Source organism: Eubalaena glacialis, chromosome 3, assembly GCF_028564815.1.
Source record: "Eubalaena glacialis isolate mEubGla1 chromosome 3, mEubGla1.1.hap2.+ XY, whole genome shotgun sequence".
Classification (NCBI taxonomy): domain Eukaryota; kingdom Metazoa; phylum Chordata; class Mammalia; order Artiodactyla; family Balaenidae; genus Eubalaena; species Eubalaena glacialis.
In genome coordinates, this window is record NC_083718.1 from 182,810,341 (window position 1) to 182,872,741 (window position 62,401).

General features: G+C 55.1%; 4 protein-coding genes across 12 annotated transcripts; 2 read left to right on the forward strand and 2 right to left on the reverse strand.

The window, feature by feature from the left end:
• The first annotated feature begins 2,947 nt into the window (after positions 1-2,947).
• FAM131C (family with sequence similarity 131 member C) lies at positions 2,948-22,945 on the forward strand. The gene is made up of 7 exons (XM_061184892.1): positions 2,948-3,170; positions 16,467-16,585; positions 17,483-17,518; positions 17,787-17,880; positions 20,709-20,891; positions 21,159-21,269; positions 22,083-22,945. The coding sequence occupies exons 1-7, from the start codon at positions 3,149-3,151 to the stop codon at positions 22,352-22,354; spliced, it is 837 nt and encodes a 278-aa protein (XP_061040875.1). The 5' UTR covers positions 2,948-3,148; the 3' UTR covers positions 22,355-22,945.
• A 492-nt stretch (positions 22,946-23,437) lies between these two features.
• Positions 23,438-36,390, reverse strand: LOC133087547 (chloride channel protein ClC-Ka). 8 transcript variants are annotated; one of them, XM_061184886.1, is made up of 20 exons: positions 36,295-36,390; positions 35,579-35,685; positions 34,793-34,921; positions 33,917-34,045; positions 32,765-32,904; positions 32,345-32,422; positions 32,173-32,251; positions 31,495-31,620; positions 31,045-31,129; positions 30,828-30,929; positions 30,195-30,279; positions 29,754-29,927; positions 29,221-29,290; positions 28,941-29,051; positions 28,364-28,577; positions 27,341-27,474; positions 25,443-25,531; positions 25,213-25,293; positions 24,379-24,465; positions 23,438-23,894 (listed from the first exon to the last, which is right to left on the reverse strand). In XM_061184886.1, exons 2-20 carry the CDS (start codon positions 35,676-35,678, stop codon positions 23,847-23,849), a joined length of 2,061 nt encoding a protein of 686 aa, XP_061040869.1. In that variant the 5' UTR covers positions 35,679-35,685; positions 36,295-36,390; the 3' UTR covers positions 23,438-23,846. The 8 variants fall into 8 exon arrangements, with proteins under 8 accessions (XP_061040869.1, XP_061040868.1, XP_061040871.1 ...); XM_061184885.1 differs by having other exon boundaries at positions 25,213-25,296; XM_061184887.1 differs by lacking the exons at positions 23,438-23,894; positions 24,379-24,465 and adding an exon at positions 24,484-25,037 and having other exon boundaries at positions 25,213-25,296; positions 28,364-28,532.
• Positions 36,391-40,724: 4,334 nt separating this feature from the next.
• HSPB7 (heat shock protein family B (small) member 7) lies at positions 40,725-44,409 on the forward strand. 2 transcript variants are annotated; one of them, XM_061187072.1, is made up of 3 exons: positions 40,725-40,971; positions 41,429-41,574; positions 42,739-44,409. In XM_061187072.1, exons 1-3 carry the CDS (start codon positions 40,788-40,790, stop codon positions 42,916-42,918), a joined length of 510 nt encoding a protein of 169 aa, XP_061043055.1. In that variant the 5' UTR covers positions 40,725-40,787; the 3' UTR covers positions 42,919-44,409. The 2 variants fall into 2 exon arrangements, with proteins under 2 accessions (XP_061043055.1, XP_061043056.1); XM_061187073.1 differs by having other exon boundaries at positions 41,441-41,574.
• Positions 44,410-50,728: 6,319 nt separating this feature from the next.
• SRARP (steroid receptor associated and regulated protein) lies at positions 50,729-52,939 on the reverse strand. Its single transcript, XM_061187074.1, has 2 exons — positions 52,831-52,939; positions 50,729-51,511 (listed from the first exon to the last, which is right to left on the reverse strand). Exons 1-2 carry the CDS (start codon positions 52,922-52,924, stop codon positions 51,081-51,083), a joined length of 525 nt encoding a protein of 174 aa, XP_061043057.1. The 5' UTR covers positions 52,925-52,939; the 3' UTR covers positions 50,729-51,080.
• Between the last annotated feature and the right edge of the window lie 9,462 nt (positions 52,940-62,401).

Here is a 62,401-nt window from a genome sequence, read left to right on the forward strand (position 1 = left end):
ACGGAGCCCTCCTCCGTCTCCATCTGCCAGCATCTCACTTAACCTTCAAAATTCCATTGCAGGGTCACCGTCGCCTTGAAACCATCCTCATGACCCTTGGCAGAAGCAACCCTCCTCTTACCACACTTGGCTGGCATGGGGAGGCACTGCTGTCCACCCTGACCCGAGTTACTTATGCACGTGGCTCCCCGTGCACTGCACCGTCCCCCCTCCCCGGGCTGCCTGGGCAGGGACTGAGTCTGATTCATCACTGTAATGGCTCCCGTTGATTAATCTCCCTCCGATCAAACCCTGCAGCATCTGCTCTCCACACTCCAGTGCCCAGCCCGGGGCCAGGCACTCAGGACTAGTGGATGTCCATTGTTGAATAGGAGTAAGTGGGGCAGGCCACAGGACAGGGGGCTCTGGCTGGGTCCCCCAAATCATGATGGGAGAGTGAGATTCACAGTGTGAAGGGCATGGCCTGGGCACTCTCCCCTGGTCCCCTCACCCACCAGGAGCCCCCCTCTTCCTTCCCCCCGTGGATGGCTGGTGGGAGTGTAGTGGAAGGTCGCTGGGCAGATGGGCTGTGGGCTGAGCTGGGAAAGGACGGCCTGCCCCCAGGGAAGGATAACCACACATCTTGGAGCTGTCTGGGAATCGTCCACTTCAGCAGAATTCCAAGGACTGGGAAGGTGAATGTGGGTGTGCAAGGGGAGCTGCCCACCCCACATGGCCCAGTCTCAGGCTGGTGCCAGGGCTGGGCTGACAGGCAGGAGGCCTGGGTTCTAGTCTTCACTCTGCCGCCAGTTTACTGTGTGACCTTGGGCAAGCCCCTGCCCCTCTCTGAGCGCCCATCTGTACAATGAAAGGATTGAGTCAGGGTGGAACTGACCAGCACGAATGCTAGAGGCTAAGATAGCCAGACCCCCACCCCAGACATGCCTCTGAGTTGGTGAGCAAGGGACCCTGGGAGGGGCCACTGCCCAGACTCATCCACCTGTCTCTGTCTTGGGCTGAAGGGGGCACAGTGGGCTCCCCAGGCATTCTCTCCCCTGTGAGCTGCACATCCTCTCTGCCGGGGTCCCCCTCCCCGTCCCCTCTGTCCCCAGAGCTGCCAGGCTGCCAGCTGGGAGCATGTGCAGCTGTGACCAAGCGTCCTGCGTCATGGTGAGTCAGAGCCCTCCCTCCAAGCCAGATCCAGTCACTCCATGACAGGAGGAAGAGAAAGGACACCTCTGCCTCCCCAACCCTGGGCCACATAGCACAGGACCCCAGAGCCTGGCTGCAGGCAGGCCAGCCTTTCCTTCTCCACACAAGAGCAGGCACACAGCTGGCACTGAGCAAGGCATTCGTCCCTTCAGAGCTATCCTCCCCCAAACCAGACTTGGGGGGTGGGGGAGGCTCGTCTGATGGGGGCAGAGCATGGAGGGCTCTGAGCACCCATGTCTGAGTACAGCACTGGACTCTAGGACCGGCACATCTGTCTTGTTCACACCAGCACATCCACTGAATGGAGTTTCTTCAGGATTCCCGTGGGGGTAGGGACACTTGGTGAAGTAATAGTGTGTCACACCTGTGTTCACCATCACCGTTAATTATTTGTAGCTCTAAGAACCTACTATGTGTCAGTCATTTTGCACAATTATCTCATTGATTCTTACAGCAATCCCATGAGGTAAAATTTTTACCCCCAGTTAACAGACAAAGAAAATATCTGAGGCTCAGAGAAGTGAAGCAACTTGCCCAAGGTCACACAGCTTGTGTGAGCTGAAGCCACATTCACACCAGTTCTGCTGACACCCGTGGCCAGGGTCACTCCCCATCAGGACTTTACTCTGAAGAGGGTGCCAGGCCTGGGGAAAGAGAAAAACGTCAGCACCCACCCCACTGCTCACCCCACCACCACCCAGCAGTCCCACAGGACCCAGATCCTGACCTGCTAGAGGCCTCCGGCTCCACCCGCACCCCTGCCTCAAACCTCAGTTCATCCTTCAGAGTCCTGCTGGGCCATCACCAGGTTTTGGAAGAGAACCAGTGAACCTGGCTTCTTCCCTTGTAAAAGGGAAACAGTGACACCTGCCCTGCCTGGTGCACAGGTAGGTGTAAAGATGGAGTGAGACAGAAGGATGTGAAAGTGAGCGCTCAGATGCTGCAGAGCTGCGTGCAGGGGAAGGTTTGCTGTGGAGCTGGGGGGCGGGGGGGTGTCAGTGTGTAAATATGAGTGTGTGTGGTTGTTAGTGTGTGGATGTGCACGTGCAAGTGCGTACACGTGTGTGTTCGTGGGTACGTATGTGAGAGAGCGAGTGTGAGTGATCAGAGGGGCCACTGTGGCCCCATCGGACGGCAGGCGCAGGGCTGAAGCAGCCCAGGCGGGCCCTCTCACCCGCCTGACCCCGTGGAGTGAAGCTTAACGCTCATCCGTCAGTGAGGCCACTGGCACACCATCCCCGCCCTCTGTATCCCCAGCCTGGGCCGCCGTCCCCCCAGTGAGAAGCTGATGGTCAAAAGTCGCTGTCCCTCACAGCTAAGGGACCTCAGGCAAGGCATCCGACCTCCGTGAGCCTGTTTCTTCCCCTGCAAAATGTGTGCAATGGAATTGTTGTTACTGCTTTCATCCAGGTTGTGCCCCAAATGCCGGAATCTCACCGCCCTCTTCCCTGACCTTCAGCCCCTGTCGCCTAGTGGAGCGGGAGGCGGGACGGCCAGAAGTTCCCCCTCTGGCTCCCCTTACCCTCCCCCCGCCCCCCGCCCCCCTGCCGGGCTCCTGCTTACCCCGCCGCCACCCCCCCGGCCGGGCTGCTGCAACAGGTCTGCAGGCGGCGGGCGCGCTGGGGGCGGAGCGGCCTCGCGGGCTCCGCGCTCGGGGCTCGGGGCTCGGGGCGAGCGCTCCCCGGGGCCGCCCCGCCCGCCGTGCTGCCCGCGTCTGGCAGGGGCGGGCGCGGCTCGCGAGGCGGCGGCGCGAGGCGAGCCGGGCGCTGCGGCGGCGGCGTTGGCGGGGACGACCCGGCGGGAGCGGCGGCTGAGCCGAGCGGAGCCCCGGCCTCTTCTCCGCTCGTCCGCGCTTCCGCTGCGCCAGCGCCGCGCGTGAGCCCCGAGCCCGAGGAGACATGAGCGCCCGGCGGCCCGGCGCACCCAAGGCGCAGCGGTCCGGCCCCGCGGCCCCGTGATGGGCTCCTGCGTGTCGCGAGGTGAGGGGGCCGCGGACCGTAAGGGAAGGAGATCGAGCGCCCGGGGCCCCGCGCCGGGGACGCGCGCACGTCCCCTCGGCCGCTCCGAAGAACCTCGGTGGGGGTGGGGGGGGCGACCCGCCCTTCCCGGCCGGCCGCACCCCACCCCCGTCGAGCCCCAGGGGACACGGTGCCCCGAGGGGGACAGGGCGTGAGGGGGGAGCAGCGCGGAGAGAGAGCGTGGGGAGGTCACCGCATCCCCAGCCCCGCTTGGAACCACACCCCACCAGGCGGCAGAAGCAGGGTCGCTTCCTCTCCAGCAGCCAGCCACACACCCCCTGCCGTGTGCCTCGGAAGGGACGGAGGCTTCTACTTGCTCCTTCCTGGCTTCTCTGGGGGCACTGCGGGGCACCAGGAGAGCAAGCAGACCCTCCTTCCCACGCCCCCCAAGACACAGGCCTTAGTAGTTCAGTGTCCCCACTCTGCCCCCTTACCCCATGCCCCTGTCTTCAGAGTCCCTGAACCCCATTGGCAGCCAGGGGTTAATGGAGATGAACAGGTTATAAAGGAGGTTCCCCTTCCCGCACCCTCATCCCTAACTCCTCAGCCCCACCCCCATCCTCGGTCAGGGGACAGGAAGGGACAGAGACAGCTGATGTTCCCAGTAACCCCTGGGCCTTTGACTGGGCACTCTCCCACTCGCCTTCTGTGCCTGAGCTCCATGGCTCTCCCCAAGGTGGTCCCCAGGGAGCCGGAGTGAGCTGCCCTGGGGGGGAGGTTTGGGGGTGGCAGGGACTTCTACACAGAGCAGGGGGGATGGGCAGATGGGTCTTTGGAACCCTCCCCACCATCAGTTTTCCATCAGGCTGCTGAGCAACATTGTAGAAGAGGCTGGCTGGGTCATTCTCCCACCCTGGTAACTTCACCCCACAGTGGGACCAGTTGGGGGGCGGTGAGGTGAGGGGGTGACTGAGGCCTTGGCTCCAGCTCTGCAGGCTGAAGCCAAATCCACTGACCCCAACCATGGCCTTGGGGGACTGCCACCTCGCCCATCACCCCCAGTAGCTTACTCAGGTGTGGAGGGATGACCAGGCCTTGGGGAGGGGCTGGGCAGGCTCTGGAGGGGACCTTGTCCTGGGAGATGTTGGGGAAGGAGCGCAACCCCTCCCCCCATCCTCTGGCCTCTATGGGGCTCTGCCCACAAGTCCTTGTGGGACATTCAGGTAAGTGGCTCAGGATGTCTCAGGAGGGTGTCAGGGCTGGGATCATGGGTGGGGCTTAGGCTGTGTGAGGTTCATTCACTTATTTATTCATTAAGCTGATGTTGGCATGACACTTTCTGTGTGCGAGGCGCTGTGTACACGCTGGGCACCCAGAGGCGGTGAGCCCAGCACAGCATGTGCTCTGAGGCCTACAGCCTGGCCAGAGGGGAAGGTAGTGTTAAGAGTGAAGAGTATTTAGTGTATTTAGAGTATTTAGGCTCTCAGTGTGTCTCCAGAAACCTCGAAGGCTCTGGACAGGCTCCAGGTGTTGGGGATCTGGTGTTTCCTTGTTGACTGTGTCCCTCCCCCATCACTTGGCCATCCTGTGCCAGGTGCTGGAGGCCCAGCCCCAGGTGGACTTGCCTGTGACCTGCAGACCAAGGTCAGGCTGCCAGGTGGTGCCAGGATTGGGGCTGGGGCCCAGGTCCTCTGGCTGCTACCCCATACCTGGCGCTGGAACCCTCTGCCCTGCCTGTCTGAGGTCACACTGGCCTGAGATGGGTCTTCTCCACCCTTCCTTCAGTGGCTTGGGCTCCTCGTTGTGTATTCTGACCTTGTCCCCATCCTGAGGGGTCGGCCTACTTCCAGTCTCAACATGCACGCAGGCGAGTTGGATGCTCGTAAAGAAGGTGTGAGACCACTTCAGCAGAGGACAACCATCGTCCCAGTACTCCGGGTTCTGGGTGGCCAAACCACTAAGTGGAGGCCACCCACCCCTGTAGTCATCACTAATGCTCCCAGAGTGCTTACGGCTAACCAAGTACCGGTGGGAACATTCAAGGTGCAACTAGCTAATTTGGGGTCTATACTATCACAGTCCCCATTTTTACAAATAGGGAAACTGAGCAGAGCCCGAGGCTGCATAGCTAAGAAAGAGCGGGGCTTCCCTGGTGGTCCAGTGGTTAAGAATCCGCCTTCCAATGCAGGGGACACGGGTTCGATCCTTGGTCAGGGAACTAAGATCCCACATGCTGCGGGGCAACTAAGCCCTCGCGCCACAACTAGAGAGAAGCCCGCGTGCCGCAGTGAAAGATCCCGCATGCCGCAACTAAGACCCCGATGCAGCCAAAAATAAATACATAAATATTTTGAAAGAAAAAAGGGAGGGAGAGAGGGAGGGAGAGAGAAAGAGAGAGAGAGAGAAAGAAAGGAAAGAAAGAAAGAGCAGAAGTAGGACTTGAACCCAGTCACGCTGACTCTGGAGCCTGGGCCCTTGTCCTCTGCACCACACAGCCAGCCCTCGGACCCAGGGCCGGGCCGTCCTACTCCTCTCCAGCTGCCAGCTGGAGCCCCCACGAGCCTCTGAGTCTCCACACCTGCACCAGTTGATAACAACAGCCCTGTTACTCGAAGCACTTCCCTGTGTCAAGTGTTCAACCTGCAGCCAGGCCAGGAATTGCTGACCTCCTGCTGATGCCCATACCAAGTCCAGAGCCCGCACGCAACTGGGGCCACCCCAGCCAAACCCCAGGTGCAAGCCACACCTGGGAGAGCCACCCCATCCCAGCACTGGGCAGCAGTTAGCTTCTGCGAGCCAGGCCTGGGAGGGTAAGAGTGTGGACTCTGGGACTTCCCTGGTGGCGAAGTGGTTAAGAATCCGCCTGCCAATGCAGGGGACACGGGTTCAAGCCCTGGTCCGGGAAGATCCCACATGCGACGGAGCAGCTAAGCCCGTGCGCCACAACTACTGAATCCTGCACGCCTAGAGCCCATGCACCGCACCGAAGAGTAGCCCCCGCTCGCCGCAACTAGAGAAAGCCCGCATGCAGCAGCAAAGACCCAGCGCAGCCAAAAGTAAATTAATTAATTTTTTAAAAAAAGAGTGTGGACTCTGGAGCCGGCCAGCCTGGGTTCGCATCCCTGCTCTGCCATTCACTAGCTTTGTGACCTCAGCAAGTTACTTAACCTTGTATATGTATCTCAGTGTTCTCGTCTGTAAAATGGGAATAATACCGGTATTGACATCTTAGGGTTACTGGGAGGGGATTAAATGACTTAATTCACGTAAAGCACTCAGACCAGTACCTGGCATGTAGTAAGTACTGTAAGTGTTAGCTGTCACTTTAATTTTTAATTTTTATTATTACCCTTCTGTGTAGACAGCTAATCCAGACCCTCTTGGCTGGGAAAGGGCAAGCTACAGAGGCTTCGAGCACCGTCCTGCCTCATGGGAAAAGAAACAAGCATTTGAGGTGCTGAGAACATGGGGGAAAGTGATTGGGACCAGATTAAGACAACAAACGCTGTTTCTAGAGGCTATTTTGTGTTCCTTATCTATTTTTAAGCTACCATTTGTTGGGTGCTTATCCTGAGCTGCCTGAGGCATCACTCGCCTGACCTCGTTAGTCCTCATTCAACCCTGGAGGGGGGATGTAAGGCTCAGAGATGGGAAGGGTCTTACCTGAGGTCACACAGCCAGAACACAGAGAGGCAGGATTTGAATCCAGGACTGTGTGATCCCAGAGCCTGAGCACGGAACACCTGCCCTTTGCTTTCTCATGTCCCCACATGGAGGGAGGTACCGAGTGTGTGGCCAATGCTCGAGAAATTCAGCCCTCTGGAATAACTCCAGTGTTAGCATTCGGTTTGGGCTTTGCTACCACCGTTGGTGACAATCTGTACAGAGCAATCTCTGTCTATCCGCCTCTGTCCAGCTCCGGGTCTCTCAGTGCCCATCCCATGCCCCTGGCTCCAGAACCTCTCTGCCTGCCCCTTTCCGCCCCAGCCCAATCCTCCAGACCAACCCATCAGCCTCTTGCCCCCCACCCTGGGGTGTAGCGCACCGGGCACTGGCGGGTGGTGAGAGCAGAAGTTGGAGACCGAGGAGTTCCTTCTGGAAGGCCAGGCATCTGGTTATGTCTGGGAGAAGGCACAAGCTCTAAAGGAGCCGACCAGAACCACCCCCAGTACTCAGGCCCACTGACTGTGACCCCTCCATTCCCAGCCTCCCAAGGCCCGTCTCGCCTTGGCCCTAGCAGAGTCCGTGAGCAGAGTCCCCCTGGGCACGGTGGAGAGACTGAGGAAGGGGTAGATGGGGCCTTGCCCCCTTTTTAAAAAAATTTTTATTGGAATATAGTTGCTTTACACTGTTGTGTTAGTTTCTGCTGTACAGCAAAGTGAATCAGGTACACGTATACACATATCCCCTCTTTTTTGGATTTCCTTCCCATTTAGGTCACCACAGAGCATTGAGTAGAGTTCCCTGTCTATACAGTGGGTTCTCATTAGTCATCTATTTTATACATAGCATCAATAGTGTATATATGTCAATCCCAATCTCCCAATTCATCCCTCGCCCCCACCGGCCTTGCTGTTTAGAAGCTCACAGTCTGAGGAGGGAGACACAACCTTGCCCTTGGAGTTGTCTAGTGGGGGAGGCAGGACACACAGGTGGAAAAACAGCCTGACGACCCTCTCAGGAGATCAGCGCTGGTCAGTGGTTGGAGCACAAGCTTTGGCGTTTCAGACTGGCCTAGGTTTGAACCTCACTTCTGCCACTTACCAGTGGGTGACCTTGCAGAGGTGACTTAACCTCTCTGAGCCTCAGTTTCCCCATGTGTAAAATGGGCATAACAGTACCTACTTTGCTGGGTTGTTATTAAGATTGAATCAGAGATAATGGATTGAAAGGCCTAGGATAGTACCTGACACATAGTAGGTGTTCAATAAACAGTGCAAGCAAATCACTGTATGCCAGACTTTGCCCATTAGGGCTGCTGGTAAGGTAATAGCCTAATACATCTGAGGACAATCTAGGCAGGCTGCCTGGAGGAGGTGAAGCTAGATCAGGGTGTTCAAAGAAGTTGGGCCACAGGATGGCAGAGGAAGTAAAAAGGAGCTAGGATGTGTGGAAAGTCCTGAAGAGGACATGGAAAGGGACCCCTTTGGGCAGCTCTGAGTTGTACCAACTCACTTAGGGAGCTACTGCCGTGGACCTGGTGACCTGTAAATCAGTGTCCTGGGGGGCGGGGGGCACTTTGTCTCCTAAAGGCCAGGCCACTGCCAAGTTCAGAGGGACAGACTGCGGCCGTGGCAGTGACTCACAAGGACTCACCCTTGGTGACCTCCCTCTGCAGAGTCCCCCAGGGCAAGCTCCAGCCCTGGGGAAGGACCAGAGGAGTGCTGCCTGAGATCTGTCCCAGGGTCCAGAAAGAGGATGTGAGGTCTGGGAGGGGAGGGGGACAGAGCCGTTGTCGTGTATGGAGTGCTTGCTGTGGTAGGTGCTTCATCCTCACGGCCACCCGCCAGTATTCTCATTTCACAGATGAGAACCCTGAGGCTCCCAGGGGCTGCGTCACAGGCCCACAGCCCTGGAGCTGACAGTGAAAAGCCGGGATTTAAACCCAGGACAGGGACTGCGCAAGGAAGGCCTTGCCCGCTGTGCTCTCTTCGGTGCAAGGCAGGAACCTGGCATGTCACAGCTGAGCGGCACACACCTAGGGTGCGGATGGCTGGAGGACTGCATCGTGCACTCGACCGCAGGGGTCCCAAGAAGCTTAGGGGGGAGGCCCGTGACTGTCCAGGGAGGGTCATCACGAGGGGCCATCACAAGGGGCTTCGGCTGCTGCTCCGTTTACTGTGTGCTTTCAAGAGGAGGTCTACCCTCTCTGGGCTGCTGAGAAGGAGCAGGGTTAAGCCTGGAACCACTATGTCCTCCTGGGGTGTGGAGCCCTGGGAGACACTTTGGGGGAGGTGGCAGCCACGATGACAAATGGGCTGGGACATAGGCACCAAGGAACAGCTCAAGGGGCTGGACGACTGGGAAGGAGGTGAGAAGAATCTGGGTGGTAATGTTGCAGACGCACCCAGGGAACGAGCAGAGAAAACCAGTGTGGGAGCGTTGCAGCCAGAGGGGTTTAGGTGAAACGTCAGGAGGAGCTGCTTGGGCGGCTGGACTCTAGCAGATTGAGGAGCTGACGTGGGAAGGCAGGAAGCATCCTTGGTACGCAGAGAAGCTCCGGCTGAAGGCAGAGGGATGGAGGGGACACCTAGATGACACCCCTCTCCTTGAAGGATCAGGATGGCCCCCTTCAGGCTGCCGTGGCAACCAGAGGCCCGTCACTTCTGTGGCCAGGGCAAGTGGGGGAGGGGGCAGTCTGAGAAGGAGCCTCAGACCTTGAGTTCGGGGGAGTAGAGTGTGGACTGGGAAAGGGGGGGTATCCCCACAGCTCCCTTGGGAGAGGAAGGTGCCCACAGGAGCAGAGGCTAGGGGTCTCCTCAGGCTATCCCCCAGCCCCCGCCCCACATGAAATGCTGTGTTTTTCCAGTTGCCGGTGGTGACGTGGCTGCCGGTCCCAGCTGGGCGAAAAGCAGCCTGTGATTTCACCCTGGGCTGGTTCATTACCTGACGTCTCCATAGCAACCAGCCTGTGACATCACAGGGCCAAAGTCCTCAGGGGAGAAGGCAGCTTTGGCAGAGGCGCCTGCACCCCAACTGAGGTGGGGGGCAGGAAAGCTGGGGAGGGGGCTGGGAGCCAGGAGCCCACGTCCGCCACCGCGTCGACAGATAACTTTGTTCAAGTCACGTCCCTCCAGGCCTTCGACATCACCTGCCAGCTCCCCTTGCTCCCTGGCCTGTGGTTGCAGAGTTTTAAAACAGCTTCGGGCGATGGGCAGAGGCCTGGAGATATTCCCTCACCCTTCAGGGTTCCCAGGGGTAGTCTGTAGCCAGCATCACCCTGTCTGCACCTTGGAGGCCCCAGCTTGTGCATGCTGGCACCTTAAGAGTGCGACTTTCAAACTTTTTTGACTGGACCCATAAGAATAAATTATTTTGCATCGTAATCCAGTACACACACATGTGCACACATGTGTGTCTGTGCAATTGAAACAGAGGCTTCGTGAAATACGACTTAGCCTGTCTCTGCAGTGGGTTCTGATATTTTCTATTCTACTCAATTCTACTTCATTCTTTTAAAGTGTGACCTAGTAAATTGCTTGCTTGACCCACTAAAGGATGCGCCCCTGGTTTGAACACCACCTTTGAGGGACCTGGAACGTTGCCTTTGTACACATGGAAACTCTGATGCCCAGAGAGGGGCAGGACTCTGTCAGGGTCACACAGCGAGGACTGGGCATGAAGAGCAAGATGTATTGCACACTGTGGGGTGCACGGCTTAGCCCCCATGATCCCACGCTGCCCTCGCTGCTCTTAGCGCCCGGGTCACTGAGCTGTGGATTCAGGGGGTGGGGGCTTAACCTGGCTCCACTTCCCTTTTCTCCGGTCCCCGCTCCAGGCAGTCTCACTTGAACCTCCCTGACCTGCCCGCCCGTAACAGCCTTCGGGCAGATTCCAGAACTCTCTAGCCTCTTCTGGACACTAAGTCCAGTCCACCCAATTCGGATGACAACTTTCATCTCGCATCCCATCTGACCCTCTCCTTCTCCCCTTCGGCCATGGCTGGCTGCTCTTTACTCTGCTGGCCTCCCTCTCCTCTCTGGGTCCCTTTCTTCTCTGACATGGTGGGGTCTGGCATGAGGAACTTGAGAAAAAATGGCCAAGACATTTGTATTTATCTGGAGCTCTAGTGGTCTCCCTTGGCTACCACTGGCTCAGTGATGAAGCCTCTGTGTTGTAGGCATGCAAATATTCATTCCTTCGTTCTTACAACAAATGTTTAATGAGCACCTACTATGTGCCAGGCCCTGGGCAGGTGCTGGGACTAACGTAGCAAATAACACAAGGTCCCAGCCCTCACAGAGCTCATGTTCCAGTGAGAAACCATGAACAAGGAAAACAGACACACACATTGTGGAGTGATGGGTGTAAAACAGGGTGAGGGGATAGAAAGAGTCGGGTGTCATATTAAATAAGATGGTTGGGGGAGGCCTCGCTGAGGTTGTAACATTTGAGCAGAGACCTGAACGGAGGGAGGGAGTGAACCTGTAGGTGGCAGGAGAGTCCCAGATGGAGAAAAGGAACGAACGGCCAGTGCAAAGGCCCTGAGGCAGGAGTGTGTTGGAGTGAGAGAGGAGGAGAGGAGGGACATGAGGTGGGAGGGGGGCCAGGGTCTCTCGGGTTAGCACGTGTGAATTCTCCGGGGAGCCATGGCGGGCGGCGGGGAGGGGCTCCCCACTATAGAGCCCATGTCGTGGGAGATCTGACCTGGTTTGACCTCTTCCATTCCCTGCCCAATTCCCTTTTCCCCCTAAAGTGATCGACCCTGCAGCCTCTTGGGTCTGGGGTCCTCTTGCCTGCAAGCAGCCCTCTTAGGGGACTGCTCAAAAATGGAGCAAAAATGGAGCCTTGGGCGGAGCAAGGCTCAAACCTGGCCCCTTCCTCAGTGTCTACTTGACCCTTGACAACACAATGTTCCCCTTTGCAGGCTTCCCAGATTTCTGCAGGTGAGTCTCTGGGAGCCCCTCATTTAGCCCGTGGGGAGAAATAGGTAGTCAGAGTCAGAAGGGGGTTGACGGCTGGGGTAGCAGAGCCGGTTTCAGCCACTTTGAAGAGAGCGTCTGCTCCCCCCATCCCGCCTCCACCCCCTGACAGCGGCTTTCTTCAAAAGCAGGGCCCTCAAAGCGTCTTGGTTCTCAGTTTGGATCCTGGTAGACAATTCCTGAGGAACAGGAGCAGTCTCCCTCAGCTGCCCATTTTACAGATGTGGAAATAGAGGCTTGGAGAGGCGAAGTCGCTTGTTCAAGGTCCCACGGTAATAAAGGGCAGACCCAGGATTTGAACCGGGCAATCTGGCACCAAAGCTTCACCCAGCTGTCTTAGGAGCAGTTCCTCAGGAGCAGACCCTGAAATGGGGATGTGGGTACAGCTGGAATGTGAAGGAAATCTTACGGAGGAAACCAGTACAGGAGTGGAGAGAGTGAGGCAGAGGAGATGCAGCCAGGAAAAGGTGTCTATTGTCCTGCGGGGGGTGGTTTCTGCCTAATCCCACAGGGAACTCTGGGATGAAAGTGAAGCTCAGCGTTTTCCCACCCAAAACAGAGGAGCTGGGGTCCTGGCCCTCCAGTCACGGGCTAAGGGCTGGTCTGGTGGGAGCAGCGTCACTTCTCAGTTTCAACCCAGTTGCCCGCGGGCAACCCGCCTAGAAGGAGCCTCAGGTGCTGCCTGTTGGAAGCAAAGTACGTGGGGAGGGGACTGTGGGTGCACAAATACAGGAGAAACAGATCCACCGGGATCTGGGGGATTGGGTGCAGCAGCCACACCATCCCCTGCCACCCAGTTCTTCCCTCCCTGTTAACCTCCAAAGTCCCCGAGTCTCCAGTTCAGCCCACTCTCCTCCATCCACCAGTGGCGCCCCCAGCCCCGCCTCTGTGGTTGCCTGACGTCTCTCATCTCCAGCCTCAGACCCTCCCTGGCCTCAGCTTCCTCCAGGAAGCCCTGCCGGCTTCCATGCCATCAGCTGCTCCGCCTCTGCCCGCGCTAGCTCAAGCCAGTAAGGGGTGGTGGGAGCCAGCGCCCAGGGCTGGATAGGCTGCAGGCTGGGACCAGTGTCCCACAGAGGGCCCCCCTCCCTGTGGCAGCCCAGACGCGGCTGCTCCTTGCAGACTCCTTCCAGACCACAGGGCTTCGTGCAAGCCCCGCCCACCCCACGCCGTCCCCACCGTCTTCCCCCACCACCATCCCCACGCCCGCCTAGACCGCCTACCTCCTGGCCAGCTCCCTGCCATCAGCTCTCCTGCGCAGTCCCCAATCCCCACCCTGGACTCATCAAAACTCTTTTTGTGCTTTGGAAGTGGGTGAACCTCGGCGTCAGACCCACAGGACTCAGGTCCTGACTGCCGGCGACTGGCTGTGTGCCTGGGGCTAGTGGCTTCCCCATCCGTGCCTCCGTTTCCTCACCTGCCAGGTTGAGCCACAGATTCCTTCCCCTCTAGGTCAAGGTGAGGACTCTGCCGTCACACTGAGGGAGGAGAATGTAGAAAGCAGAACAGTCCTCTGGTGCTGCCCTTGCCCTGGCTCAGCCTTGTGTTTGAATGAGGGGCTCTGCGGGGGAGGTGTTCCTGCATCAAACTGTGAGCTCCCCGAGGGCAGGGATGGAGTTAATCCTACCTCGTCCCCAGGTGCTTGCACAGTGTAGACGTCCAGTAGATGGATGCTGAGAGAGTGAAGGAATGAATGGCTGCATGGATGGATGGATGAATGAATGCATGAATGAATGAACGAACGATCATCCCCCAGATCTTCACATAACTGGGCTTTTCCTGATACTCAGGCCTCAGCTCTGAGAAGCCCTCTCCAGCCCCTCCTACTTAACGCTGTCATTTTTTTCTTCATAGCTATTATTGTTTCCTAATGGGTCTTACTCATTTGTGAGTTTTCGGTTAATAGTCTCTCTCCCTCACTAGAATGTCAGCTCCATGAGGGCAGAAACCATCTCTGTCTTCTTCACTATTGTGTCCCCAGTACTCAGAACAGCGCGAGGCGCATAGTAGGTGCTCAGCTAATACTTTTCAGTGAATGCAAGAGTAACTAAATGTATTAATCAAATGAATGAAAAGGGTGTTCTCTGTCATCCTGGGGGGCGGTGGAGGAGTCCTCTTCGATGTGGCCCAAGGATTCAGTCCAGCAATTCCAGTTGCTCAAGTCAAGGTGTTCATTCCCTCAGCAACGACTGTGAACCTACAGTGTGGTAGGCCCTGGGGATGCATCAGGGGCAGGCCGATCCCTGACCCCCCCCCCACATAAATAATTTTACCAGACATCCTGTGCTAAATGCTGTAATAGAGGTGGAAATCATCCCCACAGATGTTTACAGAGCACCTACTAAGTGCAGGCGGGGTTCTACGCTCTGGACACAGAGCACTGAGCGGGGCTGCCATGGTCTCCATGCTCACGGTGCTCACATCTGTTGTCGGGAGAGGGGCTGGACTCTTAAATAAACAGAAATATCAGAGGGTGATGACTGTGAGGGGAGTGGCTGGCGGCCGGCGTGGGGACAGGGAGGGCCACATTGAACAGCGTGGCCAGGGAAAGTCTCTCTTGAGCTGAGTCCTGGATGATGAGGTTTGGGAAAATCTGGGGAAAGAGTGTTCCAGGCGCAGGGGAGGGGACAGCAAGGACAAGGGACAAGCTTGGCCATTTGAGGAGCAGCAAGGAGGCCAGAGTGGCTGAAACAGTGAGCGAGGGGACGGGCAGAGGACTGAGGTCAGGAGTGGGCGAGCTGACGTGTGGGCCCTGAAGGCCGAGGTGAGGGGCTGTCTCTTCTCCTAAAGTGCGATGGAAGGAAGCCAGGGCAGGTGAAGACAGTCTGACCTGGAATGCGATGTCCCTGTGCTGCTGGGTGGAGAGTGGATGGCAGGGCCAGGAGGGGAAGCAGGTGACTGTTGGTGAGAGAAGGTGATGGGTCCCACCAGGGGAACAGCGGTGGGTATGGAGAGGGATAAATCTGGAATGGAGCTCTGAGAGAGAGCCAGTGGGACTTGCTGGTTGATTGGATGGGGTTGGTGGGGAGAGGTGGGGAAAGCAGGACTCCGAGAAAGCTCCTGGATTTTTTGTTGGTACAGCTGGGCGGACCATTGCATCATTTTCTAAAATTGGGGAAGTAAAGGAAGATGGACTCAAGTCTGCAAGTTCCGTTTTGCCCGGGGTTTGCTTGAGATGCCTATTGGGCATCCACGTAGGGAGCTGGAAACTCATTCAAGAGCTCAAGCAAAGAGTCGGGGCTGGAGGTGTAGATGTGGGTGTCAGCCACATACGGGTGAGATCTCTTGGGAGAGAGAGAAGGGAGGCAAGGGGCCCGGGATGGAGCAGTGGGGCAGGCTCAGGGGATGAGCAGTGAAGGAGGATGAAGAAGAGCGCCATGGAGGTGGGAGGGAAGCCAGGAGAAGGGTGTGGCTGGAGAGGGAGGGAGGGATGGGCGACACCCTCGTGCCTCCTGGGTGGCCACCGAAGATGGGGCTGAAGAAGTCACCGCTGAGTTTGGCCCCGTGCAGGTTACTGGCCACTTGCCTAGGGCTGTCTCATGAAAGGCTGGTTGGAATAGGCGGAGGAGGAAATGGGAGAAGATGGGAAGTAGAGGTTGGACACAAGTCTGGCCACGAAGGGGGCAGAGGAGTGAGCAAGGAGTAGAGGGAAGCAGGGGCCGGGAGAAGGTCTTTAAAGGGGGGAAGAGGGGGGTGCTGGGGGTTGGCCCAGAGGTGAGGGGACTCCATGAGGCAGGAGAGAGGAGAGGGGATGCTGGCAAGAGTCCCTGAGCCGAGGGACATTGCAGCCCGTGCCACGCTGATGGGCTGACTTGGTGGGGAGGGAACACAGGCAACACGAGAAAGAGCGCAGAAGCCCGCCCTGGAGGGAGGGCAGAGACGGAGCCCAGACCCCGGGTGGAGGGACTGGTCTTGGACCCAGGGGGGACAGTTATTCCTTTGTCACAAGAGGGAAAGCAGATGATGTGGCATGCAGGCAGGGCAATGATTTGAGGTGGAGAGAGTGGGGTGATGCCTCTGAAGGCTCCTGGGTTGCATTGAGGGCTGGAGAGAAGCCAGCAGCAAGGTGCGGGGAGCAGCAGGGGTGTCAGTGTTGGGAGTTCAAGAAGGAAAGAGGATGAGGTAGTCAACCTCGCAGGACGCAAACCAGCAGGAATCAGAGAAACGTAGAAGGATCCTTGGGTAGCGTCCTGTGTGAGGCCGGCGGGCACCGATTTAACGTGACGCCCGTGACTTTCCCCAGCAACGTGCAGCTCGAAGGGTCCGGGCACGAAGCAGGCAGAAGGTTAGACTAAACAGGGTTAAGAGAGTCAACGGTATCTGCAAAGGAGAACTCGTAGGATACGCCAGGAAGTCTTAGCTGGGCCAGGAGGGAAGTGAGGACATGAGGAGTTAGTGGAAGGTAGAATAAATGGATTGGAGGTCTCCGTGAGGTCACAAAATTGCTGGAGTGTGGGTACTAGAATTAGTGCAAATGGAGTAACAAGCAGATGGGCAAGTAAACCCCACTGAGGGGATCTGGCTGGACTCCTCACCTGCTGTGAGCTTGAGCCTGTTTTCTACGAAATGATGTAATAATAAAGTAACGCCCATCTCTCAGGACTGGCTTGAACAAGCTTCGTGAGCAAGAGAGCTCTGGGCTTTTCTAAGTTCCTTCTGTCTTTCTTTTTTCCAGATTTGCTCACACAAAGTACCCACAAGGACTGCCCCATGCCCCAGAGCACGGCCCCCCTGAACCCAGACTTGCCCTCCAGCCGTCCACCCATTGTGGCTCCAGACCATGTCACTGGCAAGGTAACTGGTCACACTTCATCCCCACCTTCACCCCCACGTATACCCTGGTTCCTGGGCTGTGCCCTACAGCTCCCCGCAGGGAGCAGAAACCATTTCAGCCTCCTCTGTCCCTGCCGAACTTGGCTGCTTCCTGTGGGATCAGGACCCCTCAGGGTTGGTATTCAGCTGGATGAAGGTCTGAATTGGGCTGGGCATCCAGGGACTGAACCAGACCTATTTAGAAAAGAGGGTCCCACGCTGAAGGGCTTCCCACCCAAATTAACTCAGCCTTGCAGATTAGATGTTCTGTTACCAGCCCATGGACTCCTTAGCAGCCTGCACTGCCAGCTGGAGAGTAAAGGAACGGAATTCTCAGTCCAGATAGATCAGGACGATCTTGCTAGGGCCTCAAATCCTGTGCATAATTTCCATCTTTGCCCCAGAGGTTGTGGCTTGAACCTACCGGTTGATATAATTACCTTTTTTTTTTTTTTTTTGAGCACATACTACATGCTAAGCGTCGTGCTAGGCACTTTGCCTACGTTATGTCATTTACGCTTCAGCACAACCTGTGAGATAAATGGCATTGTTACCATTTTACAGAGGACGAAGCTGATGTTCTGGGACGTTAAGTCACTAGTCCAAGGATACCCAGGTAGAAATGGCAGAGTCAAAGCCCAGCCCAGGTCTGATCTATCCCCTAACCCACTGCCTCTCCTGGCAGAGCCATCATTGCACACCCCGCTCCTCTCTCTGCATGCCAGGGGACACCAGGGCATGACCCATGAATAGGCAGACCCCGACCTCAGGGACGACCAGAAGGCTGACCCACACCACCAGCCAGGGCTCCAGGATTCGTGCCATCTGCTGGCACAGTGGGCCAGACCCTGCCTGTTCCTCTTTCTCCTCTTGTTTTAGGACAAACAGATGGATTTCTGTTGGGATCCTTGGCAGGTCAGTGCACTTGCCCATCCCCCAGTCTAGCCAGCCCCAGCTGACACCATTGCCCCTCCCTCTGCTGGGCCCAGCCTGGGCACACAGGGCTGCCAGCCCTGGGGGAGGGGGGCCTGATGGAAACAGGGCTGGGGATGGTCCTGTGGGGGGGTGGCAAGATGGCCAGAGGACATGGGGAGGGTGCGTAATGGGGATGGGAGGGGTGGGGGGAAATCATCTTGCAGGTCTGCCCCACCCTGCTCACCACCCCCCCACCCCGTTTCTCCAGAGGTGCTTCCAGACCACCAACGGCTACCTGTCCGACTCCAGATCCTGCTCCAGCAACTACAACGTGGCAGCCCTGGCCACCTCGTCCCTTGTGGGTAAGCTCCAGCTGCCCTCTCCTGTCCTGGAAGTTCGCACAGCAACCCCCAGGCACTGGCGGTGGGAAGGTCAAAGCTGAATTGTAGCTGGAAGGACTGCGGCCCTGCTGGATTCAGCATTTTCTAAATGCCAGGCTCCGTGCTGGGCTCTGCAGGACTTAGGGCTCCTGCCCTCCCCCAACCCCACCGTGGGTTAAATTGTTGGGTTCTCCACAAGTTCTGAGGGGATGGCCCCAATTTTCCAGGTGTCTGCCAGGTATGGTCTCCCTGCTTCTCTGCAGCACATGAAACCTGCCCTCGTGCCAGCTTGGGTCAGATTCCCTAGAAACAGAGCCCAAGAGGAGAATTGTCGTGCTAGTGATTTCCTGAGAGGTTATTCTCGAAGGAAACCTGTAGGGAGCAAGGGCAGCAGGACAGGGCAGGGGAGGGAGCTCAGCAGAGGCGTAGTTGCAGAACTCTTGTCTTTCTCAGCCTGATCCCATGGGGAGCACAGGGGCATGACTTGCATCACAGAATTCATGGCACTTTGAGGCGAGGTGGCTGGGTTTTTTAAAATAAATTTATTTATTTGTTTGTTTGTTTTGGCTGCGTTGGGCCTTCATTGCTGTGCGCGGGCTTTCTCTAGTTGCGTGAGTGGGGGCTACTCTTCTTTGTGGAGCACGGGCTCTAGGCGCATGGGCTTCAGTAGTTGCAGCATGCAGGCTCAGTAGTTGTGGCTCGCGGGCTCTAGAGCGCAGGCTCAGTAGTTGTGGCGCATGGGCTTAGTTGCTCCACGGCATGCGGGATCTTCCCGGCCCAGGGCTTAAACCCGTGTCCCCTGCATTGGCAGGCGGATTCTTAACACTGCACCACCAGGGAAGTCCCAAGGTGGCTGGTTTTATATTACTCCTCCATCGGTCCATCACTGGCTGCCACCTTCCGAGCACCTCTGGGTGAGGCAGCTCCCATCAGCTAAGGGCAAGGCTCCCAAGAAGGGCACAGGTGTGAGCCGGCAGCAGCACCTGCAGCGGCAGGGGGTGGGCACGCCGGACCAGCACGGCATCTGCCCCACGTTGACCACAGCACCGGCCCTTCTCAGCCAGCCAGCCTCTGCTCGCAGCTTCGCTCCTTGATCCTCAGGCTCCCATTTCTTTACATCCCTCACAGCTCCCCAGAAGGCCCTTGCTGCCCCCGCACATTTGCCCCTGTCGTTTCCTCCACCTGAAACTCCTTCCCTCCACCTCACCTGCCCTTCGGGGGCCACTGAACCACCGCCTCCAGAAACCTTCTCTGGTTGCCAGCACTCCCCAACCTGGGGGGGGTCTCCTCCTTCTTTCCACCTCCATCTTTCCCATTTTCCCAGAGTTTTATGTCTCAGTTTCCTTCATGGATGCTTTTCTTTCTTAAATATTGCTGCTTCTCACGTCATGGCTTCTGGGACCAGTGACTCCCAGATCTGTGTTCTCAGCCTGGGTTAAAGGAGACGCCGAATTATTCTTTTTTTTTTTTTTTAATTTATTTATTTATTTTTGCTGTGTTGGGTCTTCGTTTCTGTGCGAGGGCTTTCTCTAGTTGTGGCAAGCGGGGGCCACTCTTCATCGCGGTGCGCGAGCCTCTCACTATCGCGGCCTCTCTTGTTGCGGAGCACAGGCTCCAGACGCGCAGGCTCAGTAGTTGTGGCTCATGGGCCTAGTTGCTCCGCGGCATGTGGGATCTTCCCAGACCAGGGCTCGAACCCGTGTCCCCTGCATTAGCAGGCAGATTCTCAACCACTGCGCCACCAGGGAAGCCCCCGAATCATTCTTGATGACCTTCTATCTATCATCTTCCACATCCGACCGGTCTACTTACAAGAACCCCTCCAGGCCCTCCTCCCCATCTGCCCAGCCCTGTCCTGTCTCTTGCTGAGCCCTTCAATGGCCCCTAATGTCCCCCTGTCTCCACCCTTGGCCCCTAATCCTCTAATGAGGATGTTCTTCCTAAACGACAGATCTGGCTTGTCACTCTCTTGCTCTTTACCCTGCTGTGGCTCCCCATTGCTCTAAGGAGAAGAGTGGCTCCCTCAGTCTGGCTCGCTTAGCCCCCAGTCTGGCCCCTGTTGGGCTTCCCAGCCTCTCCTGCCTCCCTACTCCTAGTGTTGCCCCATGTCTTATCCCCAGTAGTCCTGGAACCATGCCAGACTCTTCTATGCCTTCATCCTCTTCTCATCTCTGGAATAGCCTCCAGTCTTGCCTCTGTTTATCCAACTCAATCTGCCTTCAAAGCTGGACTCCAGTCTACCTCTTCCAGGAAGCCTTCCCTGCCTGCTACAGGTCTCACCCTCAGCAGAGCGGGCAGTGTCCTAGGCACAGGGGCTGCTCTCTTGGAACTTGTTAACTAATGGATACAGGGAGGGCTGGGTGGATCTTGAATGGATCCTTGAGTGAATCTCCTTGAGCAGAAGGGTCTAGACTTGGTCACAAAGGGAATGAAGGGTGTGACAGGTCTGGAGAAGAAGCACCAGGTGGGCAGGAGCATTGATTGGGAGCAGGACACGGCAGGGGGCGGGCATGGGGCCTGCAGATGGGTGGGGAGCATCTACGTGAGAGGGCCTCAGGCTGTGGGAGGGCGTGGGGCGGGCGGGCAGCTGGCACGAGGCATTGTCCTGGCGGGAGGACCTGGACAGGTACAGGTACTGTGGGTGTGGGGCTTTGCGGACGCAGGGCACTGGGAGAGGATGGGGCGCTGAAGGGATGTGCGGTACAGGCCATTGGATTGCCCTGAGGATCTGGGGGTCCTGGGGTATTGGGGGGGGCCCTGAGCTGGGCCTTGGGTCAGAGCCATCACTCAGCTGCCCTCAATTGCCCCAGGAGTGGTGCAGAGCATCAAGGACCATATCACAAAGCCCACGGCCATGGCACGTGGTCGCGTGGCCCACCTCATCGAGTGGAAGGGCTGGAGTGCCCAGCGCTCAGGCTGGGAGCTGTCCACAGCCGAGGACGAGCATTACTGCTGCCTCCCAGATGAGCTGCGTGAGGCCCGCTTTGCCGCAGGTCAGAGGGGGGAGGGGGAGCTTGGGGATGGGGACTGGCCGGGGCTGTAGTCCTTAGGGGACCCAGGGTCACCACCTGGGCATTGTCTGGGCAGGCAAGAATAATGCCATGGGGTGGACGGGGCATTGGTGGGCACATGCTGATCAGCATGCCCGGGCATGGATGGGCAGCCCCAAGAGGCAGTGTCTGGTGCCAGCCTGACCTGGCACCAGATGCCCCCCACACCCTCTGCCCGTGCCCCTGCTGAGCCGGGTCCATCCCTCACAGGGGTTGCCGAGCAGTTTGCCATCACGGAGGCCACACTGAGTGCCTGGTCCTCGCTGGACGACGAGGAGCTGCACCCAGAGAACAGCCCCCAGGACATCATCCAGCTACAGGGTACAGCCTGGCGGGCGCCAGGGTGGGCTGGGTGCGGCAGAGCTGGGGCTGCATGCCTGCTCTGCCCTGTGACCTCAGACACAACCCCTCTGTCCCTCAGCCTTAGTTTTTCTTCATCTGAAAAATGGGGCTGGTGATCCTCGCCCTGCCCTTTGCCCAAGGAGCGCCCTGAGTATAAAGGAGAGAAAGATAGATGACAGACAGACAGACAGATAACAGGAGTTAAGTGCTCACTGTGCCAAGTGCTTTACATGTGTTATTTCACTTTATTCTTATGACAGCTCTAGGAAGTAGGTGCTGTTATCTCCATTTTACAAATGAGGGAAACCGAGGCATCCAGAAACTCACCTCAGATTACACAGCTACAGGCATCAGAGCCAGGATCTGAGCCTTAACACCAAGCACAGTCAACCACCTTTCTAGGACCCCAGGTTACTACCGAGGGCTTCAGGGAGCCTGGGTCCTGGGTGGCGCCTGCCTACCCACTATCTCCTTTGCTCCTCCCTGTGACGGTGAGGGGAGGAAAGGGAGTGGAAGCCTGGGAGGAGCACTGGCTGCCCCACTTCTCCGAGCACAGAGCCTGCTCTTCACTATTCTGCTCACTGCCACCACCGCCCTGTCACCCCCCCAGGGAGAAACTGGGGCTCAGAGAGGTTCAGTGACATGACCAAGGTCACACAGCTTGGCAGTGACAGAGCCGGATTTGGAGGCGGGTCTTCTGCCCCTCTCCCTGCCTCACACTCCCCGGGAGGGTGAGGAGCCGGGTCCTCTGAACTCCATTCCTCACCACCCCCACCCCTGCTGCTTTTCCAGACCTGGAGAGCATCTACCTTCAGGACAGTCTTCTGAGTGTCCCCTCGCAGGATGACAGTCTTCTGGCCTTCTCCTCCCCCGATGGATGGCCCTCACCTGACGAGCCCCCCACCATAGCCTCTGGCCCGCAGCCCCCCAGCCCCAAACAGCAGCACCAGCAGCGGCTGCTGGGGGCCCCGGGCCCCGAGGAGGGGGCCCGCCTGCAGGGCTCCCTCCCGTCGGTGGACAGCGGCTCCCTCTCGGAGGAGGAGGACGAGGTGTTCTATAACTGAGGCGGGCGCCGGAGCCTGCTCACACCGTGACCTGGCCCGGTGGGCAGCCCAGGTGCATCAGGACGCCAGGGTCTGGCTGGGCATCTCTTGACCCCTCAGGGCAGGCACAGGGTGGGTGCGGCAGGGCTGGGGGCCAGCATTCCTTGGGGACCATTCCGTGCCTCTGTGGACCTGCCCCCCGCAGCGGGAGCCGTAATCCCCTTCTCCCTCTTTACTTGGCTCGGGCGGGCACCTTCCCCTGGTTTCTGCCATCAGCGAGCTCAAGGACTCTCAGCAGACACCAGGCAGGCCGCCCGGAGGGGCCAACAGCCAGCTTCCCAGGCAGACAACCAGGGAAGGGCCTGGGAGACCCGCCTCGACCCCAGGGCTCGGTCCCTCGCCCCCTCCCCTCTGTGCTTCTGCCCCCCCATCAGAGGCGGGGTAGCCTCTTGGGGTACCTAACGTCTGCTCCTTAGTGCTCCTCACGAGGATTCTGTCTCTGGAGTGTCTGTCTGTCCCTCACTCTCTGGATCTGCTCCCTGGTGCCCCGCTCCCCCCTCCCATCTCCCTGAAGGTTCTCTGAAGACATTAAAGTGGTGGATTCACCCTGGAGGAACTTGGCCTGGTCTCTGCTGGGGACGGCATGTCCTCAGGCCCTGGCGGGGGGAGCTCTAGAAGGACTTTGGAGAGGGCCCCTACCCCCAAAATACACAGACAGCTGGTCAACCTGCTGCCAGCAGCCAGGAGGGTCCCCGTGGAGGATGCTTAAGGCTCTGTGGACTCTCCAAGGAACCACACGTGGGGACCCCGCTTTGTCAACCCTGGCTCAGCCAAGGAGGAGGCTGAGGCTGCTGGCGTGAGGGAAACTGGGCCACAGGGTCGTGCTTACACATGAGGACAAGCATCATAAGACCTGGTGGGAACCTGCTTTCATAACTCCCTGCCAGGAAGGGGGACGTGAGGAGGCGTGGGAAACCAGGGCCCAGGCCTGCAATGCCCACAGGACCACCAGGGGGCCCCCAAGAGCTCACTCAGGGCCGGCGAATGTGGCCTTGCTAAGGAGGCAAGATAACGCCCTGGATGCTGAGATGAGGGACAGACGGCTCTGGCAATCAGCTTTATTCTTTCTCAGGAGCCTTTGGTTGGGAGTCATACAACCCTCAGAGGGCATCTCTGCGTGCCCTTGGCGACAGAATATACCAATGTCTTCATTCGTGAATTTGATTCTTTCATGGAGCACCCACCATATGCTTGTTTTCTGCTGTCTTGCATTCTGAGTTCTGTCCAGAGGGGGATTTGTCCTTCAAGGCAGGTAGCACTTGTTTCATGGAGAATGGGACGTGGTGACTATGGGGCCTCTTCAGTGCTAGCTTAGCTGTCTACTTCGCCGAGGAGTTGAGCTGGGCTGGAGGGGAGGGGTGCGTTATGATGGGTGGGGGAGAGAGGCAGGGTCTCTGCCCCATCTCCTTCACCAGGGCAGCTGAGGGGCCCTGTTTCATCTTGCCAGGCTGGCTCACTTTGGGGCCGGAGGGTTTGTCAGGTTGGAAATTGCTTTCTTCAACTAGAACAGAGAACAGAGTGGGGAGGATGTAGAGGAGATTGCAAGTGGGGGGCGCCAGTTTAGTTTGACTCCCCTAAGGGTTGATTCTGGAGTGAATTTTAGAGCCAGTGCCTCCCTCTTGCATAGATCAGATCATTGAGGCCCAGAGAATGGCAGGGCTGGCCACAAAATAAGGTAGAGGTAGCTGGACCAAGTGGCTGGCTACTCTGGGCCAGGAAGTGAGGCTCATCAGAATCCCATGAGGCCCCTCCAAATTTTTCTTTTTTTTTTTTTGGCCATGCTGTGCGGTATGTGGGATCTTAGTTCCCCGACCAGGGATCGAACCCACGCCCCCTGCAGTGGAAGAGCAGAATCTTAACCACCGGACCACCAGGGAAGTCCCAAGGCCCCTCCAAATTTGATGGCAGAATTTTGGTGCCCCCCACCTCCCCAGCCTGTTCGAGCATGGCTCCTCCCCTTTGCTCCACCCTCGGGACCATGGTACCTCCACCCAAGACACGAAGCCCACAGCTCTGCCATGAGACGTCACGAAGAGAGACTGAAGTTTCAACAGCTCGAAGAGGTTGTGTGCCTGCAGGGTGGGTGGTTAGGAAACACTGGAGGATAGGTGACACCCACCTCAACCCTCTGGCTTCAGTTTCTTCCTAGCTTGGCAGCTTTGAGCAGAGGTTAAGGCCCGGGCCAGGCCCTGTCCCAGTGGTGCCCACCCCACCTTGTTTCTGAGCCTGGGAGGGCTGGACAGCTGTGATGGTGGGTGGGAGACCAAGACCTGGGCCTGCAATGTCCAATGTGACCACCAGGGGTCCCCAGAGTCCACACAAGGGACTAGGGGAAAGGACCCGTTTTTCAGCATCATCCGGCACAGAGGGATTGGGGCCACCCTTAGGTCCCCAACCTGCTTCTGTCCCTCCGTGATCCATGTGCCAGGCTCTGTGCTTGCAGGGGGGAGGGGATCAGCATTCAGAGTGATTAAGTACTTTGCCCAAGATCACACAGGCAGAATGTGGTAGACTTGAAATTGAAACCCATGTGTGCCTTGATGAAAAGACATATTTTTAACCACTGTTTCTCTCCATCCAGAATCTTCTGTTTCCCAAGCTCTCCCTCTTCTCTAGTCTCTGCATCATCCCAACAGCCCTGGAACTGAGAGACAGAGAGGGCGGGAACTGCATGCCCATTCCACAGGTGAGGAAGCAGGCACAGGAGGAACAGAGAGCCACATAGCATGTCCAGAAAGCTGGAGCCAAGTTTCCCTCCCAGGCTCTTCCCCTCTATCCCAGGGCCCCTGTCTGCCCACAGCCCAAATTTTCCCCATTACCTGGTGCAGGGAGGTCTCCGGGGACAGCTTCAGGGTCACTGGCTCCACGGGGCAGCCCCCAGCCAAGATGTCCTGCAGACACTGCTGGGGATGGGGGAAGGGTTATGGGGGCCTGGGACAGCTCCCCCTTCCCCAGGCAGCCCCTCTCAAACCACAGGCTATCAGCTGGCCACTCCCCTCACAACCCTGCTGACTCCCCATCCTCTACTGACACTCATATGAGCACTCACCTGCTGTCCTGGAACCCAGGAGGATGGCTCAGCCTGGAGGGCCTGCACCAGGTGTGCCCTTTGCACGGTGCCCACCAGTATCTGAGACTCTGGACAAGTGGAGAGGGAGAGGAAAAAAGCCACATTATGAAAAAGGAACTTACGTTTACTGGACAGCTACGATGTGCCAAGAACTGTGCTGGGTGTTCTCATGACTCTCGGGAACGTACAGCACCTATGGGTCAGGAACTATTATCACCCATTTTATGGAAGAGGAAACCGAGGCTCAGAGGCACAGAGAGGTTAGTTGTCTTGCCCAAGGTCACTCAGCTTCTGACGTGGAGGAGTGGTAGCTGAGGGTGGCCAGGTAAGGCTGCCAGGGGGCCGGGAGGTAACCTGCCCACCCCAAGATGCCCCACCTGGCAGGGCCTCAAGGCAGGAGCAGGTCTGGGACACCTGCATGAAAATGTCTGTGTGTCAGGGCTGGGCTTTGTCCCTCATTTCCTATAGGAAGTTTCACTGGCTCAGCCCAGTGAAGGCATGAACCCAGAAGGCCACCATGTTCTGAGGTCCTCCTGTGTGCTGGAGGCTTGGCAAGCCTCACTCCAGGGTATCACTGGAGTCTGCAGGTATTTAGTTTTGAGGGACAGCCTGATATTTTTGCTTTTTGTCCAGTAAAATAAAAACTTTACAACTGGACATACAAATGCTCCCTGTTTAAAAACAAAAACAATTAAAGCTATTTCTTGGATGAGCAGCAGGGTCCCACAGGCTGGGCCTGAGCTGGTTGGGAACTCTTTGCTTCCTGTGGCTCTAAGGGTAGAAGTGGAGTTTGTCTTGTTCTAGCGGGGGCGGAGTGAAGCTTCTTGAGGGGTCATCCATGTGCAGATATTTTCAAATGTGATATTTGGCGTGTTCTATGGGATGTTATAGGTGTCCCAGTTTGGGTGGGGAGAAGGGCCTGGCCTTTGGGATGAGAACCTCTGACAACTCTGTCCTCCCTATTTTCCAGATGTGGCAACTGCAGTTCATAGAGCTTAAGGGATTTATCTACAGTTCTGCTGCTCATAAATAGCTTTATGCCTCTTGGGGTAGGTATGGGGATGACCCATACCGTTGTGCGGGTTGCTCACTGCACAAGATACCTGCCCAAAGGACAAGTGGGGATCAAAATCCAGCTGTGCTATGCTTGCCAAGTGTGCATTTTGTTTCATTTGCACAAAGGGGACATATGGGCTGACAGTGGCCCTGAGTGGGGCATGGCTGTCCCCTCCCTACCCCCCAGCTTATCTTTCCCACTCATACTGTACTTGTCCTAGAGGAAAATGATGCTCTAGCTAGGTCCTCTCCCAAGATTCAGCTTATGTGTCTTTTTTTTTTAAATTTTATTTATTTATGTATCTGTTTGTGCCAGGTCTTAGTTGCGGCATGCATGTGGGATCGAGTTCCCTGACCAGGGATCGAACCCGGGCCCCCTGCATTGGGAACGCCTAGTCTTATCCACTGCACCACCAGGGAAGTCCCTTATGTGTCTTTTAACAAGGGCCCCCACTCATTTTTCTCTAAAAGGATGTCTTTCTCATGGCAACAGGGTTGAGGGAGGTGACTCAGTTGGGGAATGCCTGAAGGGGAAACTGAGGGATGGAGCCTTCTGAGAGGCCCTAGTAGTGTTCCCATCACCCTACCCCTGCTCCCCAAGTAGGATGGCTATTACCTCCATTTTACCAATGAGGAAACAGGCTCAGAGAGGTGAAGTGACTTGCCCAAGGTCACACAGTTGCAGAGACTGGTTTTGGATCCAGGTGCCTGATAGGTACAATGCCCTGCTTACCCATTCCTGGGCCTGACCCTCCCAGGTCCAAGAGGAAGGTAGAGGGAATGCCCTCTCCCCATTCATGCTCCCCCTTCCTGTCGGGCACCTGTGCTCTCCACCAGGGGGTACTCGGCAGTGTCTGTGGAGGTCACGACCTTGACCACCTCCTCCTGCGGTGTGTCCTTGGCCAGCGTGGTGATGGTACGGTTCATGAAGTGCTCCACAATTACATGGTGAGAGCTGGGGCAGAGGGATGCTCCCATCAGGTCCTGGGATGGGGAGTTATCCAGACCCCTGGACAAGCTGGGGGGACCCGGGAGGAGTTTTGCCGGTTCTCCAGCGTGGGCAGGGTCTAAGAGATTCCTGGGATGAACAGCTCCTAGCACCACAAGGTGGGGAGGGAGGAACCTGGGGACCAGGTGGCCTATGGCCTGGCTCTGGATTCCCAGCCCTCTGGACCCCTATCTCCCCCCTAGACCAGCTCTACTTTGATCTGTTTTATTCAGAAGCCGTCCCTGGAGAATTTCATTTGAAGAAAAGTTTTACGGCATAAAGGGAAAAAAGAGCTTTAAAGTTTGAAAATCACAGGAGTAACCACCCCCACTTAACAGATGGGGAAACTGAGTCTGGAGAAGGGGGCAACTTGCACATGTTTGGAGCTGGGCCTTGGACCCAGGACTCTCAGAGCCTTAGTCCTCCTTCTCTGGGGACAGAGGCTGCTCGGCCTTGTCTGGTTGAGTAAGGACCTCAAAGCTCACTTCCACTGCAGTACTCCAGTCCCACCTCCAGCTCCCAATGCCCCAGTGAGGACAGCAGAGCTGGAGCAGGGGGAGTGGTGGGACCTCCCAGAGCTGGTGCTGACTCTCTGTGTGACCTGGAGCAAGACATGGCACCTCTCTGAGCCCCACTTTCTGACAAATGGGTGATATCTGTCCTCCTGTTGTGGAGACCGACTGATGACCAGTAAGACACTGAGGCCAAGGACTCCCCCAAGGTCACACAGGGAGCTGGAGAGAATGGAGACTAGGGAGCAGCCACGTGTCGGCCCCTCCCACATTCACCCATGTCCAAGGTCAGCCCACCCAGACACCATCACCTCAGTCAGCCAGCCTGAGCAGACACCGCTCACCTGATTTTTCGGCACCGGATCCACGGAAGGTATGGCAGTTTCTTGACAATGATGGTGCCGTCATAGAAGGAGGGCTGGAAGCTCTGGGCGATGGCGTTGGCCGCCAGCACCGCCATCAGCACAGGTAGTGCGTGCACGATCTGGCCAGTCAGCTCGAAGGCCAGCAATGCTGTGGAGATGGTGTGGGTCACAGCCCCTGAGAAAGCCGCAGCCCCTGCAGGGGGCAGAGCCAGGGAGGGGGGCTCAGGCCAGGAGACAGCTTCATGCAAAGGGCAAGGCTGCTGTGACTATGGCCATGGGCTGGGGTGGGAGTTGTCCAGAGGCCACACATTGGCCACTGTTGGAAGTGCCCTGTGCCTGGGCTTGGTGAGGGAAAGAGCAGTAGGGAAGAGGGGGCATCAGAGACAAGACAGGAGCTAGAAAAAGTAATGGAGGCTAAGGGGAGGGGCTCAAGGAAGGGTGGGGCTCATTGGGAGGCTAATGACCTCCCCATGCCCTGCAGAACTACTGGCTGATTCTCCGGGTCCAGCCCAGACCCACGATGTTTGCCCACCCAGTGGGAACCCGGTTTACTCACCTGCCAGGGCATACCCCCCAGGCATGATGGGGTTGGTGACCCCTCCAGCCACGATGCCCTCTGGGAAGGCAACAGAGAGGGCCTCCCCTATGAGGCGCCCGATGGCAGCTCCTGGTCACAGATTTAGGGTGAGGACAGGGAGCCAGGCTGACTCGGTCCCCACAGCCCTCCATCCCTGGGGATCAACCTCAGTACCATCCTGGGGAGGTGGGTGGACCAGGAGCCATGACCCTGTCCCGATAACCCTGAGTCTCTCAGACCCTCAACACCCCAGACTCACCGAAGATAAATATGGGCATGAAGTACCCAGAGGGCATGGGGATTGTGGTGGCCAGAATTATCATCCAGAACTGTGGGTGGTGGGAACCGAGGGGGCAGAGGTTAGAGGCAGCTGGACAAGAGTAGGCAAGGGAAGGACAAGACAGGGGACGGGGGGTTTCCCAGGGAGAAGGAGGGTGCCCAGGCACACGTCCATCGCCAGTATCCGGTGTGAGGGAAGGTGTGCCCAGGGGAAGGATCCCCACCCTGGCAAAGTGCCTACTGTGTGCCTGGCACTGTGCCAGGGACTCTCCTTCCTTCCCTCTCAACCTTCCTTGATGTAAGCACAGTAACTGGCCCATTTTAAAGATGAGGAAACCGAGGCTCAGAGAGCTGAAGCAACTTGCCCAGGACCACACAGCGGGCAGAGGTCAGGTCAGGGAGTCTGCGTGAAGGCCTAGGCCCTGCATTACGTACATGCTACGGGGAGGTACCCCATCCCACCCAAGGCTGGCCTCAGCTCTGTGCACATCCCTGGGGGCCCCGGGAGCCCACCTTCATAACCAGGAAGAAGGCGAGGGTCCCAAAGATGGTGAACCGCGGGTGGTACCATTCGAACCATAGGTTCTGTGGGTCGGGCTCCGAGGGCCAGGGTGGGGACGAGTTCCGGGTCATCAGCGCCCACGAGTTATTGTCGAACAGTGAGTCCAGATGCTCCCTCATGGACAGCTGGAGAGGGGGGCAGCTCGGAGTTCTGCGTGAGGGCCGGGCGGCAGTCCCTGCCACCCCCACCCCCCCCACCAACTGCCTGACCCTGCCTCGAATCCTCCTCTGCCACTTCCTGTTGGGGGGAGACCTTGGGAAGGGCTCTGGCCCTCCCGGAGCTGCACAGCCATCCCCTTATAGGCGTTGCGGGGATTAAGGGAGATGATGGACACAAGTCGGACAACGACTGGGCATTCCCCCCTCTGGCCACCCCAGCTCAGCACCCCTTACCCGAGAAGCCATGAAGCGGCCCACGCCAGGGGGATAGGTGATGGAGGCGAGAACCAAGGCCGCCAGAGCCGAATACAGAGGCTTGCTGTGGGGTGGGGGTGGAGGGTCAGCTCCAGTGCCAGCCGTCCTCTTCCCCTCCCCCCACACCACGGAGCGGCCCCGCCACCCTGGGGGCTGACGCTGAGGCAGGAACGGGAGGAAGAGGCACAGGAGCAGGGGACGTGTGGGGGTCAGCCCCACACCGCTCGGGTAAGCAGGGGTCGGGGCTGATAGGAGAGCTTGGGACAGAGGCAGGCTGCCCGCCAGGCAGGTGGGACCAGGGCAGGACCGGCCAAGGTGGAGGAGGGCAGATTCTGAAATGCCAACGCCAGGGGGCAGACAAGGTTGGGAAGGAGAGAGGGCTCAGTAAGGGGCCTGGGGCTCCACAGGGAAGTAGGGGTTCAGTGAGGGGGAGGGGGGTTAGTGAGGGAGGGAGGGCTCAAATATTGGGGTTGGTAGCCTAGTAAGTGGGGGAGCAGTTACTATGTGGACCTGGACAGGGGTGTTAGTGAGGGGGTGGGGATCTCTATATAAGGCTCAGGAGAGTCTAGGGGCATCACCCTGAGGGGTCCCTGGCTCCCATTCAGAGCCCACCTGGTGGCCAGCAGTTTGGAGAGGACCCGATTGGTCTTAACAAAGCTGAGGAACGTTCGCTGACAGAAGAGGTAAGCACAGCTCAGGATGCCACAGATGGCCCTGCAGGGAGGGGAGGGGAGGGGAGTCCAGAGCCCCTCGCCAGAACCAAGGGCAGCAGTTCAGGCTGGGGGAGGCCCCCAGTTGGGCTCTTGAGGGTCCAGAGGCATCCACTCACCCCAGCGCCACAAAAAAGAAGATCTCTGGCAGGTCAAATGGGACATCTACCCGGAAACTGGTCTTGTAGAGGGAGGTGATGGTCTCTGGGAAAGGAGGGGAGTGGGGATCAGGGACCACACTCCTACCCCAGCCAAACCGAAGGCTCAGAATTAACAGGCAGGAGCGGAGGTGCTGTCACGTCCTGCCCCCAAATACCCTTTCCCTGGCTCTGCCTCCCCGGCCAGCTTCATCCTCTTCTACCCTCGGGGCTCCCATCCTTCAGGCCCAATACAGGTCAATTCGTTTCCACACTTCTAGAAGGAGGGGAGTGGAGAAGAGAGAGGAGAAAAGAGAGAGGAGGGAAAGGAAGGGGAGGAGGAGGAAAAGGGAAGAGAGAGGGGAGAAGGGAGGGGAGGAGGGAGGAGGGAGGGAAGGCAGGGCAGGGGGCAGGGTCTAGGGCGGGGCTCACCCTGCTCGCTGTTGAAGACAGCCAGGAGGCGGAACATGAAGGCCCCACAGGTGGCAGCGAAGAAGCCCCTCCAGTAATCCCAGACCGAGAAGTGGGAGGACATGACCTCGATGCTGAACAGGACGCCTGGGGGCGACACTGAGCTTAGACAGACATCACCACGCCCATCCCAGCGCCCTGACCACTCCCGTCCTGCTCTCCCACAGCCCGAACAGACAGGGCCACCCCTTCTCTTTGGTCCTGAGCTGAGGTGGGGGGAGGGCAGGGCGGGAGCCCCCTGCCCAGGGAACAGGCTTGTAGGCGCTCCTCTCGGCCATCTCAAACCTTACAACAGCCTTTGGGGTGGGGACGATTACAATCCCCATTTTACAGATGAGGAAATGAGGCTGAGAGCTGAACTCACCGGCCCAGGGTCACGCAAGGGGAGCTGAGTTTCAAACCCAAGTCTGTCTAATGTGACCGTGAAGCATCTCGACGCCCACCCCCACCTCCACCCTGGGGCGGCTCTGCTCTCCCGGTAAGACTGAAGTAACAACCAAGACCGGATTAGCCGTCATCCTCCCTGCAGGTTCCTCCGCTGGGCGGGGGAGCGAGCTGGTCAGTCTGCCAGGGGAGGGACGGGGGATGGGGGGGTGGAAACCCGGGGTGCAAGGGGAGGGCCGTGAGGGAGGGCCTCACCGCTGAAGGGCGCTGCGAACACTGTGGCCACGCCCACCGCCGCTGCCGCCACCAGCATTTCGTTCTGCTTGCTCTTGTTCTGGGGGGATCCGGAGTCCCGGGCTGAGAGTCAGCCCCCGCCCTCCCCTCCGTCTCATTCCTCCAAGGGGGGGGGGGCCCATGAGCCCCTTACCTCAGACTCCCCAATGGCCTTGGTGCGCATGCGGCCCAGGTAGGCAGCGATCATCACAGACAGGTGCACGAAGGGGCCCTGCCAAAGGAGGTGTGCGCACAGGGCACAGGGTCCGCCCCTTGGGTGGAGCCGGGGCCCTGGCTCCTCCCCTTCCTCCCCCTCCGGGCCCAGGGTTGGGGGGTAGAGGAAGCCTCATCCAGAGACAGCTCGGCTGCCCGACCCACTCCCTATGCCTCCATCTCCCCAGTTCCTTTGTCACACTCTGGGGACCTGGCCTGTCTCCTCCCCAAGACTGAGCCCCGCGAAGGCAGGCCCTGGCCTGAGTTCCGCCTGACCTAGCTTCGGTGGGGATGGAGAAAAGGCAGAGGGGGCAGGAGGGCAGGGTGGGACGGGGTGGGGTGCTCTCATGCCCGTCCATACCACTTTGCCCAGGAAGATGGTGCTGCCCGTGGCCAGGGTGCAGGTGAGGCCCACCACCTTGGCCCCGAAGTTCTTGATATCCAGGTAGTCCTCCAAGACCACGCCCGACAGAATGGTCTTCAGCTCCGGAATTCCAGAACCTTGGCAGGGGATGGATGGACGGGGTGGGGGTGGGGAGCAAGAGGAGGGGCAATCTCTAGATAAACCCTTATCACTTTACCCTGAACAGGGTTTCACATCATGATCTTGTCAGGTCTCCTAAACCCTGTGAGTTAGGATTCCTAAACTCATTTTGCAGATGAGGAAGCGGAGGGTCAGAGAGGGGATGTGAATTGCCTACGTTCTTCCAGCTGGTCCTGCCAGTCAGCTATTGCAGGATGGGGGGGAACCTAGGAGAGAATCTCAGGCCACCCAGATGCATCCCTGCAGCTCCCCTGTGCTGTTGGCCTGGAGCTGAAAGCAGAGCTGAGAGGCCTAGAAGAGATGCGCCCCTCCATGAGCCCCTCCCTGGGGAACCATGGTGCCGGCCCAGAGGAGCCCTCAGAAAGGGAGCAGAGCCAGCAGTGACCGGAGTCAAGCAAGATCTGTCCTTCTGGGGCTTCCCTGGTGGCGCAGTGGTTAAGAATCCGCCTGCCAACACAAGGGACACAGGTTCGAGCCCTGGTCCGGGAAGATCCCACATGCTGCGGAGCAACTAAGCCCGTGCGCCACAACTACTGAGCCTGCGCTCTAGAGCCCGCAAGCCACAACTACTGAGCCCACATGCCACAACTACCGAAGCCTCCGTGCCTAGAGCCCGTGCTCCGCAACAAGAGAAGCCACGACAATGAGAAGCCTGCGCACCGCAACGAAGAGTAGCCCCCACTCACTGCAACTAGAGAAAGCCCGCGCGCAGCAACGAACACCCAACACAGCCAAAAATAAATAAATAAATAAATAAATAAATTTATAAAAAAAAAAAAGATCTGTCCTGCTCACTGTGTGACTTCAGGCAACTTACACAACTCTTCTGAGCCTGGCTTCTCTGGCTGTGAAGTGGGGTTACTGTTTCCTGCCTCCCCCCATCAGGAGCCCCGAGGGACAGGAAAAGGCTTTGGGCAGTGGGCACTGCGGGGCAAGGCAAACAGGTGAATGGCGTGGCGATGGGCTTACCTCCCGAGAAGGGCGTGATGCTCTGGGAAAAGCCTGAGGAGAAGGAGACCAGGGCCACAGGGTACACGGTCCAGGAGAGATACCGGAGTAGGTGGCTGTCCCCAATCTCCCGGTACAGCCACTTGTGTGCTGGGGACAGCTGGGAGTCAGCGAGCCATCCACAGGCTCTGCAGCCCTCAGGCACCCACTTGCTGGCCAGGAAATGGAGGCTCAGAGAGGGGTGGCCCAGGGCCACCCAGTAAGTGGCAGATCCCCAAGAGGAGGCAAGAGTAGGACCCTGGATCATATCCCAGTGTTGCCACTCCCTAGCTGAGTGACCTTTTGCAAGCCATTCAACATCTGAGCCTCTGTTTCCCCATCTGTCAAATGGGCTCTCAGATGAGGTCTGGTGCATGGCAGGTCCTTGTAATGCCACCTGAGCAAGTCTCCCAGAGAAGGTGTGTTAGACACTTCCTGCCCCGTGCCCCCTCTTCCAGGGAGACCTCAGGGTGGAGAGAGCCTGCCAAAGCATGGGGAGAGAATGCTCTATGCCTGGTGGTCTAGACAAGTGTTCTCCCCCACAGTTACTGAGCTGAGAGCAAGGAAGGAGAAGAAGGAGCAGGGGCGGCAGGAAGCGGTGGGCATAGAGCTCAGAGGAAGAAGGAATATTTGGTCTTTCACTCATTGTGCAGATGAGGAGACTGAGGCCCAGAGAGGGGCAGGAGCCTGCCCAGGGTCACCCAGCAAGTCAAGAGCAAAGCCAGGACCAGACCCAGGCCTCCTCCCCACCCAGAGCCCTCCCCCACCCCCGCTGCACCTGGCGGCCCATCTGGCATCCCGAAAGCGTGCTCGAAAGCCCCGGGTCCAGAGCAGGCGTGCATGCCGGGGAGGGGTTACCTCGGACCACACGCCCGACAGTGAAGCTCATGGTGTAGCTGATCAGAGCCATGAGCACCCCAAGGGTCATCAGGAAGTACCAGTCCTCACCCATGCGGAACAGCTTCTGCTTCAACCACTCGAGGCCACCTGGGGCAGGGGCATCGGGTCGTAGCCCAGGGCCCAGTGAGGGCACCGGGCGGGGGCGGGGGGCAGGGGCTGTGTGGGGCTGGGGCCAGGTGGTCGAATCCAGGGAAGCTGGGAGGGGGCTCTGCCTCATGTGAGAGACAGCAGGATTTGTGCAAGTGAAGGTGGCAGCACGGTGGGCGCCAGGCCTATTGGCCCCTCCAGGAGGGGGCCTTTGACCCATCCGCCCTCCCCACCCCTGCCCCTTCTTGAGGTACTTATGGAAGAATGACAGAGGGGGTAGGGTGTGGAGGGAGGGCTGGGAGCTACACTTTCTCCAGCATCTCCGCAGGGGCCATAGCTTAGAGGACACGAGAGTCTAGAGAGACTGCTCTGCTGTCCCAGGACCGGTGGGGCTGTCCTGGTGTCAGGCCAGAGAGCACCCACTGGGCCCCTAGCAAGGTCCCTGGCAGAGTGATCAGGCATGGGGGCTGCGTTCCCAAAAGGCAGAGAGCAGACATCTAGCATGTCTGACCCACAGACTGGCAGACAGATCCCCTCCCTCCCTGCCGCCCAGGAGGGGGGCAGCTCTTGGTCTCCAAGGTGGTGGGGAGGCGGACCTGGGGAGGGTGATGTCCCGAGGGGTTTTCGACAGGGAGCGGAAGGGAACCTAGCTGTCACCTCGGATGCCTCGGCGGATGCGGGGACACGGGCCCCATAGCTCCTGAAGTGTCACAGGATTCCCCGAGGAGCCCTCACGAAGCCCTACCAGCTCCTCCATCAGGCCCCTGAGGGAGTGGACAGGCAGATGGACCCTAGGTGAGCTGCTGCAACGCCCTTACCCAGCCACTGGGCCCTTCCAATACCTACTTCCCAGATAGAAGGGAAAGGTGGCATTTTCAGGAGGGGACGTGGGTCTGGTGTGCCTTCATTCCTGAGGGGGTGGCCCCGAGGGTGCGAGTGTGTGTGTTAATGTTTGGGATGGGGGCGGCGGTTCCTAGCTGTCCCCTCCATGTCCAGCAGCAGGTTGATCAAGGCAGGACCCCAGGCTCAGAGCCCCCTTCCCCATCCTGTGGCCACCACTCCTACCCTCCCTGGACGCTTGTCTGCTTCCACTGCTCAGAGCAGTCTCCTTGCCCAGGGGAGTCACTGTCTCACTGTGGGGTCCCCATGGACCACTCTGACTCCCCATGCCCATCCCTGAGCCTCCTCCCCCTCAGCTCAGGCCAGAGTTAGGAAAACCCCAGTCCCAAAAGGAGAAGCCGTGAGGGTCAAAAGGAGGTGCTGGCTCCTTGCCCCCCAGCCTCCTGCTCCTGCCCTGCCTGCCTTGCCTTGCCCTGGTCCTGGCAGGTTCCATCCAAGTCCCTGTCCCAGTTCTGCACCCGGCGGCCCCTCACCTCTGTCAGTCCGCTCTGCTGTGGCCCCAGCCAGCCCTCCTCTGACAGAGACTCCTTTGCTTGCAGCTCAGGTGCACCTGGACAGGTGTGTGTTCCACCAATCAACATCCTGGCCCCCCCTCCTCCCCGCCCCACCCCGCCGGGGTTTACCCTGGCCATTAAGAATGTCCTTGACAAACCAACTGGAACTGCCCCGGCCAGCTGAGTGGTGCAGGCCAGAGCAGCCAGGAGGGACGAGGGGCAGGGGCTCCCCAACCTACCAGAGCCACACAGAGGCGGGTGGCACCCAACCCAGCTACCGGCTGGGGTACACAGGGCCTGGGAGGGGGAAGCTCATGACACAGCAGGATGGTGAGGGGTCATCTGCAGGGGCTGAAGGTCAGGGCTCTGGGTTCTCAGAGCTGGGCATGGGAGGGGTTTGAAAGAGCAGAGAAGGAAGAGGAGAAGGACCCATAGGGAAGGGGTGCTATTATTACTGCATCTTTGCTATATGCCAGGCACTGTGCTCAACCCTCCTCCAAATCAGTGAGTGCTCAGAGAAACCCAGCGAGGTGGGCAGTATTAGGCCATTTTAAAGAAATGGAGTTTCAGAACTTCCCTGGTGGTCCAGTGGGTAAGACTCCACGCTCCAAGTGCAGGGGGCCAGGGTTCGATCCCTGGTCACGGAACTAGATCCCGCATGCATGCCACAACTAAGAAGTCCGCATGTTGCAACTAAAGATCCCACATGCCACAACAAAGATTCTGAGTGCCACAACTAAGACACGGCGCAGCCAAAATAAATGAATAAGTAATAAATAAATAAATATTTAAATAAAGAAACGGAGTTTCGGAGAATTGAGGCTGCTTGCTTGCCCAGGGTCACAGAGGCTGAGGGACAAAGTCAAAAGTTCCATCCAGGTTTGCCTGACTCCAAAGGCGTCACACCTCTCCAAGGTCCTGCCTTGAAGACCTGCCTTGCTCAGAGCTGGGGAGGGGGCCGACAAGCTGGAGCGGGGGAAGGGAATTGGGCAGAGGGGAGGCACTTGGGCTGGATCTTCATGTCCAGACCCTCCAGTCTGAGAAGAGTGCCTCAAACCACAGCACCCAAGGGGCAGTGGCTCTGCTTGGGGCTTCTACGTAAATTCCACAGACCCTGTCCCACCCCAACGGAATGTAGGAACATGCACATTAGGTCTGGAACCCAGTTCATCCTCCCAGCACCCTTGTGGGTCAGGGACAGCATCACCGTTTTGCAGATAATAAATGGAGGATCAGAGAGGTGCAGTCACTCATCTAAGGTCACAAAGCAGAGGCTGAACCCAGACTTAGATTCTGTGGCTCTCCCTCTTCCCAGAGCTCCTCCAGCTCCTGTGGCTTAATCCTTCAGGGCAAGGGTTTGGGCACAAAGCAGAGGATTTGTGCCTGATACCACTTTTAGAAGATTTGGGCAAGAGATCTGGGACAACTCCCCCCCCTCTTCCAGACAAAGCCCCCTTTCTGAAAATCACGATGGCCCTTCAATGACTTGTTAAAATCCTGAGGCCGTGAGCCACCCTCTGCCCCTAGATGTCAGCCAAGTTAATCCCAAATAGGAGCATGTGTGTGTTGTGAGCGGTGGGGTGGAGGCTTGCTGCTCTGCATGGACCTGGGCCCACCGTTGCCTCAGCTGCCCCAACCTGTGTATAGTAACAGGATAATTGGCCGCCCTGTTGACATCCCAAACCCGTCTCTGGTCTCGGGTAGCTGCTGGCTCCAACTCATAGCCGGCATCGGCCAGCCAGCCAGCACCGCACGTCCACGCCCTCACCTCCGGCCCTGTGAGCATCAGGAAACTGGGAAGAGGGAAGCAAAGGGATATGGTGCTGGTGGCAAGTCCCTCCCAAAGCCATTTCCCCCTCATGCCAGCCCCCAACTTCTCCCTCTCCTGCATCAAGCAGTGAAGGGTGAGAGCTTGATGCCAGAGCAGCTCTCCCATCCCTAATGGGTCCTTCACCACTCGGAGCCTCAGTTTCCTCTTCTGTCTAATGAAGGGAGCCTAAGAGCCATGGCGGCAGGGCCCTATCTCTGCCTCGTTCATCACGAGTCCCCCAGAGCCTCAACGGTGCCCGGCACATAGCAGGTGTTCAGTAGATACCTGCTGAGTGATGAGTGGATTCCGAACACTGGCCTGTGGGCTGGCTGAGTGGGGACCTGATGGGAGCCTATTCCTGGTCCCTTCCCAAGACCTCAGATCAGAATCTTGGGGTACATGAGAAGAGTCTGTGTTTGTTGAAAGTCCCTCCAAGTGATTGGGATGCCCTGGCAGGTATGGGATTCAAGGCATTGGATCATCTCTGAAGCTCCTTCTGTCCCCGGGATCTGAAAGGAGAGACATGCACAGAGACAGGGGAATGGCCTTGATGACCTTTCAGGGTCCCTCCTGGCCATTGAAGTCAGTGGATCCAGTGCATGTGTGGGTGATGCCTCAGGGATGGGGGGAAGAGGGGGGAGGAATGGTGGGCGGGGGTGGGTAATGAGATCTGACGTCCAGGAGCAGTGACTCAGGCCCTCAGTGCCATGACCTTGTGTCTGCATTTAGCCACTGGCTCCTGTTTCCCTGGCTGGCGGCAGGCTTCTGGGTCCCCCACCCCCACCCCCACCCCCACCCTCTTTCCATCTCACCTCAGTGCTGGTAACTTCCTGGCAGCCCTACTGGAACCCCGTCGGCCAGGATGGGTGACACAAGCCAGGCAGGAATCACCACTAGACAGACAGACCCCTTTGGCTCCAGCCACCACCCTGACCCCACTTCACAGACTACCGGCACCAGTGGTTACCCGTATTGATGGACCCCCCAGCCAACCGCCGCAGGGAGGAAGTGTTGTGGGAGCCAGAGAAAAGAGAAAGAGTCCCTACCTTCAGGGGCCCCCAATCTAACGAGGAGACAGGCGAATCCCTAACCCAGGGAACTGCCAGTCTGATAGGGGAGAGAGGACCCAGGAAGACCACGTCACACTCAGGTGCTGGGGTGGGCAAAGCCAGTTGGTACAGCGGGCATCTGGGCAGGCCCCCCTGTGTGGACTGCAGCAATCAGAGAGGGCTCCATGGAGGAGGAGGAACCGGAGCTGATCTGGGAAGGAAGGGCAGGATTTGGAGGGGGGAGCAGAGGCCCTACACTGCAACCTGGGCAGCAGAGAACCCCCGGCCTCCCAGAACGGCCTTCCCTGCTTCACCCCCTGGTCCCGCATGATCTGTGCGTGGGCAGAGGGGCTTCTCAGGGGTGTTCGGGACCAGACTGTCTCCATACACGAATGTTCAGGTCACCCCGGCCTCCTGGAGGGTTTGGATCAGATAAGACAGGGTTCAAATCCCAGCTCTGCCACCTGCTCGTGTGCAAGCCCCAGGCTCTCTGTGAGGCTCTGTTTCTCTATCTATAAAATGGGAATACCATCTCCTTCCTGAGCCGTGCGGGGATCAAATGAGGCCATGCTGGAGAGCTCACAGCCAGGAGCCGGTGCCCAGCAGGCACCTCAGAAGTCAGAGCTAGAACGATTGTCTTGCGGAGCTCTCCTTTACCTCTGACTGAGACCCTGCCTGCTGCCACCCCCGGCATCTCCTCTGAGCTGGAGGTCAAGCAGGCATTTCCTGGGAACATAACCTTCTATATTGTTAAGGACCATTACTAAATTATCTGCTCTCCTCCCCTGAGTCCAGGCCCAAGTCCCAGCCTGGCCTCAGCTTTCTCCTCTTGGGTCCCAAAATGTTCCAGACTTGGGATGGGGGGGGGGAAGGGAGGTAAGTATGAAATCTGGGTCCCCGTGGGAGCTGGCAGGGGAACAGCTGCACATTCTATACCCCCCTCCGGGGCTGTCTCAGTCCTTCCTAAGACATGGTTGTGAACATTATCTGCCCTGAGGGAGGGAACCCATCGCCTCACACAGGGGTCCAGCAGGTGGGGGTCCTCCACGCACCCCTGACCTCCTGACCTTGCATCTCCCACTCTCCCCAGAGCCAGGGGCTTGGGCCTTTCTGCCCTGATCACCCACACCTAGATCCCTCTCCCCAAGGGCTGGAACTTTGGGGGAGAGGGGACGGAGAGAGAGAAAACCCTGTCCTCAAGGAGCTTGCAATCTGTTGGGGGAGACACAGAAACACCGAACACACACAAGGTCCTGAGGCGGGCCCAGGGGCCTGAGTGGCGAGGGGACAGCATGGGTCCCCACCTCGTTGCCATGAGAGGCTCCGGGGCTGGAGTTATCGGCCTGGAATGCCGGGCAGTGAGCTCAGCCTCATGGGCCTGCCTGCGTTGGACTGTCAGCAGTGCCGTCTCACTGGAGAAGATTTCCAGCCCCTCTGGGCCACCGAAAGGACTAAATTTAGCTGGTAGACAAGGGGCTGGCCCCGCGCCCAGGGGCGGTCGGGCCTTATAAAGGGGCGGCAGTCGGGGCCCGGCACGCTCCCTCCGAGCCTGCTGCCCACGCGCCCTCCTGTCTACCCTGCCCACCGGCCAGGGCCCGGCCGCCCGCCCGTGGATGAGCCACAGGACCTCCTCCACCTTCAGAGCGGAGAGAAGCTTCCATTCTTCCTCCTCCTCCTCCTCCTCGGCCTCCCACACCCTTCCAGCCCAGGAGCCACCCATGGAGAAGGCGTTGAGCATGTTCTCCGAGGATTTCGGCAGCTTCATGCGGCCCCACTCGGAGCCCCTGGCCTTCCCAGGCAAGTCCTCCGTGGGGAGGGGAGGTGCACAGGGAGGGGACACCTGCTCCAGGGCACCACCCGACGTGGCTGCAGCTGCCGAGCTGCCGGGAACAGGTGCCGTACAGCTGCAGCCGCGTGTGACCACCGGGACAGATGCGGCCACAGAGACAGATGTGGCCGTGAGAACAGGCAGGCCTTCAAGAAACAGCTCTGGCCTGGGGGTCAGCTACATGCACCCCCACTCCAGGCCTGGGGTGGGTCACTACAGACATATACACACACACACCCCACCTGTGCTGGCTAAGGCCCCATCCCCCCAGCGGAAAAGGTAGGCTGCAAGAGGGTGGGTGGCAGGGCGGTTGAGGAGGAACGGCCGAGGGGGAGGTCAGGCCCGGGGCCAGCCCCTTCCCTCCGGAGAGGGAGCCGGAAACCTGGGTTCTGAGTGCCAGCCTGCCCTCTGCTCTGCTCACGGCAGCCCTCCCCACAGCCCATCCCGGGGGGCAGGGCAACATCAAGACCCTGGGAGATGCCTATGAGTTTGCCGTGGACGTGAGCGACTTCTCACCTGAAGACATCATCGTCACCACCTCCAACAACAACATCGAGGTGCGAGCTGAGAAGGTGAGCCCACTCCCCGCCCCCAGACCCTGGGCCCCACGCCTGTACCCTCTGCCCCGTGTCCCCACTCTCGTGTCCCATCGCGGGACCCCGCACCCTGCCCAGTACCCCCCAACCCCCAGGGCAAACTAGAAGTCTCGCTCCTGTAGCTGGTGGGCCACGGGAACCCCGTCACTGCCTCTCTCTGCCCCAGGCTCCCAGGTCCTTTCTTCCGGAGTCCAGGGCAGCTGAGGAAGCCACAGGGGATGGGGGAGGGGGGGAGGGATGTTGCAGGGAGGTGACAAGGGAGATGAGAGGACGGAGATCGTGGCTGAGGCAGGATAGCCCTTCCTGTGGGCATCTGGATAGGTGGGGGGCTCACTGGTCCCTCACCTCCGGACCCCTGAATTAGGCCCAAGGTTGCGCAGAAGCCCTGCAGTTCAGGGTCACACACACCCCAAACCCCACACTCCCTCCACCCACAGGTCTCAGGGTCACTTGGTCACTAGGGTCTCTGAGTCCCAGCTCCCAGGAGGCCTGCACCCTGGAGGAGGGTGTGGCCCTGGCTGAACAGGGATGCTGCCCCCAGCGGGCCAGAGCCACTGCTGCTCCTTAGGGAAGAGGGTCGGCCCAAGGCTGCCTCTGGATCCCCCTTGGCCTGGCTTTCTCCCCTGAGCACAGGAGGCTGGATGCCCGAGGCGCGCCTCTCAGGGAAGCCAAGGACACCAGTGGGCAGCACGTGCCAGCCCTGCCACCCTCACCAGTGACTCAGCCGCCCCAGGCTCCTCTGGACACTATGTGCTGGCTGAGTCACGCAGGAGGGGCCGCCGGCCGAGCCCTGACGGTGGACACCGTGTATCCGGGTATCCAAGAGGGCTCAGCTCTGCTCTGTGCCATCTCCTTGCTGCTCAGGAGCCCCAGATTCTGCCACTGAGTCTCCTCCCCATCTGAGCTCCCCCACCAAGCCCTTGCCTCTCCCCCGGGACCACTGGAGCTCCTCTAAGCACCTCGGCACCTGTCCCTGCTCAGCCCTGGCCAGCCCCTAGGCCGGGCCTCTGCACCTGAGAGAAGAACCCCTCAGCACATGGGGGTCCAGCTGGGGTTAGACTGGGGAGCAGGGGCTGTGGCTTGACGTGAGCAGGACAAGGGTGGGGGGCAGCCTGCCCTGACCCATTACCCCTTCCCCAGCTGGCAGCTGACGGCACGGTCATGAACACCTTTGCTCACAAGTGCCAACTGCCGGAGGACGTGGACCCCACATCGGTGACCTCGGCCCTGAGGGAGGACGGCAGCCTCACCATCCGGGCTCGGCGCCAACCACACACGGAGCACGTCCAGCAGATCTTCCGGACCGAGATAAAAATCTGAGGGCCTCCCCCTCCCTTCCCCCAACTCCCCCATCTTCTCCCCCACTGGCCGGCCAGAGTGGCTCTCCTGACCCCCTCATGACAGCTTCTGGGACATCTCAGCCCAGGTTCAGGCCCTGACACCTCCACCCCAGACCCCAGGTGGGTCACCCCCTCCAAATGTGGCCTTCTGCTCTACCCAGGGCAGGCCAGGGCCCCCAGATTCCAGATGTGGCCTCGTTCACTTAATCCAGAATAAAGGGATTGGGATGGGGAACAGGAGATCCCGAAGAACCCAGTTTGGGGAAGGGGGTTTGGGACAGGCAGGATCTCTGGGCAAATAATCTGCAGGACAGACAGACAAATTCTGATCTATGGAGTCTCTGCAGGGCAGGGGCAGGGGGACTGGGGACCTGGGGACCTGGGACCCCCTTGGCCAAGGGGAGCGGGAGAGGCAGAGGGAGATCACAGGCAGAGGTGCCCAGCTAAACTGAACTGCCCGGGCACAGGGAGGCCAGAGGAGACAGCCATGATGGTCCACTTCCCCTCTGCTGCTCTCCAAGCCCCGAACCAGCTGCCAGGCTGTCTGCCCACAAGGTGCCCCAGCCAGCCAGCTGTGCCCGCGCAGGGCCACATTGTGTCTGTATATAGATGGGGTTTTTCCAATACAGCTGGTTCGTGATAAACTGTGTGAACCGTCTGTTACCTGCTCATACCCCCAGGTAAGCCTGGGCCAAGGGGTGGGGCTGATCCTTCTCCCTCCCACCCAGAGACCTGGGCTCCCGGGGCTGCCTCCACTGCAGACAGGTTACCCAACAGAGGAAGTATGGATGGGGCTTTGGGTCCTCAAAGTAGGACCCCAGCTTCCTGCCAACCTTCCCTTGTGGCCATTCACCTCCCCCATCCTGCCCTCTGTAATCCGTGAAGCTATAGGCTTGGTGTGTGTATACACACACACACACAAACACACACAAACAGGCATACACACATGCACATGCACACGTGCACACTTATCTTTGTCCTTCAAATACTAAACATTACCACTGGTTAAAGCCAAATTCGGAACGTTCTAAAATCAGATTTACAATCTCCATTCTTCTCAATGGGGACAGAGTCTGAACAGTTGAGCACCCTGCGCCCACAGTCTCCTGCTAGAGAATGTCCTAAGCACAGGAAGAGTCCCCACCCCAGTTCCCTCCTAGTCCCCAGTCCAGGGCAAGGACCTCCCGTCTGCCTTCGTTCTGGGGAGCCCCAACTGCCCCCCGTGACCCTGGCTCAGTCTCCCACATACAGAAGCAGGGGTGATGGGTAAGGGTGGTTCCCAGTTAGTCGGGGCCCCTGGAGCAAGTGGCAAGGCCAGCCTTGGCCCTCTGCACCTCTTTGGTCAGTGTTCTGTAAGGTGCCCTCTCACCCCTGCCATTCTGGGGCCCTTAGGAAATGACTGGGGGTGGGGGCAGAGGAGGGTCCTGGCACTGTACCCTGCACACAATAAACAACAGAATCATGGACTTTTGGAGATCACCCGCCTGAAGTTCTCAAACTTGGGATGGGGCTGGAGGTAGCAGAGTGCGAAGGCTGGGGATGAACAGACATACCTTTCTTGAGATTTGGGGGCAGGGGTGGTAGCTCAAGCAAAGTTCAAGACCTCACAGAAATGTGGGTGTCCTTCGGCCTCCTCCTTTGGCTCCCAGGCCCACCAGGGCAATAATCTGGGAATTATTTCTCTGAAAAACCTTGCATCGCCTTCTCTTCCAACTGCCAGCCCCTGCTACTACTTGCCAGGCACTGTCCCAGGCACAGGGACACCAAAGTTGGGCCAGCTGCACTGGGTTGCTCTTGAAGCCTATTTCGTACCAGATGGGTTCTGAGGACCAGAGAGGCCGAGTGACTAGCCTAGGGTCACACAGCCCCAGGGGCATAGCCCAGCTGAAACCTGGCTGGGAAGCTGACTGGTTCAGGGAGTCTGAGTACCCTTTGGAGGGACTCACACACACCCCCAGGCGCTACTGAAATCGGAGATCCAGGCGCTCCTCAGCGCAGCTCGGGTGCAGATGGGAGGAGGGGAGGGAAGGGGGGGCGCGGTATTTCCAGCCTCTGTGACTCACTGATTCCACTGGGCTATTTGCAGCCCGACACTCATCGGCGAGGAGTTGGGGGGAGGAGCCAGACCAGCTTTCCCCTTCCCTCGACCCCCACTTGGGGTCAGGCTCACCTTGGCGTCCCGACCCCAGCGGCGTCCCTCCCTGGGCCGGGCTGGCAGGAAGCTGGGCTGGGAAAGGGGGCATTTCCCTAGGGGGACCGAATACTCCCCACCCCGCAGGCTCCAGCAGCCCCCTCCCCAGATCCCGGTTTTAGAGGATGAGGGCTGCTCCGCGGACAGAGCGGCCGCTGGGGACGGGGCACGTCTAGAGTGAAGGTGCCCTCCTGCCAAGGTGACCCTGCGGAAGAGGAGGGCGGGGACGTGGGGACTGCAGGCTTTCTTTCGCTGGCTCCGCCCCCTGGCGCCTGGGCTGGCCGCCACGCTTTGTCTCCACTGGCCCCCCACACTTTCTAGGCTAAATATAGGCCTGGCTGCGGGCCCTGGGCCCGGGCCCCGCCCCCGCCCCGTGAAGAATAATTATAGCAGCCCCATCCATTGAGCACCTAGTGTGTGCCAAACACATGCTCATCCCCACAACAATCGCAAACGCAAGGTAGGTACCAAGGAGGACAGGAGGTTCAGAGAGGTCAAGCAACTGGCCCAAGGTCACCCAGCTTGGAAGTGGTATGGTTGGAATTTGAATCATTGTCTGTGACTCTAGAAGGTCCTCTGCTGGGTCACCCCAGATCAGTCCCCCACCACCAAAGGGCCGAGGCAGCTCCCCTGCTCCCTTCCTGTAGAGGGAAGGGGAACTCCTACATCTTAGAGCTTTTAGAGTAGGGGTGGGCAGGAGGCCGAGGTGGTTGAAAAGATGCAGCCTTCTAGGGCTAGAGACCTGCAAGAAGGTCCAGGTCAGGTGGTGCCAGAGGGGTGTGGAGGACTTAGGAGGTTCCATCACTTTCAAAGTCCTAGCCCAGGCCAAAAGCCTCCTCCTCCAGAAAGCCCTCCAGAGCTACCAGCTCGGAGTCACAGACAGAGCCCAAAGAACCCTAGGTCCAAAACTTGTCTTTAAAAGAAGCTCAAATTCAGATGAAAGGAGCACATGCCTGGGGGTGAGGGCAGACCCTGAGGCTTGGTTGGCCAGCCCTGTGTCCTCTGGGAGTCACTCCAAACTCCTCATGCTTTGATGGTAGGACCTAGGCCCAGGGAGGGGTAAGATCTTGCCCAGGGTCACACAGCAAGTCAGTGGCAGAGATGAGGTGAAGACCCAGGACTCTAGAACTTCAGGCCAGAGCTCCTCTACCAGACCAAGCCCCCATCCCCAGGCCACCCTTCCCGGACCCACCTGCAACATTGTACCCCTCCATCTCCCCCTGCCCCCATCCTCTTCCCAGTCTGCCTTGGATCCCAGTTCTGCAATGGCAGAAGATGCCTTATTCTGCCCTCTTGCTCCCAAGCCTGGCATGGGAAAGGAGCTAAGTAAATGTTTGTAGAATTTTTTAAAAAGCTAAGAAGCCTCAGTAAAGGGTGGAGGGTCAATTGCGGACTCTGGAGTCACACCGCCTGGCTTCAAATCTTGGCTCTGCTGCTTCTGAGCTTTGTGATCTTGAGTAAGTAACTTAACCTCTCTGTGCCTCCGTTGCACCATAAAATGGTGCTTAATAGGATCTACCTGCTGTGGTTGTTCTGTAATTCACTTAAGGGGCTTGGCACATGGTGGTTGACTCTAGCCCACATATGCCATGCATTGAAAATGCCCAGAAGGGCTCATTCAGAGGCCTGTTATTTCATTTAGATTTGGATCCTGACACCCCCAGTTCACCCACACTGTCTCTGGCTCCATCAAGACCAAGACTTGGGGGACTTCCCTGGTGGCACACTGGTTAAGACTCTGTGCTCCCACTGCAGGGAGCCCAGGTTCAATCCCTGGTCAGGGAACTGGATCCCACATGCATGCCGCAACTAAGAGTTCTCGTGCCACAACTAAGTAGCCCGTGAGCCACAACTAAGGAGCCCTCCTACTGCAACTAAGGAAGACCTCCTGCCGCAACTAAGGAGCCTGCCTGCTGCAACTAAGACCTGGTGCAACCAAATATTAAATAAATAAATAAATAAATAAATAAATAAATAAGACCAAGACTTGGGCTGGTAGGGCAGAGGAGCTGCCCTGTACCTGGGGTCTTCTTTCCAGGAAAAGCAGGTGAGGCGGAGCTAGAAGGTAGGTTCCCCAGGGTCCTCTCAGAAGACCTGTCTGGGCCCTGGGGGTAGAGGTGGGGGAGAAAAGCACCTGGAATCCTTAATTTCTCAGCATAAACAAAGATCAGGTAACCCCCTCCCAGGGCTGCTGTGAGCAACCAGAGAGAGACGGTGTTTTAGTATAAGCTCAATAAATGCTAAGCTCCTGTTAAAATCTCTGTGCTTGTTTTCTGAACAGGGAAAACCAAGCTTCCACCCTCTGGCTCTGCCCTCAAACAAGAGAGGGTCCTGAGGGGCATGGTGACTTGAGTCTGCTAGGTTGGTGCCTGAAGCAGGAGCCTCTGGGCAGGGGAGGAGGTGTTGTTTACAGTCAGCACAGCTGGCCTGGGGCTCACCCTGGGCAGCCAGCCAGGCCAGTCCTGAGCTCTGAGGCCCTCCAGGGCCTGGACCCAGGGTCAACCTTCCATGGGAGCCTGAGGGCTGCTAGACTGGGTGGGGGCCCTTTGAAGTGCCTCCCTGAAGGGCACAAAGCGAGGCTGCTGGCCCCAGGGAGCCAGAGAGGAGAGAGCAGGACAGCAAATCTGCCCCTTCAGCCCTGCCTTCCTTCCTTCCTTCCTTCCTTCCTTCCTTCCTTCCTTCCTTCCTCCCTCCCTCCCTCCCTTCCTTCCTTCTTTCCTTCCCACACAATTCTTGACCACCTATTATGTACCAGGCACTTTTAGGGCACTGGGGACACAGTCCTGATTAGGCATGACTGCCAACCTGGAAACACATTCACTGATTCACACATTCCACTCACTGGTTCACTAAAGTCTTTCATCTCTTTGTTGATTCATTCTCTCAACAGCTTTTCAGTAAGTTCCTGCAGTATTGTGGGTAGGTAAAGCTCGGAGGGCAAACTACCTCCATTTCAACCCTGGCTCTGCCACTTACTATCTGTGTGACCTTGGGCCAGTTGCTTAACCTACCCGAGCCTCAGTTTCCACATCTGTAAAATGGGATAGCACCTCACAGGACTGTGGTGAAGAGACTGAGCTGTTCTCTTCCACCTGTGTGCCCCCAGCTCAGTGAGGGCCTCACTCACGTGTTCGACCCCCAAACACTCCCTACACACTGCCAGGCCCTAGGCTGGGTCCTTGGAGAATGTTCATTCTTCCTTCCTTCACTCATTCAACACACATGAACAGAGCACCTACAGCATAGTACAGGGATATGATGCTATGACTACATAGTCACACTGCCTGGGATTGGGATTTGGGCTCTGCCTCTTTCTAGTTGGTGACCTTGGGCAAATCATTTCATCTCTCTGTGCCTCAGTTTCTTCACCTGTAAAATGGCAACAAAAATTATACCCACCTCATGGGTCTAGTGTGAGAGGAACTGAGGTGGCATGTGGTGCATATAAAAATATCAGTAGCTATTTTTCTAGATGAGAGGGATGCTGGTTAGAATGAAAGTCTGGCTTCTGAAAACTTGACCCCACCGGGTGGCTGGCCCCATGGCGCCGGCCCCTCGGCGCACAGGTTCCCGCCCTCCCCACCCAGACCAGGAGGTGGTGCCTCCATTCTGATGATAGGGCGACACCTTCTGGCGTAAAGCTAGACCTGCAGCCCCACACTTTTCCTTGTGGGTCTAACTCCCTTTGCAGCGACGTCTTTGGGCTCTTCTAGTCCAGTGATTCTCAGCAGGGGGCGGAAAGAGGAGGGGTTATATGTGGTCCAGACTATTCTCTCACCACCTCCCTAATCCTGACTATCACCCCCCTTTGCCTGGATTAAGGTGCAGCCTCCTCAGCTTCCTCCCCTGCCTTCCTATCCCAGCGCAAGAGCTAAGGAATTTTTTTAAAGGTAGGTCATGTTGCTGTCTGCTCACAATTTCCAATGATCCTCATCTTAGAATAAAATAAAAAGACCTCGGGAATTCCTGGTAGTCCAGTGGTTAGGACTCCGTGCTCTCACTGCCGGGGACCCCGGTTCAGTCCCTGATCGGGGAACTAAGATCCCACAAGCCAAGCCAAGCCATGCAGCACTGCCCAAAAAACAACAAACAAACAAACAAAAAACAAAGACCTCATCGTGGCCTGCAAGGCCTCACATGATATGGTCCCTGTCACTTCTCCAGCCTCTCTGTTTCGAGTGTGTACATGCATTGTCTCCCCCAGCTGGAGGATAAGCTCCTTCATGGCAGGGCCTCGTCTGTCTATCACTGCTCCATCCCAGGGTCGAGCCCAGAGATTAGCACACAGTGGGTGCCCAACAAATACTTGGTGAAAGAATGAATACTCCAGCCAGACTGAATAACTTTGGTCCTTCTCCTTGGAACACTCCCCACCCCGGCCCCCTTGCCTTTGTATGACTCACTCACTGGTCAGATTTTAGTGTAGATGCCACTTCCTGCAGGAAGCCCTCCTTGATCTCCTCTCCCTAATGGGCTGGGCATCCTCCGCCAGCCCCAACATCATTCTCTGTGCCCTTACTGTTGCACTTACCAGAAGCTATTGCAATAGTCACCTTCTTCTTGCCTCCCCCACCAGGCTGTGAGCTCGTTGAGGACAGGGTCTGCTGTCTCTAGATCCCCTCTGTTTAGAAGAGACCCTGCCAGGATGAGAGGCCATCTGCTCTACGGTTAAGAGCAAGAACTTGAGCACCAGGCTGGCTTGGGTTCTAATCGCAACTGTACCAGTCTATGGGACCTTGAGCGCATTCCTCAACCTCTCTGTGCCTCGATTCTCTAATCTGTGAAATGGGTACAAAACAGTGCTTCCCGGTACTGACACTTGGAGGATGTCACTTCCCTGGCACAGACCAAATGGTCAGTACATGTTAGCCACTAGTGTTTGTAGGAACCTAGCAAAACAGTCATTGAATAAATGAACATTCAGCAATTTTAATCCAAGAGCCTTGAGACACTCTTCCTCAGATGAATCTCACACAGCTCTGTGCATCTCTTAGACCTACACCTCCCCTCACAGCAACCCCCACTTCCTGCTGAGGACAGGACTGCCCTGCGGGGTAGGGACAAAGCCCCCAGCCCCCTTTTCTGTATCCCTAGAGGCCAGTATAAGCCTGGTATGCAGCTCAATAAATAATATCTCTTATTTTCATTCATTCAAACATGATACTCCATTCCCTTTCTGAGCACTTCTGCCCCCTCTTGAGAAGCCAGTTCCCCTTACTTCCCATCCCACCTGGGCCTTTGATTCTCCCATCCTGAGTCCTGTGCCCTCCGGGTGATCCCTAGTGACCTACACACTTGCACGTGAGCTGACAGCAGGCAATGTGCTACCCCTGCCCATTGTGCTGGGAGGTTCTGACTCCTGCTCTGGGATGAGATGCCAACCAGGTGACCCTAGGGAGGATGGTTTGCAGTGCTGGCTCCTTCTCATCTTTTAGAGCATACTTTGTTACCCACTCAGAGAGGCCTTTCCCAATCACTGTATCAGAAAAGCTCTTTGCCCCATCATTTTCCATCCCAGCACCCTGTTTCAGTTTCTACACAGCACTCATTACACTGTTCAAAATCATCTTTATTAGGTTACTTAACCTTTCTTCCCCACCCCCAAGAGTACAAGCTCCAAGAAAGCTGTAGTATCTTCTTTAGCACTTTGCAGGGCCTGGCATGTGGGAGATGCTCCTTCAGAATTGGCTGTGTTAGTGAATTAGTCTCTTTCTACGTGGCGTTGCCTTATCCTGCTTCCGCTGAAAGGCGAACAAAGATGGAGAGGATGGAGAAGTAGGATGCTCGTGGCTGTTTCAGATGTCCCTTAGGGACCTAATGCTCCTTTCTTGGCTCAGGCACAGAAGACTTCTGCTTGGCTGGGGAAGAGGGAGTGAACCCTGGGAACTGCATCCGCTGAACTCTGGAGCTTGGGTTGCCAGCCCTTTCCTCCCTTGGCCAGGCTCTTCCAGTTAATCAGCCTGCCCACAGACACAGGAGGAGAGGGCTTTGAGCGAGACTATGACCGTTCCCCAAGCTGAAGACCTTGAGGACACAGTCTTCACAGGGCCCCCCTTGGCTTCAGGAGCCCCCTGGAGGCAGAGTGGGCTGGCTGGGGAGGAAGCTGGGGCCGTAGTCTCTCTGCAGGGTGGCAGGGGGCCCCTGGTCTGGGCAAGGCCTCCCCCACCTAGGGGAGCCTCCTGAGTTACATGGGGGGGCCGGTTTTCCCCACATAACAAGATGTAAGTCTTCATTGGAGGGATGACAGGTCCTAGGTTGGGACTAGGGACGCGGGGTGGCCCTGGGAATGCTGCCAGGGAGATCTGTTTCCCACGAGTACAGTCGATAACAAAAGTTAGGTGAGCTTTGGGGATGGCCTTCTGATGGCGGGCCGGCTTTCCACCTAGAAGGAAGGAAAAGACCAAAGATTTGTGTTAGCACTGAAAGGGATATGGTTCCATTAATTCATGTGTTCATTCACTTGTTCATTCATTCAACAGGGATTTTTTTTAATTTAATTTTTATTTTATATTGGAGTGTAGTTGATTTACCATGTTGTGTTAGTTTCAGGCGTACAGCACAGTGATTCAGTTATACATATACATCCATCCATTCTTTTTCCGATTCTTTTCCCATATAGGTTATTACAGAATACTGAGTAGAGTTCCCTTAACAGGGATTTAACTGCGTGTTAGTTGACGCACAAAGATGGGAAGACAGTGGGGCCTGAGAGCGTGGATTTCAGCACTGGGGAGACCTGAGTTTAAACCTGGCTTCCCCCCATATCAGCTCTCTGCCTTCCCGGAACATGGAGGCCACTGCCTCAGAGCCTCTCAACCCCACTGTGCCCACGAGCTGCCTGAGCATCTTGTTGACATGCAGATTCTGGTACAGCGAGTGGGTCTGGGCTGGAGCCTGAGGGTCTGCATTTCTAACAAGCTCCCAGGGAATGCCGGCGCAGCTGGTCCACGGGCCACACTGTAGTGAGTAGTAAGGGGAAAGCCCCGGCCACCTCCTACAGGTGAGGAAACTGAGGCTCAGCTTGTACAGATGTTGGTGGTCCTCAGGGAACACCATGCTGCTCTTTTTCCTTCCCCACCCATAATCTTGTCTATCGGTCCCCTCTGCCCCGGGGATCCCTGCTCTGTCCACCCCACCAAACGGGGAGAAGCCAAGAACCAATCAATCGATTTATCAATGAAGCAAGTGCCAGAGCACGTCTCTCTGAATCCAAAGCCTGTGCTCTTAGAAAAGTAACGTTTCAAGTTACCCAAATAATAAACAAATCCATCCTCTTTTAACTACGTGCTCTTCACTACGACACAGGCTTCAGAAGGAAGCTTCTGTGCTGGTAGGTTAGTAAACACAGGAAATACAGTCGATCCTTGAACAACATGGGTTTGAACTGCGGGTCCACTTATATGCGGATTTTTTTCAATAAATACCAATTACTACACAATCCGTAGTAGGTTGAATCTGTGGATGTGGAAACTCAGATACGAAGGGCTGATTGTAGTTATAGGCGGATTTTCTACTGCGTGGAGGGTCAGCGCCCTTAACCCCCAAGTTGTTCAAGGGTCAACTGTAAATGAAGCCCACCATGGCTTGAGAATCCTGGCGGCCCCGGAGGGGAGGGGTCTGCCCTCTGCTGCCGGCCCCCCCCCCCCAGCCTGCCCAGCCTCCCTCAGCTGCAGGGCTGAGGCACCCTCTGCCACCTCTTACCTGAGCTAGTCTCCAGGTCCGTCTCCAGGCCCCTGACTTTGGGGCAGGCTCTCAGGTCTCTGGGGTCTTCTGTTGGGACTGTTACTGATTCCATAGCGCCTGGCTCAGCACTGGCAGAGGCAGCAGTTGTCAGCAGCCTTTTCCAGGATGCAGCTCCCACCCAAGGACCAGACGTTTTATATTTACCAGCTCCGGATCCGCTGAGTGAATTCCACCACGAGCCACAGGAACTGGCTTGGAGCAGTTGGGGGATTGCTTTGATCAACGGGGTTATGTCAACAGGATTGCTGTTGGGTCACTGGGAGGTAGGCCTTCTACCAAACAGATACTGTTTCCTCCAGCTCCAGCTGCTTCCTCACTTGAGACAAGCCTTGGAACCTTCTCATCCAGGCCTCAGTTTCCCAAACCTCAGTCATTCTCTGGCTGCATTCCCAGTTTTTAGTTGCTTTTAGTTTTGTTTCTTTCCTACCTAAGAACTATATGGAATACTACTGACAATATGTCCATGTCTTAGTCGGTTCGAGAAGCAATAGACTAGGGGAGTTAAACCACAAACGTTTGTTTCTCACGGTTCTCAATGCTGGGAAGTCTGAGATCAAGGCACCTATAGATTTTAGTGTTTGGTAAGGACCTGCCTACTGGTTCATAGATGGCTGTCTTTCCACTGTGTCTTCACTTCACAGAAAGTGCAAGAAAGCTCTCTGGGGTCTCTTTTACAAGGGCACTAACCCCATCATGAGGGCTCCACCTTACCTAGGGCCAGTATCCTGTTTTTCTCCATCCTGAATCCCTTCAGGTTGCACCGTTGGGGTGGCTGCATTGGCTGGTGGCTTGATGGCTGCAACATCCTTTGTTTACTGTTATGGCAGGTGACATTCTTTGTCCACAAGAGGAAACTTGGTATGGCTTCATTAACCAGAAACAGTAGTACTACTATAAATAAGTAACTATGTACGGTAGAAGATGGTACCCCAAAGATGTCCATGCCTTAATCCCCAGAACCTGTGAAAAATGTTACCTTACACAACAAAAGCGTCTTTGCAGGTGTGATTAAGGGTATTCCAATTCTGACACCAGTTCTGATGTGTTTTGTTTTGTTTTGTTCCACATTACCAACCAATTAATTCATTTCTGACATTACCTACCTGGAGATAGCTTCATATCTCACAGGCTAAGAGTTCAGTCCTACAAGACTGCCCCTGCCACAGACATCAATCACAAGTCCTGGCTGTCACCTGTGCTTCTGACCTACAGATGGGAGAGGGTCCCACCACGCACTCCTTGGATTCGATTAGTTTGCTAGAGCAGATCACAGAACTCAGAGAAACATTTTACTTACTAGATTACTCGTTTGTTATAAAAGAATATAACTCAGGAACAGCCAGATGGAAGAGATGCACAGGCGAGGTATGCGTGGAGGGCTAGGAGCTTCCACACTGTCTGAGAGCGCCACTTTTCCCCAATCTCCACGTGTTCACCAACCCAGAAGCTCTCCAAACCCTGTTCTTTTGGGTTTTAATGGAGGTTCGTTACATAGGCACGACTGATTAAATCACTGGCCTTTGGTGGCCATCAATCTCCAGCCCCACTCACATCCCGGAGGTCAGTGGGTCGGTGGGACTGACAGTTCCAACCCTGTAATCACATGGTTGGTTCTCCTGCCCCCATTCTTAGGTGACACAGGGGCTTTCCAAAAGTCACCTCATTTACATAACAAAAGACACCCTTTTCACTCTTCTGACTTGGGAAATTTCAAGGCTGTTAGGAGCTCTGTGCCAGGAACCAGAAGACCAAATATATATTTGGTCAGAGGTGTGGACTTTGAGATAGGGATATTGTCCTGGATTATCTGAGTGAGTTCAATCTAATCACACTAGTCTTTATAATTGGAGACCTTCTCCTGGCTGGGTTAGAAAGAGATGTGACAGGGACTTCCCTGGTGGCGCAGTGGTTAAGAATCCGCCTGCCAACGCAGGGGACACGGGTTCGAGCCCTGGTCTGGGAAGATCCCATATGCCGCAGAGCAACTAAGTCCGTACACCACAACAACTGAGCCTGCCTGCTAGAGCCCACGAGCCACAACTACTGAGCCCGCACACCACAACTGCTGAAGCCTGTGCGCCTAGAACCCATGCTCCACAACAAGAGAAGCCACTGCAATGAGAAGCCCGTGCACCGCAACGAAGAGTAGCCCCTGCTCGCCGCAACTAGAGAAAGCCCACGCATAGCAACGAAGACCCAACACAGCCAAAATTAATTAATTAATTTATTTATTTATTTAAAAAAAGAAAAAGATGTGACAATGGAACGAGGCCAGAGACCTATGAAGTGAGGGAGACTCAATCTGCCATTGCTGGTGTTCAAAGACAAACTGGTGGTCCAGTGGTTAAGAATCTGCCCAATGCAGGGGACGTGGGTTCAATCCCTGGTCAGGGAACTGAGATCCCCCATGCTGTGGGGCAACTAAGCCCATGCGCCGCAACAACTGAGCCTGCGCTCTCTGGAGCCCGCGCACCACAGCTAGAGAGAGGCCAATGCAGCCAAATAAATAATTTAATTAATTAAAAAAAAAAAAGACGAACTGGGACATAGTAAACACTTTAAGAGTTTATTTGAAGAAAAATGGACTTGAATCAGGTAGCATCCAATCTAGAAGATAGAAAGGAACTCTGTACAAAATGAGAAACTTATAGGCAGAAAGGAGCAGGAATAGGAAGTTATACTAGGCAAAAAAGCGGGTTGGTTATCACAAGGTTACTTTCCTTTTTGGGAGGGCAGGGGTCTATCAGGCACCTAGCTAGTGCCAATCAGGTGTTTCCTGATTGAATGGTTTAAGATTCCATTTCTGGGAGAGCCAAAACTGTAATTAAGTTAAATCTTCATTTGGTGATGTGAGGCTTAGCATAAGCAACTCCATTTCAGGCTTGTTGTCTTGCTTTGTTTTGTTTTTGTTTGTTTTTATTGAAGTATAGTTGATTTACAATGTTGTGTTAGTTTCAGGTGTACAGCAAAGTGATTCAGTTATACACATATAATATATATATTTCCTGATTCTTTTCCATTATAGGTTATTATAAGATATTGAATATAGTTCCCTGTGCTATACAGTAAATCCTTGATGTTTATATATATATATGTATATATATATAGTTTATATATAGTGGTGTGTGTCTGTTAATCCCATGCTCCTAATTTATCCCTTCCTCTCTCTCTTTCCCCTTTGGTAGCCATAAGTTTGTTTTCTATGTCTGTGAGTCTGTTTCTGTTTTGTAAATAAGTTCATTTGTATTATTTTATTTTATTTTGTATTATTATTTATAAACCAATTTTTTACTGAAATATAGTTAATTTACAATGTTGTTGTTTTATGCCCATTGTTGTCTTGTTTTTAACACTGGCTTCGAAGAGGTGGAGGGAGGCCATGAGCCAAGGAATGTAGGCAGCTTCTACAACCTGGCAAAGGCAAGGAAAGGGATTTTCCCCTAAAACCTCTGTAAAGGAACGATCCTGCCAACATCTTGATTTTAGCCCACGTTGGACTTCTGATCAACTGACGATAAATTTGTGTTGCTTTAAGCCACAAGACTGGTAATTTGTTACAGCAGCAGTAGAAAACCAATATGCTATATAAATATCAAAGAAAATTTAAAATTACATGCACCCCAATGTTCATAGCAGCATTATTATTTTTTTTTTAAATTTTGAATTTCAGATAGATAAGGAATAGTATTTTAGTATACGAATGTGGCTTTCTTTTTTTTTTTTAATTATTTATTTATTTATTTATTTTAGTTTTGACTGTGTTGGGTCTTCGTTTCTGTGCGAGGGCTTTCTCTAGTTGTGGCAAGCGGGGGCCACACTTCATCGCGGTGCGTGGGCCTCTCACTATCGCGGCCTCTCTTGCTGTGGAGCACAGGCTCCAGACGCGCAGGCTCAGTAGTTGTGGCTCACGGGCCCAGTTGCTCCGCGGCATGTGGGATCTTCCCAGACCAGGGCTCGAACCCATGTCCCCTGCATTGGCAGGCAGATTCTCAGCCACTGCGCCACCAGGGAAGCCCGTAGCAGCATTATTTACAACAGCCAAGACGTGGAAGCAACCTAAATGTCCATCAAGAGATGAATGGATAAAGAAGATGTAGTATATATATACAATGGAATAGTACTCAGCCATAAAAAAGAATGAAATAATGCCATTTGCAGCAACATCGATGGGCCTAGAGATTATCGTACTAGGTGAAGTAAGTCAGAAAGAGAAAAAAAAAAAAGAAATAAAGAGATATGATATCACTTATATGTGGAATCTAAAATATGATACAAATGAACTTATTTACAAAACAGAAACAGACTCACAGACATAGAAAACAAACTTATGGTTACCAAAGGGGAAAAGAAGTGGGGGAGGGATATATTAGGTGTTTGGGATTAGCAGATACAAACTACTATATATAAAATAGATAAATGACAAGGTCCTACTGGTTAGCACAGTGAACTATATTCAATACCCTGTAATAAACCATAATGGAAAAGAATATGAATATATCTATATCTATATAACTGAATGACTTTGCTGGACACCAGAAACTAACACAACATTGTAAATCAACTATACCTCAATAAAAAATTTAAAAAACAAAGAAAATCAAACAAACTTAAATTCTAGCTAGATATTGTTGCCTGTGTTGGATGACTTAAAAGGTGACTGGGCAGTGTATATTTTACCACAATTTAAACCAAAGTGACTGGGTACGTGTGAAGAGTATGCACTCCTGATATCGTGTGATGAGAAGGGCACTTCTCATCTGTGTTCTCCTTCCTCAAAACCCATAACCCTGGTCTAATCATGAGAAAAACACTGGAAATATCCAAACTGAAGGGCATTCTGAAAAATACCCACCCAGTACTCTTCACAGTGTCAAGATCATGAAAAACAAGGAAAGACTGAGAAACCGTCACAGACCAGAAGAGGCTAAGGAGATCTGATGACTACATGCCATGTGGGATCCTGGACTGGATCCTGGAACAGAAAAAGAACATTAACGGAAAAACTGGTGAAATCCAAATAAAGTCTGGAATTTAGTTAATAGTCATGTACCAATGTTGTTTCCTCACTTTTGACAAATGTTTCATGGTCAAGTAAGATGTTAACAATGGGAAAACCGGGTGTGGAGTGCACAGGAACTCTCTGTACTATCTTTGCGACTTTTAAATAAATCTAAAATTATTTTAAATTTTAAAAAGTATTTTTAAAAAGTGAGTGGGTCAATGTTCATTGCAGCTCTATTTACAATAGCCAGGACATGGAAGCAACCTAAGTGTCCATCGACAGATGAATGGATAAAGAAGATGTGGCACATGTATACAATGAAATATTACTCAGCCATAAAGAGAAATGAAATTGAGTTATTTGTAGTGAGGTGGATGGACCTAGAGTCTGGCATACAGAGTGAAGTAAGTCAGAAAGAGAAAAACAAATACCGTATGCTAACACATATATGTGGAATCTAAAAAAAAAAAAAAAGGTTCTGAAGAACCTAGGGGCAGGACAGGAATAAAGACACAGACGTAGAGAATGGACTTGAGGACACGGGGAGGGGAAAGGGTAAGCTGGGACGAAGTGAGAGAGTGGCATGGACATATATACACTACCAAATGTAAAATAGATAGCTAGTGGGAAGCAGCCACATAGCACAGGGAGATCAGCTCGGTGCTTTGTGACCACCTAGAGGGGTGGGATAGGGAGGGTGGGAGGCAGATGCAAGAGGGAGGAGATATGGGGATATACGTATATGTATAGCTGATTCACTTTCTTATAAAGCAGAAACTAATACACAATTGTAAAGCAATTATACTACAATAAAGGTGTTTAAAAAAAAAAGTGAGTGGGTACACACTGCTATATTCAAAATGGATAACCAACAAGGACCTACTATATAGCACAGGGAACCCTGTTCAATATGATATAACAACCTAAATGGGAAAAGAATTTGAAAAAGAAGAGATACATGTATATGTATAACTGAATCACTTTGCTGTACACCTGAAACTAGCACAACATTGTTAATCAACTCTACTCCAATATAAAATAAAAAGTTTAAAAAAAAAGTGAGTGGGGAGGACTCTCATTTGATGTTAGTGGACACCTCTTTTCTCTGAAAATTGAAAATTCAAAGGAAATGAACATCAGGAAGACAGACAATCACAAGTGTTAGTGAGGATCTGGAGAAACTGGAACCCTCTTAGATTACTAGTGGGATTGTTAAATGTTGCAGTCACTTTGAATGGGGGGGATAAATTAGGAATTTGGGATTAACAGATACACACTACTATATGTAAAATATATAAACAAGGACCTACTATACAGCACAGAGAACTATATTCAGTATCTTGTAACAACCTATAATGGAAAAGAATCTGAAAAATAATATATATATATGTATAACTGAATCAGTTTGCTGTACACTTGAAACACTGTAAATAGACTATACTTCAATTTAAAAAAATGGTGCAGTCACCTTGGAAAACAATTTGGTAGTTCCTCAAAATGTTAAAGATAGAGTTATCCTAAGACCCAGCAATTTCACTCTTATGTATACACCCAAGAGTGAAAACATATGTCCACCCAAAACTTGTACACAAATGTTCATAGCATCGTCATTCACAATAGCAGAAGTGAAAATGATGCAAATGTCCATCAGCTGATGAATGGACAAACCAAATGTGGTATATTTATACAGTGGAGTATTATTTGACCATAAAAAAAGAGTGAAGTACTGATACATGTTACAATGTGGATGAAGCTTAAAATCTAAGTGAAAGAAGCCAGTCGTTAAAGACCACATGTTGTATGATTCCATTTTATAAAATGTCCGGAATAGGCAAAGCTGTAAAAACCAAAAGTAGATTGGTGGTTGTCAGGCGTTGGGGGAAGGGAGGAATGCGGAGTGACTGCAAGTAAGTATGGGGTTTCTTTGGGGAGTGATGAAAATATTCTGAAATTAGATAGCAGTGTTGGTTGCACAACTGTGAATATACTAATAACCACTGAATTGTATACTTTAAAAGGGGGAATTGTATGGTATGTGAATTATATCTCAAGAAAGCTGTTATTTTTAGAAAATGAGCTCTATCCAGTCTTCCCTGAATGAACTATTTTTTTCTAGGTAACCATATGGCCCTAGTTGATGAGGGAAAGTTCTTGTTTATAGAAGAATTCCAGCTAATAAATGCGGAAAGAATGATAGGATCAGAAATGCATCATTTTACAACCTCTAATTAAATTATTGACTCAGACAAGCATCTTCAAAGGAAGAAACTATTACATGGAAGGTTGATGAGGAACTTTCCGAAGAGGGAATCAGGCTGCTGCCACCCAAACCCACCAGCCATCTTAGCAATTTTTTTGACAAGAAAGGAAGGATAGGGACTTCCTTGGCGGTCCAGTCGTTAAGACTCCGCACTTCCATTGCAGGGTGCACGGGTTCCATCCCTGGTCAGTGGGGAGAACTAAGATCCACATGCCTCACAGTGCAGCCAAAAAAAAAAAAGTAAGAAAGAAAGAAAGAAAGGAAGGATATCCTAAGTACATTTAGCAAAAGTTAACTGTTGAATCTGGGTAATAGGGGTATAGAAAATATTTCGTTATTTTCACTACTCTTGTGTACTTTACAAAGTTTTCAAAATGAATTTAAAAGTGTCAAGGATGTGTGCCGAGGATGTCTGTGAAGAGTAAAGGAAACCATTCCATGAAAAGTGAGCATTTATAAATAAATACACTGTTATATAATTCATGATTTTTAAGATGTTTATAATCAAATTGATAAACTAAATTGTATAAATAGACATTTGTCAGTTTATCTACAGCACTTCAAGTTTATATCCACAAGTTGGTCAACCAATTAAAAAAATCTCCTTATTGGGAAAATGCAAGGTAGCCCATGTGTAAATAGTGACTGAGCTTTGGGAAGACTTTAGGGTAGGGGGTGGATGAGGTTTAGGCCGGAGACTTCGGAGATGGTGACGGGCCCTGTGTGTCACTCTGAGGGCTAAGGGGAAGAGGGGGTTAGAGGGGGAGGAGCTCGGGGTGAGGGAGCCAGTTAGTAATACACTGGAGGAATGGCCCCTAGTGAGAAACCAGGCAAGTCAGTCCTTCACTCATTCAATCAACACATGTATACTTACTCCTGCCCTGTCCCAACCACCCTGCCCAAATTTTTGCATTTCTTCCTCTCTATTACTCTAAAGAGTTTCTGTCATCTCACCGTCATTTAATGAAGACCACTATGGGGTCCAGATTTTATTCAACCAACTGTGCTGTTAGAACCATTCTCAGCTGGAACATTAAAACACCGAAATCTCTGTAATGTGCATTTGTATCGAGACATTCTGCCAAGTCTAATGTAATCTCCCTTCCTCCTGGACCTAGCACCTTTAGAATCCAGCTACACCTATATTCCCCAGGTTTCAGCTCATTTATTAGTTAAGGTGCTCTCTCTCTCTCCTTCTCTTCCTCCTTCCCTCCCTCCTTCCTTCCTTTCCTTTCTTCCTTCCTTTCCTTCCATCCCCCTTCCCTTCCCTTCCTTTCCTTCTTTCTTTCTTGTGTGTAAGCCATCTCCATAGTCAGACTCTGTGCTTGTTCCCTAGGGCATTTTGGAATTAGACTCTCTTTATAGATCTGGAGACAAATGAAGGATGGTGGAGTGGTCTCTGAAAGGAAGCAGCATCTCCTTGCAAAATAACTTCCTACTATGAGGTTATTACATGCTCTCCAGGGAAAGCAGGATCAGCCCATTCGATGGGAGGAAGGGCTGCTTCTGTGGCACGGGAGTTTCATTGAATTCTGGATTTGGGGAGTCAGGGAACTCAGTCATCTGCATCCACCCAAACATCCCCATTTTGATTCCTAAGTGTCCCTTGTTCCCAGTCAATGCATCTGGCCCGTTGCAGTTATATGCAATTATATTACAACTTACATTGCAATTATATTGCAGTTTAGCAACCCACAGGATCAGCTCCGTCCAATTTTTGACTGCATAAGCCCTGTGGCTACAAGAGATGAGAAAACATATTTAGAGTCGTCAGGAGTGGGCCCTGGTTCTCTGGCTCTGTCTTGAGCTGAGAATTTAAACCCTAAATATTTCTTTTTTGAAACTCTTCAGTGTAATTATAAACAGCCAGCTCACCCCACAGCCCTTATAGTCCTCACTCTCACCATAATGGTCAGTTGCAGCAACTGCTCCATCTACAGCCTTACCTTCATTAGGCACTTTGCTCTGGGCAACAATACGTACTGTGATGAATGATAACTTATGTAACTATCTTTTGCCTGCATGAAATAGACTAGATCTTCAACACCTTCAAACTTAATGCCCTGATTTCCATCTTTGAGGGTCAGTTTCCTGCAGAAATAGAAACCTCACTGGACTTTCTCTTTAATTAAACTTTTTATTTTGATATAATTGTAGGTTCACATGCAATTGTAAGAAACAATACAGAGCAATTCCATCCCCCTCCCCATCCTTTACCCAGTTTCCCCCAATGGTAACATCTTGCAAAACTGTAGTACAATATCACA

Excerpts from the sequence above, each read along its gene's own strand:
- FAM131C (XM_061184892.1), top strand. The coding sequence starts at position 3,149 with ATGGGCTCCTGCGTGTCGCGAG. Across the intron at positions 3,171-16,466 it reads GGGCTCCTGCGTGTCGCGAG|ATTTGCTCACACAAAGTACC; the intron begins GTGAGGGGGCCG and ends TCTTTTTTCCAG. Across the intron at positions 16,586-17,482 it reads CAGACCATGTCACTGGCAAG|GACAAACAGATGGATTTCTG; the intron begins GTAACTGGTCAC and ends CTCTTGTTTTAG.
- LOC133087547 (XM_061184883.1), bottom strand. The coding sequence starts at position 35,678 with ATGGAGGAGCTGGTAGGGCTTCGTGAGGGCTCCTCGGGGAATCCTGTG. Across the intron at positions 34,922-35,578 it reads CATCCGCCGAGGCATCCGAG|GTGGCCTCGAGTGGTTGAAG; the intron begins GTGACAGCTAGG and ends CCCCTGCCCCAG. Across the intron at positions 25,297-25,442 it reads CCTGGGTTCCAGGACAGCAG|CAGTGTCTGCAGGACATCTT; the intron begins GTGAGTGCTCAT and ends CCCCATCCCCAG.
- HSPB7 (XM_061187072.1), top strand. The coding sequence starts at position 40,788 with ATGAGCCACAGGACCTCCTCCACCTTCAGAGCGGAGAGAAGCTTCCAT. Across the intron at positions 40,972-41,428 it reads GGAGCCCCTGGCCTTCCCAG|CCCTCCCCACAGCCCATCCC; the intron begins GCAAGTCCTCCG and ends TGCTCACGGCAG. Across the intron at positions 41,575-42,738 it reads TCGAGGTGCGAGCTGAGAAG|CTGGCAGCTGACGGCACGGT; the intron begins GTGAGCCCACTC and ends CCCCTTCCCCAG.
- SRARP (XM_061187074.1), bottom strand. The coding sequence starts at position 52,924 with ATGGAATCAGTAACAGTCCCAACAGAAGACCCCAGAGACCTGAGAGCC. Across the intron at positions 51,512-52,830 it reads GGACCTGGAGACTAGCTCAG|GTGGAAAGCCGGCCCGCCAT; the intron begins GTAAGAGGTGGC and ends CCTTCCTTCTAG.